General features: G+C 41.8%; 2 pseudogenes; both read left to right on the top strand.

Moving 5' to 3' along the window:
* Positions 1-9,690: 9,690 nt before the first annotated feature.
* On the top strand, positions 9,691-46,556 carry LOC145799203 (trans-resveratrol di-O-methyltransferase-like; annotated as a pseudogene).
* A 24,994-nt stretch (positions 46,557-71,550) lies between these two features.
* Positions 71,551-72,089, top strand: part of LOC114303164 (trans-resveratrol di-O-methyltransferase-like) — a 2,688-nt pseudogene continuing 2,149 nt past the window's right edge.

Here is a 72,089-nt window from a genome sequence, read left to right on the forward strand (position 1 = left end):
GAATGGTGTCGTCGGTTGAAACCAAAACTTTCTTCAAGTCGTTTCCTGCACAAGTAAAACCATGAGACCGCAAAGATAAAGCCGAGTAAATATAAGAAAAATAAACGCAAGGGGCTGTGGCCACCTAGTTCGCTTCTCCGTCTAGATATAGGATCTAGGCGGTCCTCACCTTCGTCGAATTCCCAGTTACCTCTGACAATGACCATGATGTCATTGACTCGCTCGCCAGAGCTGGAAAGCATAGTCACTAATTGATGGTCGGTGTCCTTGGCCCTAAGAAAATAGCGCCCATGCCTGCCAGAAGACTTGGCCAAGGCATAACAGTGCCGAATAGCAGGTATGTCGAGATTAATCCTAAGGTGACGGTTTAACCCTATAATTCCCATTATGATTCGGAAAAAGTTTACATTAGGTTGGGGAGGGATTGGACCCCAATGGCGAAGGACAACTCTAAGGAATGGGTGAAGGGGGAAACAGGCTCCACCCTCTGCAATTGATAAGAGAGGGAAGACGATTGTACTATCATCAGCCCTCTCCATATCAAGGGTGTTGTCTGTCACAAGTGACAGACGGACGCCATCGGGGATAGAAAAATGGCGTTGAAAGCCAGAGACTCGATCCGTAGAAAGGAGGTCTTTCAAATGCTTTGCCATTTTCGTCAGTTTATAGAGTACATTAAATTAAAAACAAACTAGGAAAAGGGATTCGAGGTAGAGAGAAAGAGAACTTACGAGAAGCGAAGGAAACAATGAGAGATAAAAGGAGGTTGCAGAGGCGAGTCGGAAGGCACACCAAGAGCTTTAAGTATTCGGAAATGAGTGTGCATTCGAAAAGACAACACAATTTTAAATCACAATAAATGTAAGGAGCATACAAAGGGGCAAGAAGTTGTAATGATGACCAAAAGGCGTGTGAGCTTTGACATTCGCATTGGAATGAGGTTAGCCGCCGAATTTCGGCTCTGACTTTTCGAGTTCGAAACCAAACACACCAGCTAACTGTTGTTAGTGGAGTGTTTGGGGGTCAATTGTGGGGGCCGAGTATCAGGGGATGCAAAAAGGCCGAATACGTGAACTTGGGGAATCGAGATGTATACATTTTGTTTGGCCTCATCTTATACAAACCTAGAAGTATCCTAATCGGCCGTATAACCAGTTGAGCAAGGAGCCAAATGAAGAGCATTTTGCAACTGTAGACGTCCCCGAACGCTCCCGGGAGGAACGAGCTCCCGTTCATGTTCATTTGGGGTCACTACAGCTCAGGACTCTCAAATTTGTCACGGTTCTGAGTCTGAACCAAAGAGTCCAAATCCGACAAATCGTTTTGAGAAAAACAGATTTTTGAAAGAAGTGCCAAACATGGACTGCTTTGCCAGATACAGAGTCGCCACCTAAATATTTTATTTTGGGGAAATTTAGGAAACCCTGACTCGGTGCCAAAGGCCACGTGTCCGTCATCACCAAAGTTGCCTCGGCTCGGGAACTTGGGTACGATTGGGGAAGGTCACTTCTTGAGCACCCCCGCTGGCCCGATCAAAGATCGGCCTCTACTAACCATGATATCAATTTTTGAAAACTTTGTGTGTCCTTATTCTGGTTATTAGCCTAGGTTACTATGTGATGCACACAGCATATAAGTATAGACTGGGTCGCCCGAATTGGAACAAAACATTTCATGTTTGTTTATTTGAAAGATGGTTTGCTACTCGCAAGTAGGCTTAAAATGCAGATTTTGCCACCCACGGGTGGGCTTAAGAAAGGATGGTTTTGCCACTATCTAGTGGGCTTAAAACTCACAGTTGATGATTCATTCCAATTCAAATAACCCAACCTTCACCCACAGGCATTCAGGCAGTTATATCACATAAGCAATTAGCCTCATGGTAAGCATGCTATTCATGGCATTCACTCACACGCATGCAAGGATGCTAAAGCATAAAGCTCACCGGGTACTCCAAGCCAAAAAAGAGACTACATTAGAAATCCATGCATGAATCCTAAGTATACAGAAATGCCTAATGCAACACATGGCATATGGAATGCTACAACTAACATGTATTCAATTTGGAATTGAAAGCACAATGCAGTTAGTATGATGCGCCGAGCCCGGTGCATGCAATACAGATGAATGATGCAAACATGCTGTCATACTGTATGCTAATTGAAATATGCCCTAATTTAACCACCATAAGCAGGCAAATAAAAGGGAAGAAAGACGTGGGGTTGGAAGACATACAACACACACACGCACACTTATTACAGTTGTGCCCTCGCGCTGAGGGTCCGAATAAATATACAGTCCCGAATAAAAGAATATTACAGTCCAAATGTTACAGTCCAAATAATATACAAATTCCTAATTAATTAATCAAATTAACTAAGAAAGCTGTAAAACTGGCGTGCAAGCCAGGGACTGCCTTGCTCCTGATGAATGATGCATGTCTGGGCTGCCTTGCGCGGAAATCCACTGGGATGCCCCGATTAGCCTCTGTTTTCTGATTTTTCTTGGAAAGCGCGCCAAACTCTGAAAGTTTGCTGATTCTTCATTTGCTGCAACAGAGAGCAGGAAAGGGACATAGCAATGTATTTTCACAAATGTATGCATGCCTCGATCCTCGTGCCACCAATCACGCATCTCGATGCATGATGGCAGAGGGGTCGAAATGTGCAACTCAATATAGAATGAATGCACGTGTAAACACAACAAGAACCTAACTCCATCATAGGTAATCCGGAGTGTCGGTGACTGGGGAATTGAGACACGTTTCGTCACTCGGAGTACGAAACGCACCTCGTTTCCCGTGCCCGGGCTAACTCCTATCCCGAACACGATGCAATATGCATGATATGCATGAAATGCAACTAAGATACAACCTAGCATGCACAATGCTATGGAAATGAGATGTCTCGAAATGCGTGCACACGGGCACGCAAACCAAGGAAATGCACAAATGCGATCTAAGATACAACCTAGTATGCACTATGCTGTGAAAATGAGATGCCTCGAAATGCGTGCACACGGGCACGCAAACCGAGGAAATGCATAAGCAATGCAATGACATGGAAATGGCATATGGAATGCAACATGGACTTATATTAACATGAGAGAGCCTCAGCCACACTCACATAAGAGGCCGATGAATGAAAATGAAGTGCCTCGAAATACGTGCACACGGGCACGCAAACCGAGAAAATGGAAAATGCCATGCAATAATGGGCTTACACCTACATGAGAGAGCCTCAGCCATGCTCACATAAGAGGCCGATGGATAAAAATGAAGTGCCTCGAAATGCGTGCACATGGGCACGCAAACCGAGGCATGCAAAAATGCAAACTATGGCATGGAATGGCATATAGAATGCAACATGGACTTATACTAACATGAGAGAGCCTCAGCCATGCTCACATAAGAGGCCGATGAATGAAAATGAAGTGCCTCGAAATGTGTGCACATGGGCACGCAAACCGAGGCAATGGCATACGCAATGCAATGACATGGAAATGATATGCAAACATGCTAATGGGATTTCAACACTGAAAAGTGGGGGAAAACTGCCCCGAAATGAGGCGAAAACACACCCGATGCATGGAATTTCTCCCGAAATGCAAATTAGGCGCACAGAATGAACTACAGCTATACAAAGCATGCATAATTGGTATATAGAATGAAAATACAGAAGCAAGGCAGCCCCAAAATTAGCATTTTACTAGTACAAATCATGGCCAAACAGCAAGCAAAGATAGGGCAACAATGGCATGCAAAAAATGGCCCTAAACATGAGATTGGGAAGCAACTCACAGCTGCTAACTCCAAACAGGTTAGGGCCCTTCAACAACATTGAAGAGGGGCCCAAAATAAGACTATTTACAGAACTGTAAAAACCCTAAAAACAATCATAGACAAGGCTAAGTTCTTATGCAAGAAAAAGGGCCAAAAGGTGGCCAAAGAGGCAAGTGGTATATGCAAAGCCCAAACTGAAAAATTCCCTTCTACAACATTGATGAGGGACCAAAAATAAGCATATTTACAGAACTGTAAAAACCCCAAAACAGTATACAAACATGCTAGAAATGCAATGCAAAATGAGGCTCAAAAGAGGCTATAACATGAGGTATGCAAAATATTCACCAAACAAGCAAAGACCCTTAATAAAACATGTAGAATGGGCCAAAATAAGACTATTTTAAGAACTGTAAAAAGGCCAAAAATAGAAGCATGATAGGCTGCCAAAGCATGCAAGAATGGGGACCAAAAGAGGGATATAACATGAAGTGTATAAAATATACCTCAAACAGTGATAAGCCCTTCTTAAATGTTGAATAGGGGCTCAAAATAAGCCTATTTTCAGTTCTATAAAACGCCCAAAAATGGAAGCATAATGGGTTGCCAAAGCACGCAAGAAAATTGACAAACAAGGGGATATTGAAGCAAGTGCAATATGGGGGCCTCAAACAGGGTTGAGCCCTTAATGAAACAAGAAAATGAGCTAAAAAAAATGACCTTTTCAGTTTTGGTCGGAGCTCAAAATAACAAGCATATATGGCTAATAAATGGTGCAAGAAATGGACCAAAAAGGGGGAAATGCTACTCACCCTTGAAGACCAATGCTTTTGTTGCTTCTTGGACCAACTTTGATGACTCTAAGCTGCTGGAATTCCTCCCCTTGCTGCTGGAATGGAGTGGTGATGGTAGAGCTTGAAGATGATGAAGAAATGGAGCCCAAAACTTGAAGGAAATGGGGTGATATGTATGTATATGCTCCAACCAATTCTTCTAACCTCCTTTCTTGAGTTGGGAGGCCAACAATATAGGCAAGAGAGGTAGAGAAGACTCTAGGAAAAAGTGGAGCAAAAATGAGCCTTCTTTTCCCCCACAAAATATCCCCCGGATATAGATATTTTCTGGGGGAAACAGCTATACAGCTGTAAAGTTCAAGTTGAGAGGAAGCAGGCCGGCCTGACAACTTTGCTGCAGGTGGCCGGCCGGCCACCTCCCCTAGCCGGCCGGCCAAGGGTCAAAAAGGCCAAGTTCAATTAGTGGCCGGCCACCACAAACAGGTGGCCTCCCAGGTCCCCTCATCACAACCCTGTGGTTCGAATTTGGAAACTGCAAAACAGGAGAGAGAACAAGCCATTTTCAAGAGGGGTTCAAAAGGGTCAAATGGAAATAGTGACCGGCCATGAACTTTTAGGGTCCTCCCATGTGTGTACAACACAAATATGTGGTTTGGGGTTGAAGAAAGTGGCCCCAAGGTGTTCAACATTGGCTCGGAAGTGCGAAAAACGGGTGTCGGAGGGCGTAAATGGAATATAACTGGTTGCCAAGATAATTACTGGCCTCCCACCCTCCAGTGACCTTCCTGGTGATGAAACAGAGGCACCTGCCAAAAATGAACGAAAACTGATGCAAAACGAACCCTCGGGGGCCAAAACACGCAGTTCGGGGTCCCGAAAATGAGCTGCTAAGCACCGAAAGTGGCGTTCGGCCACGAAGTGGGTTTCTCAGACCCCAGTGTCCCTTGAAAGGGAGAAAATAAGATGTATGCCAAAAATCAGAGCGAATGGAGATGGTTGAACGGTCCCGAACCGAGGCACACGGCCTACGGTTCCGAAAAACCGGAAACCGGGCTCCGAAATGGGCAAAATGGCCTATGGCCACAAAATGTAGCCCATGGCCACTAAGAGATGGTCTACAGGACCTCTCCCTCCCCTCAAGAAAAGAAACAGAGAAAACCAAGTCTGGTTCGCAAACTGAGGCAAGGCACAGAAGAGGGTTCGGAAGTCCGGAGGCGGGGCTCACGGCCGCGACTCTGAAACTTCTGAACGAGCACATTATGCAATATCACCAAGCGCTCAACTGGTGACGTCTAATTCTTAAGGTCGGTCAAAAATGGGGTGTCTACAGCAACAAAAGGGGCTGAGTAAATAATTACATGATGGATTAAAGGTGGGCCCAACCCTGAGGTCCAAGAAAAGATATAGATAGAAAGACATCAACCAAAGAGAGGTATGTGAGATCTAGTAAACTTAACTTAAGAAAGAAGCAACCAAGAGAGTAGATACTGACTTAACCGTCGGAGTGCTAATTCCGGCACCCCCGACCGGAGTGTTCATTCTTTTCAGGTGACTAGCTGTGGATCACAAGCGCCCTCCAGGAGAAGAGTATTCCCGAACTACATCCCCACAAGAACTAAAATTAACAGGGAAATGTACCGTTGTGCAATGCACACGGTATACAATCTTATTATAAAATTACGTAAATTTTCACGAACTTACATAATTAATCTTATAAAAATGCATAAAGTGAACACAAATTCTCTTTAAAAAAATTTCAAATTACTTAAAGAGCTATGCTACATTCCCTAATGATGTGGCAAACAATACTAATCAATTGTGAGAAAGGGGGAAAAAGTTATAAGGTTTGGCCTTTTTGGTTGTGTTTTCATTTTCTGAAATATACAAAATTTAGATAAAATTACAACTCATTGTAATTAATAAATATTTTCTGGAAGATAAATTATTCTTAGAAATGGCCAAGTTAGGATAGAGTTGGTTAGAACGAATGAACTAGAGCACTTCGAGAATGAGCAGAACAAGTAAACTCAAAGATCCAAACTAATTTTTTGTTCAAATTGAAGATTCGAAAAGCCAAACTGGGTCAACGTACAATTCAACAAATGTAGACGAATCACTCCTAAAAATCTGTGAATGTGAGACATGATCCCACATAAAGCAGAACATACGTGAAGAGTGGTAAGGAGATCTCAACCACCTCCAATGGTCACATTTGAGCATATAAGCACAGTTCACCAACATAGATAGAGGTACACAACAATTTTGACTATTACATTCAAACTTTGTTGCTCAAACTCTTACTAACTTAGGCATCAGAGATTTTTCTGAGTAGCAAAATTAGTTGGGATAAGTTATCTGAAGATTATAATCCCAAAATAACTTTTTTGTTGGAGAAAATTTATGAAGTTTTGAAATAAAAAGTGTTATTCTAGTATAAGTTGTCATACCCCTTCTCTTAAAGACAAAATAATCTCGTATATGTGGATAGAAGTCCCTTTTAGCTATTATTTGTAACATTTAATCACCATACTAAGGAAAGGAAAATGAAATTTATGTCTCTCTTCTATAAAGGGAAGTAAAGTGCATGGCACTGAAGTAAAGAAACGTCAATAAACACAAGGGATTATTTAATCCAATCTCCGCTCTTATCCACAAATCAATCGAAACCTGAATGACTACGCATTCCTAATTTAGGTTCTCATATCTTGAATTGTATTTTACTTTTTTTTTTTTGTTGTTGGTATCAATCACTAAGAGAGTATTTACATTTATACAAATATAAAGACAGTTATGTGGACAATCAACTATTTAACAAAGTCAAACAATATAATTTCACAAATCAAACACCAAGAAGTCCCACTTACAAAAGTATTTGGGCCCTAATCAAATCAGCTGTTCTTCAAGCCTACAAGGTGCGCACCTGGTTTTGCCTCTACACAGTGACTCGAATTTAACAGAGAGTTTACAATTGAGGGTCATGGCTTGCTTTGTGTTGCGATTGTAGAATCTAAATCTGGAGCCGACGATGCACTGGGCGGAGGGGAAGTGATCGGAGAGGGACTGGGGTAGATGAGGAGCTGTACGGATGAGACCAAAGATTGGGTCTGTGGGGAGGAGAAGGAGGGGTAATACAACGACGATCATCATGATCGCTACTCCGATTATGTAGCGAAGAGGGCTCGGTGGTTCAACATCTATCACCATCCTGAACTGAAAACACACACCCAATCACAAACATGTATGTAATTTAACCCTAGACTCCTCCTATTGATCAAACAAGATCTACATCCAAATTCACAGAGAGAGAGAGAGAGAGAGAGAGAGAGAGAGAGAGAGAGAGAGTTACAGGCATCATTGGTGTTATAGCAAGAAATAGAGATGATGGAATTCTAGTGCTAATGTAGCGATGGTTGGAAGACGACCATCTGATTCCCAAATTCAGGTTTGGAAGGGTAAATTGGTCTATTAAAAATTAATGGGACTGAAAGGAGAAAATATTTATCTAAGACTTAATGGATTATAAGTTCACAAAATCGGACTTGTATGTAAATGCCCCTTAATTTTACTATTATTATATTCTTTTGCTAATCGTTACTTTCTATGTAGTTATAATATGCCTGAAAAAATAATTATACATCAATTTGACAAATTCTATTACTTTAACTTACTATGTTCTTCTTATCAAAGAACTAAACTAAGTATTAGAAAATATTCTTGTATTTATCTTTACAATTATATTATATTATGGCCTCGTTTGTTTTGGGAGATGGAGAAGGCATTGGGATTGAGATGAAAGTGAGATCCACTAATGTTGTGTTTGCTTTGGGAGATGGAAATGGAATTAAGATGGGTCTCCGGATTAGGATGAACCGTGGAGAGGAGATTGAGATGGAGGTGGAAGAGTTGGTATTAGAAGTTAGTCCTCTTGCTTAGTATTATTATTATTTTTTTGGAACATTAATGTTTAATGTTTTTATTTTTTTGTTAAATAAAAATCATAGTTTTGTTTGTTTTAATATTTTATATTTCTTTTACAGAGTAATAATTTAACAATTCTCACACTAACAATTATCATCAAAGCAAACACAATTTTACTTAATCCCCTCACTATCAATCTCCTCATTATCAACTCCCTCCATTCTACCTCTGAAAAAGGGCCCTATAATGCTATGTAATAAATACTACAATACTAATTTTGTAAAAGAAGTAATATGTGACTTAGAGTATCTGATACTTCAAAATTAAGTATCCGATACTCCAAATTTAATGAAAAATTAATTAAGAAGTATTCGATACTTTTAACAAGTATCTGATACGTATCCGTGAGTATCCAAAGATTATCGATATCTGATATGGATACGATACAAAGATATCTCCCTTTTTGAAGTATCTGTGCTTTATAGTGAGAAAAAAGTGAAATGATTATAAATTAAATATGACATTTTGTTTTATTAATTATTTTAATCTATTTTACCATTATTAGCTATTTTAATCAAATAACCTCTAGCCAAAGAAGGCTTATATATATGTTGTGAGAGTACTTGTACTATATTTGATTATGATATAATATAATATGTGATAAAAGGAGAAGAATTATTTTTTCACCAATGATGTGACTAATCCCATGGCCATGGGATTAGGAATACCTATTAGGGTTGTTATTCGTAATCTCCCACTGGTGGAGTAGCAATATCATGACATTATCAAGCCTATCCATTTTAGCCAATCAAACACAGTGTAGGAACAAGAAAAAATAAATAAAAATTGAGGGGGAGGGGGGGATTACCTATCGGTGTTAATTTGAGAAAATTATTACATATGTATGGAAAATTTTATAATTTTAATTATTGATATTGATAAAGTTTACCATTAATTTATAATTATTTTTCAAATTCTACACTAATATGAATTTTTTCACAAAAAATAAAATAAAATGAAACCTATTTGGACTCTGCGTTTTATCAATCTCAATCCTCTCCTACTCTACCAAACAAACGAGGCTATAAAGTTCATCATTTCTCTTCATATCCTGCCTAAAATTTGTTCTTCATCAAACACTGTAATACCATTACTCATCCATCCGAGCAAGATCTACAAGGCTAGCTAGCTATCTTCATGGACCTCCACAATGGCCACTTAGGAGCAAGAGAGTTGTTTCAAGCTCAATCCCACATATACAAACATGCATTCAGTTTTGCAAACTCCATGTCACTCAGTTGTGCAGTTCAGCTAGGCATACCAGACATAATTCACAACCACAAAAAGCCCATCTCTCTCCCTGACCTAGTTTCATCACTCCAATTGCCTCCTGTAGACACCCTATTTTTGAACGTCCTCAAGACTTGGACGTCATCATTTGAACACTCGATGATCATCCATGTTTGTGTATGTTTTGAGTTCTCAGAGGTCTCGGTTGCACGTCTTGCCTCAAGATCTCTCAACTTGTTTGTTTTTGTGCTTGGTTGTGGACCAAACACTTATGTTTTTGGCTTCTGAGGAAAGACGGTGGCATGTTTGCCATCCGCTCAACCCACCAGCCAAGGCTTGAGGCCATCAGCCACGATTCCTTTCCACCGGCCAAATGTATTGGCCGATCGGTACTTTACTTGGTCGGCCGGCCCTTGTGTTGGTCGATCGGCCATTTTTGTTGGCCAAACCCTGTTCATCTGCTTTATGTAGATATTTTATGCCAGCTGGATTAGCTGGCATGCACATTTGCTCTCTTCCATACACGTGTATGGAAGGATTTGCCTCTTGGTTTAGCTTGCTTTGAAAGCTTTGTTATTGAACTTCTATAAAGAGGGAGGTCCTCCTCCTTCCTGAGGGGTTCAGAAATTTGTCTTAGAAAAGATAGATATAGTATTATTTCTATACTTCCTTGTTTAGTCTTGTTTTGTACTCAAAAGTGTAGTATTGTCTTACTATTGTACACAAACACACACTAGAACACCATCCTCTTGGAGCTGAGGTCCCTTGAGGTTGATTTTAGTGTTCTTGGGTTGGTTTGAACTCAGAAAACCTCCTGGAGCTTTGTTCTTGAAGATGTTCTACAAGGGTGAGTTCCTTACTTTAGATACCCCTTTCTTGCTTAAGCTTTTAGCCTATCTTGCTTATTTTTTTAAGCTTAGTTTATAACTGATAAAAGTTCTGATTTTTAGTGCTTAAGACCTTTGTTTAAGGTCATTTAGGTGTTTGGGGTTGTTTCCCCCCCTCTTAGGCCTTGCTTGGCCTTATTCTTGTGCTTTATTTTTAAGCTTTGAGATCACCTTGTTTAGGCCTTCTCACCACTAAAATTCAGAGGGATTTCAGTGGTGGGGATGGTGTTTTAAGGTCTCAAATAGGAGAGGGCCATCCCCTCTCCTTGTTGTCTTGAATGCTTGCATAAATGGCTTGTGTTTGTGGCTTGTATGCTTAGCTTGTTTTAGCTTTATTTCAGTGTGTATTAGGCTTTGTTTTTCCCTAATACATCTATGTTTCTAGTTGGTTTAGACATACCGTGCATGTTTCATGTACTTGTCTTGTAATCCCATGATTTGCCTTAACATGCATCATGCTTTAAGCCATGTTTCTAGCATGATTTTGGCTTGACTCCATGAAGCTTTTACTCTTGTTGTAACATTCTTAAGCTCTGATTTGAGTTGTTTTCACAATATATGCCATGCTTTGTACAGCCACCATGTAATCTAGCTTGCAGGCTTTGAGTATTGAATCCTTTGACATGCTTTACTTGGGCCATCTTAGTGGTTTGGCATCACTTGTTATGTTATTTCAGTCCATATAGTATGCTCAAATAGTTACATTTATCACCTATTCCATGCTTTGGATAGTTTGTGTGTTATGCCTCATGAGTGTGTCATTGTGTATGCCACCATGCCTAGGCATTTGGGATGCCATCTAAATGGGTTTTTGGGTCCGTTAGCATGTCATGTCTCTAATTTTAGTCACTTGAATCTTGCCATGTTTGGTTGTCCTAGGTGTAGTGTAACACCTCTTTGGTAGCCTTGTATGTCTCATGTTGTTGCCCCTTGTTGTAGCTTGTTTTGGCTTTGGTCATTGCATGTTTTAGGCTCACTTTGGTATGCCTTAGGACTGTTTTAGGTTATGCTTGCCATATGCTCTTTGTCTTGTGTAGTTTTGGTTCAAGTCCCTTCACTAATCTTAGGCTTTAAGCCTTGTGCATGCTATGATCATGATTTGTCTATGTGATTTGGCATCAGTCCTAGCATTATTTCAGAGCATGTAATGTTGTCACATTTGCATGCTTTTCATTCCTTTTAAGTGTTCTTGAAAGTTGCCTTTTATGCCTTAGTCTTTAGGCCAATTGGCATGTATGTTTGTATGTGCATTTGTCCTCATTTCCATTGCACTTTGGCCACCGATTTGGACCTATTTGAGAGCTGTCCATATCGGTTTAAGTCCATCCTTTGCATGTTGTTGCATGCTTGCCTTGCATGTTGTTACATACTTGGCCTATTAATATGTTGTTGCATGTTTAAGTGATATTGCATTTGGCATGCATCTCTTGTTAAGTTGCTTAACATGTTGTTACATGTTTGCCTCATGTGTTATTACATGCTTAAATGTTGTCACATGCCTTGTATGTTTACATGCTCGTTTAGGTCGCATTGCATTTGGCATGATTGTTACCATTAGCCTTGTATGGCATTGTCATTAACATGCCCATGTGGCATTAGTTTTTCTTGCATGTTTGCATCCCTTGCCTCTTGATCAACCATGATAGAGGTGGGGGACTTTTATGTGTTTTTATATATATTTCATTTGACATTAAATGCATACTTGACTCCTTTGGCCACCATGCATTGAAATGCGTGATTAGTGGCCCAAGGGCTGAGAGCCACACTCCCTTGAGTTCACAGCATGATAGGGAGGGTGGTCGTGCGTACATTGTCTTGTAACTACCTTGCCAAGCACTGTCTGTCCTCTGCTGTAGCAAAAACAGGATTCTGCAGGAAGGCATGGTCGGTCGGCCATCTTAAGTGCCGGCCGGCTATTCATCGTTGGCCGATGGCTTCACACATGGTCGAGGACCAGTTCCACCTGGCCAATGGCCTCATCTCTTGGTCAATGAACTCTCAGCATGTTCCCAAGGTAGTTCAGAAGTGTCACAGAAGTTGGCACAGTTTCCAGAGGTGTAGAGCACTGCAGACAGAGGCAATATGTAGCATGGTGATGGATTTCCAAGCAAAGCCGTCCGAGCATGCATTTATGCCTCTTCCCGAGGCTGCTTTACTGCTTTTATAGCTTAATTAATTTGTTTAATTAGTTAAGTATTGTGTAATAATTAATTAGCTAGGGTAGTTGATTAATTAGTTGGTTTGTATTATTTATTCGGACCCTCTATCGAGAGGGCGAATTTTGTAATAAGTGTGAGTGAGTGTGTGAATGTCTTCTCACCCCATGCCTTTCTCCCTTTTACTTACCTGCTTTTGATGGTTAGTTTAAGGTCATTTTCAATTAGCATCCTTATGCTATGCATGTTTGCATCATTCATCTGTCTTGCATGCACCAGGCTCGGCGCATCATGCTAACTACATCGTATTTCAATTCCAACTTGAATACATGTACTAAATCGCATCTCACATGCCATCTTAGATTAGCCGAGCCTATTCTAGCTGCATTTTGCATGCGTTGCATTAGCCATCTTAACATGAATTAGGATCATGCATTGATTACTAACTAGTTCTTTGTTTTGGCTTGGAGTACACTGTGAGTGTTTATGTTTTAGCATCTTGCATGTATGTGAATGTTAACATGGAAGCATGCTTGCCATGAGGCTAATTGCTTATGTGATATAACTATCTGAATGCCTGTGTGTGAAGGTTGGATTGCTTGAATTGGAATAATTCATCGAAATCCGTGTTTTAGCCTACTTGTGAGTAGCAAAATTCAAAACCATTTCCAAACAAGCGGATATGTGATACTTTGTTCCAAGTTAGGCGATCTGGTCTATACTTGTTTTGCTGTGCGCATCACGTAGTAAAGATTAGCCAATTAACCGGAATAAGAACGCATGTGTTTTCAAAAACTCGATATCATGCTTAGTACAGGTCGACCTTTGATCGAGCGAGCGGGGGTGCTCATAGATGACCTTCCCCAATCGTACCCAAGTTCTCGAGCCGAGGCAACTTTGGTGATGATGGACACGTGGCCTTCGGCACGAGTCAGGGTTTCCTAAATTTCCCCAAAATAAAATATTTAGGTGGCGACTCTGTATCTGGCAAAGCAGTCCATGTTTGGCACTTCTTTCTTAAAAATCAGTTTTCCAAAACGATTTGCCGGATTTGGACTCTTTGGTGATTTATCAATCTCACATCGCACATTGTGAGATCAGATTAAGAACCGTGACATTTTGAGTCCGAACAGTAGCATGAGGCCCCCCGGGGCGCGTCTACAGTTTCTGGTGACTATGCTGGGGATTTAGAGAACTTGACTCGAACTTATGATATCTTGTTTTGATTACACTTATGTGTTTCTTTGCATTGCATTTGCATTGGTGCGCCTAGGACACCGTGTTTCCCATCTACTATTCCAGAACAATTTACCGGAGGCTGCGTGCCATAAGGCTGACCAGTTACGGGCTCTGCCACAATGGGAACACAAACCCCAGTTTTTACCGAGGCACCCTTTTTGACCATTCGACCTAGTGCATATCGGAATCTATAGTGACCATTCCAAACTAGGACAGGTTGCTTACTTGATTATAGGTTGTTAACCACTGTGTGCATAGTGAAACCCTAGTTCTTGACGAAACTAGGACAGGGAAACCCTACCCCTCCATAGGGGTGTTTTGGCTCTCACTTGCTTCTTATATGCTTTTAGAGTGTACCTCTGCAGGAATGCACGTATTAGTTCGCAAGTTTGGGTATCGGGACTGCGGGCATCAGTATTTTGAGAATCAGTTATATCTGTGGGTATCAGATTCGATTTCGGGATAGTCATTTGGGGAGCAGTGATCAGTGGTCGAATACAGTTATTCAGCTATACTTATGTCTGTTCGAGTGAAATTGGGCTGAGATGCTGCCCGTTTTCTCTTTCAGAAAGGGGTTCAGAGATTTGGTTCAGAGCAACCAGTATTCTCCTTCACTTAGGCAAGGCAAAAAAGGGGCAGTTAAGGCTCACCGGTTCATCAGATCCATCAGCCACCAGTCACGTCCCCTCTGTTCAGTTAAGTAGACCTACAATGACATAGAATTCGGAGGAAATTGTGGTTATGGCAGCGGCACTAAACCAATGAATCACAATACAGGGCGAGACCGACGTTGAAATGCCGCACCCACCCAGGTCGCCTGCTGCGCACCCGATTTGGGAACCCCATGTGTTTCAAGCTCGTGAGCCAACCACATTTGAGTTAATGGGAATGATTGGCGACCTCCAGAGATTTGTGGCTGATCTGGCCTATGGAATGTCGGCTCCGCCACCAACCATATCGTATGCTGGGAACTTCATATTGCAGGAGCCCCCGCTACTGGGGCAAATTGTGATTGAGCTCAGCCAACTTGAAGTTGTCTCAAGCTCCGACAATGACATGTCAACGACAACGGGGTTTCACACTGAAATAGTAACCCAAACCTTCTTCCAAGCTGAGACGAGTAATAAGGACAAGGCGAAGGCGGACACTGATCCCTATGAACAACTCCAGCAAGCTATTATGGCCATGAAAGCTGGGGGTTAAATAAGCAACAAGTACTCGCAGTTGTGGCTATGACTGTGGATGACATTTTCCCTGCTCAGACCGAGAGCAGTTCAAGCCAAAGGGAAAGTCGAGATAGGGACCACTGTGCCAGAACAGTTCCTTCCAATCCTAACCCTACACCTGAAAAAGATCAGAGAGCCAAGGCAGCACCTGCCGATTCTTTTGCTAGTGCGTCCAGCAAAGGTCCACAGACTTCGAAGTATCTGCCCCGAGGTCACAGGGTCTTTCATGCCCTATACATGCCTTTGTCCAAGGCTCTTTGAATCCTTACTAAAAAAGGTCATCTCAAACCTCTTGAGCCTCGGCCTCTCCCGAGTAATCTCCCTCTCTCACATGATGCTACCCAGTACTGTGCGTAGCATCAACAGACTGGTCACACCACCGACAACTACTTCCGACTTCGCCACGAAGTACAAGATCTGATTGACAACGAGGTTATCCTCCCACCAAGCTCAGCAAAGGCTATCGTCATTGGGTCGGTGAACCTTGAGGATAATGAAATGTGATCAGGGGATGAACCACCTGCGAGCGGTGCCCATTTTACTTTAGATATGGCGTGTGGCACACACTATTTTGAGCATTTGCGAATGCTAGATTTTGTAGTTTCTGACTTGGGTGTTGAGTCAGTTTTGTGGTTTTGTTTTGAGTCTGTCTCTTTGTTTTTAGTCAGTCTTTTTTATTAAGGATCTGTCTTGTTGTATTGAGTCAGTCCTGTTGTATAGAAGTCGGGTGATTTCGGGGGTGTTACCCCGGATATCACTTGCTTGTTTTGTGTTTGTCTTTTCGCTGTCTTTTGAGTCTGTTTTTGCCATGGAGCTAGTTGTGCCAACAGATTTGAATGAAACATCAGTAATTTTCACATTCTTGTGTTTGCTTCTTCCTTGCGCCAGTTGTGCCAGAAGTTTGAATGAAACGACAGTGCTTTTCACCTACTTCTTCTGTGCCTCGAAATCATTGCATTGACCTAAGTTTTTTTAAAAAAAACTTTTTTTTAACAAAAACGAAGAGGGAAGAATTCCTCAGGTTTTGCAAAATTTGATCAAACTGAGAGAAAGAGAGGCATGCTAAGCCCTTAATGAATGAGATCATGTTTGTTAACGTGAGTCCTGAGAAGGATCCTGGCTTGATCCAGATTGGTTCTACACTGTCTGTAGCGCGAGCGATTTGTCGCTTTCTTAAAGAATTTCAAAAAAAAAATGTTTTGCACGGTCCTACGAAGACCTGTGTGGAATCGCTCTTGAGATTGTGTAGCTTAGGATCACTCTCAGCCTCGAGACTCGACCCCTTTGCTTTCAAACCTTGAACTTGAATTCAGAATGTTCAACGGTCAACCACAATGTGAGGCCTGTGTGGCCAGATTCGAAGCAACCCTCGAACAAGAGGCAAGAAAGCCAGATCAAGAAGGTCAGACGCCGTCAGAAGAAACCTTGCAAAGCTAGATCAGAAGCACCCCTCAAATTAGGGCAAAAGAACTACAGATATGCTCGAAGAGTAAAAAATCGGGACATTCCTCAAGATAACGGAGATCGGCAAGAATGCCAAATCCCCGAAGGGAGGAAAAAAGAAAGTTTTTGCTGTAGAACGACTAAGTTCCTATCCACAACACTAGGGGCAAATTCAGTCCCCATTGGATGGACTTCTGCATCATCAGCGAACAACAATCGCTCTCCTAGATTCAGAGGACTTCGAGATCTCAAAACCATTTGACATGGACAAAGCTACACTTTTACCCTTGAGAGGCTCACTGGGCCGAAAACCCGGAAGGGCAACCCAGGCAAAAGTTAGAGCAAGAAAAAGAAGAAAAGAAAAAAAGATGCAAAAAAAAAAGAAGAACTGAAAATTCTGCAAAAAAAGAAAAGAAGAAGAAAAAAACAGAAAAGAATTGAAAAGAAAAGAAAAACAAAGCTCGCAAGGTTGAAAACTCGGAAGGGCGGCCTTGGCAAAGCTAGAGCGTAAAAGGAGAGATTAATACTCGAGCGTATCTTAAACCCGAACTACGTAAGGCTTGATTCCCATGTTTGGGATACGTAGGCAACTTCATTCTGAAGTCCAGCCATAAACACTTCCAAATCGATTGTGTCCATGTAATGGCTCTGATTATCTTTGTCTTCTCTGTATCCGAGAGTTCGGTTGTGATTGCCACCTTGAGAACTGGTTACAGTGTGTTGCGGTACCTTTCAAACAAGGGGCAACTTTCCGTTTCCATTCAGTGTGCTACGGTACTATTCAAACAAGGGACAACTTTCTGTTGTCGTTCAGTGTGCTGCGGTGCTATTCAAACAAGGGGCAACCTTCCATTGCCATGCAGTGCCGTTCAGACAAGGGGCAATTTTCCATTGCTTCCGATTCTAGGTTGTGCACCTCAAGAGTAGGTTCCGTGCTCGTTGAGCAGTGGCCGTTTGCAAAAACAGTTTTTGAGAATTTTTACTGAGGTTGATTAATTTTCTCGAAAATTGCTCAATTTTTTCAAAACTAGACCATTTCTTAGACCCAAAACAGGAAAATTTTCAGTACTCATAACCTAACTTGCATGATTTTGAATCAGAAAAGTTGAACAAGCGTGTTAATCTAACTCTCATTTTGGTTAAAATTGTTTTAGCAAAAAAAACAAAAAATGGTCAAAATGATGAACTAGGGGCACAGTTTAGTTATGTTTTCAGTCTTTTCCCCTTTATCAACGCACTTGCCAGAAAGGGCATCATACCTATCGGAAAAGGGCACAACTGAAGCTAACAACAAAAGGGCAGAAAGCTCTCACATCCTCCAAGCAGCGAGGTTTTAAGCCAAGTGTGAAGCACGGATGGAATGGATCAGGATATTCCACTCTCTCATCTAAACAGGTCGGATCACATCCATACTGGCCAAGGGCGTCGTCAACCGCTGTCAGTTGCGGATCTGCTGCACATCCAGCCGCGTCACAACCCTTCTATGGAAAAGTTCACTATCGTGAGTGGAAGAAAAAGAATCTAGCCGAATGCTAGGGGCGAGAGCCCACAAATTCTTGTTTGTCCATCAACCACCCAGGGGAGGGATAAAAAACGAGAGATTGAAGAATAGAGAGATGTGCGCTGAGAGAAAAAGTGAGAAAAGGGCTTTTTCAGAAAACAAGAGATTAAGTGTCAGACTGATGTGAGAATCACAAATGAGAAAGGGTGGGAACCCATACCTGAAGGAACTGGCTCCTCGTGCACTGAGAGGTCTCTCGCCTTTGTAATACGTCTGAGTGTCGTGTTTGTTGTTTTGTTTATTTCGATTCTTGTTTTGAGTCTTTTCGAGTGTTACTCAATATGTTTAGGTTGTTTACCTTTTGTTTTTCTTTATTGAGTCGTTTTGACTGTGGTCAGTTGTAGACTCAATACTCGGTTGAGAACCCTTTTCTCATTTTAATTTCAAAAATGAATCATGTTGTGCTCAGAGTGCTGTTCCATTCTCCACATTTGTACAAAACAAGATTTGTTCTTCTGTAAAACCGCAGGGTTTAACCCAGGTCATGTCAGAACAGTAAAACTAGGACCTATTTGAAGCTATATGGGTTCCGGGCTGCGAAGCAAAAGAAAAGAGGGAAAATTCGGAGCATCTGAGTATGTTGCAACTTCTGTATATCCCATATATTCATAATAAGCCATGTACAAAATAAAAAGTGCACTGTGTTATAGGCTGTTTGTCTAGAATGAGCAGTGTTTAGAGTGGGCTGTGTGTTCAGAATGAGCAGTGTTCAGAATGGGCCGTGTGTTCAGAATGAGCAGTGTTCAGAGTAGGCTGTGTGTTCAGAATGGGTCGTGTGTACAGAATAACCTGTGGGTTCAGAATGGGTCGTGTGTACAGAATAAACTGTGTGTTCAGAATGGGTCTTGTGTACAAAATAAACTGTGCGTTCAGAATAAGTAGTGTGCTGTATGAGCTGTGTGTTCAGAGAAACAGAATACTGTGTTGATTATTTCAAAGCCTGAATGGCAATCAGAAGTGCCCTTCCTGAGGATCGTTCCATGCCAGGGGCATCTTGGCTGTGCCTGCGATGAGTTCCTAGGAGATCAATCGCGATGGTGGAAACTAGAGTTCGAATAGTTCTTGCCTAGAATGCAAAGGTTTGGAATTTCCGAGACTAAAGTCTGGTTTGAATACCCAGGGGTGTATCCCCAGCTTGAAATCTGTATGGAAGCCCCGTAGATTGAGGTATCAAAGCATGTATGCACCTCAATTCGGGATACTGATCTAATCTAGTTTGTCACCTCGTTGAAGAATAGGGAAAGTTCTGAATATGATCAAGAAGAAGAGCGACATCTGTGGTTTCCCCAGCAGATGTTGCTCCTTGCCAGCAATTCAGAACCTTTGAGCTGTGAGTTGAGGGTTGGTGTTCGGGGAAACAAGGAGGATCCCCATCAGAATAGAGCAGTTTATCGCCACTCACCCAGTGAGGTGCTTGCTAAAGCGTCGCTACGTTTGTTTATCGCATTCCTTGAATGTCATGCATTGTATTGCATCCTACCTATCAATTTCCTTTTCATTCATGCACAGTATTGTATGTATTGTTCATCCGGAGAAATTCCAGTTCAGTTTTATTGATACATTTCCTCTCCCGTGTGTGCTACGCTGAGAGATGCTTTCTTTTCGTCTCTCGCATGTGCTATGCTGGGAGGTTCTCCCTTTCCCCTTGTTCTATGACCAGTCTATGTGTGAAATATGCTAGGAACTTGTGATTGGCACCGCTTCTAATGCCTTTCGGATGTTGACTTTGCGAAGTCACGCCTATTTGCTTATCGAGTTATTGTACATTTGTTTATCGAGTTGTATTTCGTCCTCTTTAAGTCTTTGTCTTGCTTATCGAGTTGTAGTTACACTTCGTTAGCTTTTCAAGTTCTTTGATTTGCTTATCGTGTTGTTTTTGTCGATAATCGGTTCACTACTCAATTATTACGGTGCAAGTGCTTAATTTTCAAACAAAAGTTCAAATCTCATTTACATTGTTGTGTAATGCGATGCGATGCATGAAATGTACAAATGTAACACTTTTTGAGCAAAACAGTTGTTTCATTTCATCATGTCTTTTGCAAAAAGTACATAGTGTTGAGAAAGTAAAACCTGCCAGAGGCAGTACAATGTGCTCAAACTACCAGTAAAAAGAAAAATAAAGCAAAACAAAAAGAGGAGAAAAGCAATAGAAGAAAAGCAGCAAGGTGTCTGGATCAGCATCAGTCATCTCGAGCACGGGAGTCCGTCCTGGTCCTCTTCCTAGACGAGGGTCCAGGATCACCACTGCCAGCTCCGTAGTTTGAATCTAAGCCGTCTCCGGCCTCGCCCTAGGACAACGCCACCTCCTCGTCAGAATCATCGGGGGAAGGCTTTCGTGAACTGCTCTCAGCGCGGGTGCGCCTATGTCTACCTCGACTGTGGATGGTCATCCTCTGCCTGGCTCTCCCTCCTCTTCGAGCAGGAACAGAAGTTCCAGCTGGAGCACTTCCCGCGGCCGGAATCTGAAAGGGGGCCTAAAAAGGACCAAGGGCAAATGCATCAGTTATGCTATGCAAAGCAGGGTATGAATGCCGAATACAGTGTATGATTGCAGTGTGTGAATGCTGTGAGCAATATATCGATACAGAATACAGTGTATGAGTACAGTATTTGAATGCCGTGAGCAACGCTATGAACAATATGTGGGTTACAGTGTATCAGTGCCGTGAGTGCTGTGAATCAAGTGTCATGTTGATAGTGTGATGCATCAGATTATGTATGAAGCTGATCGTGCAGAGTTTGAGACTGCAGTTGAGAGAACTTACCGGGGTATTGTAGATGGTCAATAAGTCGATGCACCGCTGCGGCTGTAAACTCCAAGGACTGGCGAGTGTACTCGACGGAAGCCTACAAAAGGGTTGAAGTCATTAGTATTCTGTGGGATATCAAATGAATTGAAATGACTGTACAGAATGCAAAGTGTGGTAATACATACCGGGGTCGAGCCATAGACTCCGACAAGCTCATAATCAGCCAGAGGAGGAGCAAAGGGAATCTGATAAGTCTCCCCACCCTGTCCTCGGCATGTGATCATCGTGGGCAGCTCTGGCCATCTAGCTCCCTGCCCTCTCCGAGACCCACTCCTGCCTCGGGCCTGAGGTGCCCGCGATGCTCCTGCTCTGGCCGCTGGCGTTGCTGGTCTCTCTCTCTCAACTCGGCCGGCACCGGTCAGAGGCCACATAATATAGGTCTGGACGTACTCCGAATAGCCGCCCTCGTCTACAAAGCGCTCATGGCTCCAGCCAATAGTGTAACTCATCATCTCCGCTAAGGAATACCTTTCGGTATACCTCGCATGGGTAGGAGGAGGCGCTGGAACTGGCTGCTCTGGCATGCCCAGGGTCTGCCGCAAGAAGCGCTTCCCGAAGTACCAAACATGGCAGACTGGGCCCTCCAGTAGAATCCTGAATCGAGTAGTCTCCTGAGCGCCCGCATATCGATCCCTCACCGCATCGGGCAACACTGCCCACGGCTGCCAGGTGATCTGCAAATGGAAGGATATGCAGTTTGTTTTTTGTTATTGAAAGTACATTATAAGGAGAAGCTTAAATGAACTGTAAAGTTTAACATACCTCAGCTGCGGTAATGGTTTCAAAGTAGCGGCAGAAAAACATGAAGGACTCCCGCGGTCTCCGCTCTTATCTCACGTCAAAGGGATGGGAAAATGGGACCATGGGGGGCATCTCCTCGTCTGGTACTGGGGCAAGCCTAGGGAAGTAGGCATACACCCACAGCTGCAGAGTGTAACAGAGTAGACATGAGTAGGCTTATCAGATAAAACAGTATACAGAATGAAGCAGAAGTCAGGGGACAAGGTGCAGTGTATTGTGAAATGTGTGCAGTGTGTTATGCAGCGTGTGCATTATACAGCCAGCGTAAAGCAAGTCGCGTGCGCGCAGTGTGTATGGTGTATAGATAATGAAAAGAATAATTGAAAAGGCAGAAGGGGAATGTGTACCTCCCAGGCTCGCCAATAGCCTCCAAGCAACTGCCCACTGCGGCGGGACGATGAGCTCATATAACCGTAGAGAGTGGCCAAGCCGGCGCCACCCCAGTCATAAAGGCGGATCTGCGTCACGTCTACAAGCGCACTCAATAGATAGAGGGTGACGGTGTTTTCCCAGTCGGCAAAAAGCGTGGTCCCTAGCAGAAACATGATAAAACTGCAGGCGTACTGCTCCTCCTCTTCCCGGGTAGTAGGCGTCTGGATCCGGAAGTGGTCCTCGAACCATGAGTACCTCACGAATCCTGCTCGGGCAAGAGGTGGTTGAGTGCTGAGCAAATATAGCTGAGCGGCGTCCCACTCGTCCATGTCTGTATCAAAGGGGATCGGATCACCCCCTACTCTGATGTCTGTGAGCATGGAGAAGTCAAAGGGAGTCATCGTCATCTCCCCGGTGGCAGAAAGGTGGAGGGAGTCGGTGGTGTCCCACCACCTCTCCACCAGAGCAGCAAGAAGAGGTCTACTCGTAGTGAGGCGCGAGAGTCCCATACAGAAGGTCCCAAAGCCAGACCGATCGACAATCTGGCGGACTGCGTCAGGCAGCTCCATATACCATCCTCGGGCCATGATGTTCCCATACCCTCAGAAGGCATAGGAATCTCCTTGTGATCAAAAAAAAAAAAAAAAAAACAACAAACAGTTGTGAAGCAATGTTAGAAATACAATGTTTGGAAACGTGCAAAATTGATGAGATACAGTGTGTGTACATGTGTCTGAATGCCTTCAGAACCTAGGAAAATGCAATGTGTGTGCATGTGTTTGAATACCTTCAGAATTTGGGAAAGTGCAATGTGTGTGCATGTGTCTGAATACCTTTAGAATTTGGGAAAGTGCAGTGTGTGTGTTCTTGTGTTTACGCTCAAGATCGATGAAAATGCAGTGTTTGTGCATATGTTCAAGTTTAAACAGATATCGGGTGTGAGTGTGCTCACAGTGAACTACAGCATGTGATATATCGGTGTATTCGAGTCAAGCAGTTAAAGAACAAAATCGACTATTGTAGTTATGTGTTCTACATTACGAAAAATGAAACAGAGAAGGGTGTACCTCAGAAGCGCCGTAGGAGAGATGTGACTCTGGCTTGCGTAGCAGAAGCTCCAGTGGTGCACCTCGCGCATAGCTCCTGAAATGACGGAGGCTGTTAGGAGGAAGCACATGTATCGTCGGCCTGTAGGTCGCCGGATCGAACGGTCGGATGTGGAGAGGTAGGAGCTCAACCTCAGGGTCCACGTCCATCTCCAAAGGACTCCCACCCTGTGGAATGTCGTCTGCCATCTCAAAAGAAGCGTGAAAAGGGCCGAGAATGTGAAAAATGGGCTAGAATATGAAAAGTCAACCCTGAGAGGGTGAAAAATGGGAGAAAAGTTAGAGTGTGGGAAAAGGCAAGAAGGTCAAGGTAATCTCGGGGAAAATAAGCCCCAAGTGGTGGAAATTGAGAAAGAAACACCGAAAACTGAGTTGTGTTCGGTTTAAAGTGTGTGAAATGGGAAAGGTTTTGCGAATTGAACGGCGAAAAAGGCTCGAAAACGCGGCAAAGACTCGGATCGAAGGTTGGAAAATCACCTAGAGAGAGAGGAGGGATTTTCGAGCTAGGAGGAAGTGAAAATATAGGGTTTGAGGCCCTATATTTAAAGACCCGTGGCTAAAAGACAAAACTGCCCCAAAACTGCCATTTTTGGCCGGTCGGCCAAATTGTTAGCCGATCGACTAGGTATTTGGCCGATGAGCTTATTTTGTGGCCGATGGATGGCTGGTGGCCGATGGATGGCTAGTGGCCTCCCCTTGTGGCCGATGTACCTCCTACACCCTTGTTTGGGTCAGATATGATTGTTTGGGACCTCCATTCTTCAAGACAGTGCAAGAAAATAGGCTGTTGAAGCTCAACTGGCTTTCGTGTTCGCCTCGAATTGTGTCTTCTATGTGCGATGCTCGGTACGCGCAAGGTGTATCCTTTTGTATCTTGCGAGATTCAGAAATTGCTTTAAATACCTTGCATTATAATGTTTTGTCTTGCTTGTGATAATCACCACCGCTTGCATTGTTATGCACAACTCTATGCGTTGCGGCGCACACCACACTTGCATTGTTATGAACATCCCTTATGCGTTGCCACGCACGTCATGCTCGTACTGTCATGCACATCCTGTGGGTCGCATTGTCTTGCACCCCTTCATCCGCATTGTTTCGCATGTCCCATTTGCATCATCATACACCTTATCATATTATATGCATTGACATGCATATCTTACAAGCATTGTCATGCATTTCAATTCATGCATTGTCGTGCATTTCAGTTCATGTATTGTCATGCATTTCAGTTCATGCATTGCCATGCATATCCCACAAGCATTGTCATGCATTTCAATTCGTGCATTGTCATGCATTTCAATTCATGCATTGTCGCGCATTTCGGTTCAAGCATAGCCATGCATTTCAGTTCAAGCATTGTCATACCCATTACGTGCATTGTCATGCATCCCCCCCCATGCGTTGCACCTTATCATATTATATGCATTGACATGCATATCTTACGAGCATTGTCATGCATCTCAATTCGTGCATTGTCATGCATTTCAATTCATGCATTGTCGTGCATTTCAGTTCATGCATTGTCATGCATTTCAATTCATGCATTGTCGTGCATTTCGGTTTGAGCATAGCCATGCATTCCAGTTCAAGCATTGTCATGCCCATTACGTGCATTGTCATGCATCCCCCCCATGCGTTGTATCGCACATTCGTCACACATTGTACACGTTGTCGCGTGTGCTTTACTTACATGTGTTCAAGTTTCTCTTATTTCACACATTGTATGCGTTGTCGCGCATGCTTTACTTACATGTGTTTATTCCTTGCTTTACCCAATGTATGCGTTGTCGCGCATGCTTTACTTACATGTGTCTACATCTTGCTTCACACATTGTATGCATTGTCGCGCATGCTTTACTTATATGTGTTTATTCCCTGCTTTACACATTGTATGCGTTGTCGCGTGTACTTTACTTACATGTGTCTGTATCTTGCTTCACACATTGTATACGTTGTCGCATGTGCTTTACTTACATGTGTTCAAGTTCCTCTTATTTCACACATTGTACACGTTGTCGCGTGTGCTTTACTTACATGTGTTCAAGTTCCTCTTATTTCACACATTGTACACGTTCTCGCGTGTGCTTTACTTACATGTGTTCAAGTTCCTCTTGTTTCACACATTGTACGTGTTGTCACGTGTGCTTTACTTACATGTGTTCAAGTTCCTCTTATTTCACACATTGTACACGTTGTCGCGTGTGCTTTACTTACATGTGTTCAAGTTCCTCTTATTTCACACATTGTACACGTTGTCGTATGTGCTTTACTTACATGTGTACATTTCATTCCTTGCTATACACATTTCTCACGTTGTCGCGTGTGCTTTACTTACATGTGTTTATGCTTATTTCCACGTTGTTATACATTGTACACGTTGTCGCGTGTGCTTTACTTACATATGTACATTTCACTCCTTGCTATACACATTGCTCGCGTTGTCCCGTGTGCTTTACTTACATGTGTTTATGCTTATTTCCACGTTGTTACACACCTTGCTTGCGTTGTTGTGCATGCTTTACTTACACGTGTTTATGCATCCTCAATTGCATTATTATGCATCCTACTCGGCTTGTGGTCTCGCGCATGCCTTCCTAGCATTGTTATGCTTATTTCAAATTGCATTGTTATGCATCCTACTCGGCTTGCGTTGTCATGCATGCCCTCCTTGCATTGACATACTCCCTTCCACTTTGTCATGCGTCACACTTAGGTTACGTCATCATGCACCCCTTCACCCGCGTTGTCGCGCATTTTTCACTTGCATTGCTATGCATGTTTCTGACAATATTGTACCTGTTAAGTTTTCTTTCTTTTTCAGGCACGATATTGTATGTACGGTTCATTTGAAGCTGGCGAGACCAGACGAACCGCACGGTATTTTATTCTCCGCGTGAGACGTAGCGAGAATTGTATAATTCTCTTACATCCTTTCTGCATGTAATGTAGTTAGATTTGTATGTGCCTGTAGACACCCCATTTTTGACCGTCCTCAAGACTTGGACGTCACCGTTTGAACACTCGGTGATTATCCATGTTTGTGTTCGTTTGGAGTTCCCGGAGGTCTCGGCTACGCACCCTGCCTCAGGATCTCCGAACTCGACCGTTTTGTGTCTGGTTTTGCACCAAACACTTGTGCTTTGCCTTGGAGGGGCAGGGAATGCCTTGTGAGGCATCCCCACACACCACTGGCAGTGGCTAGAGGCCACCGGCTGGTTTTTGTTGCCATCGGCAATGTGTGTGGCTGGTCGGCACTATTTGTTGCCGGTCGGCAGTCATTTTTGTCAAAATGACATTTTTGGCCAGCCGACTACTGTTCATCTGCTTTTGCAGATATTTTAGGACAGCTGTGTGGCATTTTGGTTCCCCTCCATACACGTGTATGGAGGGATGCCCTCCTTGTAAGCTTGTTGTATAAGCTTTACAAGTTGGGTTGCCTATAAGAGAAGGCTCTCTTCTCTTGGCTTGGGGTTGGAGATTTTAGAGATAAAAAATACAGAGAAGAGCTCTGGTTTTAGGGTTAGGGTTTGATACACATTCTCTCTCTCTTTTTCTCTCTTGTGTGTGTCTAGGTGCATTTGTGTCTTACTATTGCACACAAGCACATAGTATTACACCTTCCCTTGGCTACTGAGGTTCCAAGAGGTTGTTCTTGAAGTTCTTGGGTGGTTTTGAGCTTGAAGAACCAGCTAGTCCACCATTGTTGAAGAGGGTCTTCAAGGGTAACAATTTTGCCTTTTTATTTCCCATTTTTGCATTGCTTTTCTACCTATCTTAGAACTGTTTTTGAGCTTAGTGTATAATATAAACAAGTTCTGTTTTTAGGCTCTCTAAATAGTTTGTTAAGAGTGTTTTGTGGTTTGGAGGTGTTTGACCCCTCTTAGGCCTTGAAAGGCCCCACTTTGTGCTGTTTTGTGTAAGCTTCGGGACCTTGGTGTTTGGGCCTCTTCACCACTGAAATCTTGAGGGATTTCAGAGGTGAGGATGGTGCCTTGAGGTCCTAGGGAGGAGAGGGCCACCCCCTCTCCTTGTTGTCCTTGAAATGAACCATTTTTGGCCTCTTGAGGGAGCACCTAGCTAAGCTTCATGTTGACCATGCCTTAGTTGTTTTTTGTGCTTAATATGTCATAATATGCCTCTGTTTTTACTTGGTTTTGGTACGCCATGCATGCTTAGCATACCTACCTTGTAATGCCATGTTTAGGCCTTAACATGCCTTAGGTTGTAAACCGTTGTTCGAGCATGTTTTAGGTCTAGTTTTGTGAAGCTTGTGTGCTTATTTTGCCATGCTAGAGGTCTGTCCATAGTTGTTTGGGTCGGCCATGGTATGTATTATATGCCCCGTTTGCATTTTGGCTTGTTGGCCTCAAGTGTGTGAGTATGTAGCATGCACTACTTGCTTTATTCTAATGATCTGGCATCATTTATAGCATAATTTCAGTCCCTTGACATGCTTGTATGCTTGCTTTGGACACCTCTTTGAAGCTTTGGAAGCTTGACTTGCATGCTCCATGTTTTGGATATTGTGCATGCTTTTGATTTTGAGCCATTTAGATGCCATCTAGGTGTCCCTTGGGTGTTGTTTAGGTCTGCACTAGACCTATTTTAAGTCCTCTTAGCCTTGTATGGCTTGGTTGATTTAGTCTTGGTTTAAGCCTCTTGGCTTGCCTTGGGTTTTTGGCTTTGTTTGCACGCCTCGTTTGTCTTGTTTAAATTGGCTTAACACCCTTTGTAACATGATTTTCAATGCTTACCTTGCATGCCATTAGTCCATGCTATGCCTCTTTCAAGTGTGCTTGAGAGTTGCCTTTTTATGCTTAAGTGTTGGTCCTTGTGTGCATGCATGTTTGCATGCCATTTAGCCCTCATTTTATAGCACTTTGGCCACTGTTTTGGGCCTATTTAGAGCTGCCCAAATCATGCTCAAGTTCACCCTTTGCTTGTTTACATGTTTGCCTCGTATACTAGCTTACATACTTATTCATTGCTTGTTTGCTTGCCTTGCCATGTTGCATGCCTAGTCAACATGCTTAGGTTGCATTGCATGCATGCTTTGCCTCTTGATCATCCATGATTGAGGTTGACTTCCTCATTTTTTTGTTGGTCTGCATTGCATTTCGAAATCAACATGCATAACTTGGTCTCTTGGCCCATCACGCATTGAAATACGCGATTGATGGTCCGAGAGCCAAGGAGCGTGTCCCTTTGAGTCACTAACATGATAAGGGACATGATTGGTGCATACATGCCTTGAATTGTATTGCCATGCTCTGCCTTGCCCTCTGTTGCTGTCAATTGCAGATTCTGCAGGAGCTTTATGCCAACCGGCAGTGTCCAGTGCCAACCGGCAATTATCCTTCTGCCGATAGCTTCATAAATGGCCGGTGACCACATACCACTGCCGGTGGTAATCCTAGTCAGCTGATGGCATTCCCCAGTATCCAGAGAAGCAATCCTGAGGTTTTGGCAACCTCCAGATGAGTACAGCAAGGAAAACAGAGGCAACCTATGCATGGCGGTGCACTTCCGAGCAGGACCGAGCATGCACTGCATCGAGCTCTCCTCCTGAGGCGATTTATCTGTTTTTCCTAGCTTAATTAGTTTGTTGACTGATTAGGCAATTTGTAATATTTAATTAGCTTGCGTAGTTAATTAATTTGTATTATTTATTTGGTCCTTCCGGGCGAGGGCAAATCTGTAATAAGTGTGTGTGAGTGTGTGCATGTCTTCCAATCCCCACTTCTTTCTTCCCTTTTATTTACCTGCTTTGATGGCTAGTATTAGGGCACGTTTAAATTAGCATACCTCATGCAATGCATGTGTGCATTCATTCATTTGTCTCATGCACCGGGCTCGGCGCATCATTCTAACTGCATCTGTATTTCAATTTCCAAATTGAATACGTGTTAGTTGTAGCATTTCACATGTCATTGTAGATTAGCCGAGCCTATCCTAATCACATTTTGCTTGTGTTGCATTAGTCATTTTAACATGAACTAGGACATGCATGTTTGCTAACTAGTTTATTGTTTTGGCACGGAGTACGATGTAAGTATTTTCGCTTTAGCATATCGCATGCGTGTGAGTGTTTCCATGATAGTATGCTTACCATGTGGCTAAGTGCTTATATGAGATAAACTGTTTGAATGCCTGTGGGTGAAGGTTGGATTGTTTGAGTCGGAAAAGCTCGTTGAAATCCGTGTTTTAGCCTACTTGTGAGTAGCAAATTCCAAAGCGCTTTTCAAAACAAACGGATATGCAATGCTTGTTTCCAAATTAGGCAATCTAGTCTATACTTGTTTGTTGTGCGCATAACATAGTAATTCTATGCTAATAACCGGAATAAGAACACATAACATTTTCAAAAACGGATATCATGGTTAGTGGAGGCCGGTCTTCGGACCGGGCGGAAGGGGGTGCTCATAGCTGACCTTCCCCGATCGTACCCAAGCTCCCGAGCCAAGACAACTTTGGTGATGACGGACATGTGGCCTTCGGCACCGAGTCAGGGTTTCCTAAATTCCCCCATAAAAAATATTTAGGTGGCGACTCTGTATCTAGCGAAGCAGTCCATGTTTGGCACTTCTTTTCAAAAAATCTGTTTCTCAAAATGATTTGCCGGATTTGGACTCTTTGGTTCAAGATTAAGAACCGTGACGATTTGAGAGTCCGAGCTGTAGTAACCCCAAAATGAACAGAACGGGACTCACCCTCCCGGGGCGTTCGGGGACGTCTACAGTTTTTGGCGACTCTGTTGGGGATTTTAGAGAGCTTGACTCGAACTCATGATATCCTGTTTTTTACTACACTTATATGTTTCTTTGCATTGCATGTGCATTGGTGCGCCTAGGACACTGTGTTTGCCATCTGCCATTCCTGAACGGTTTGCCGGAGGCTTGTCTTGTCAAGGCATGACCATAAGGCTGACCGGTTATGGGCTCTGACAGTATGGGAACACAAACCCCAGTTTTACCGGGGCACCCTTTTCGACCATTCGACCTAGTGCATATCGAAATCCATAGTGACCATTCCAAGCTAGGACAGGTTACTTACCCGATTATAGGTTGTTTGAAACCGCTGCGTGCGTAGCGAAACCCTAGCTCCTGACAAAATAGGACAGGGAAACCCTACCCCAACATAGGGGTGTTTTGGCTCTCATTTGCTTGCTATGTGCTTTTTGGAGTTGGCCTCTACAGGAATGCATATATCAGTTTGCAAGTCTGGGTATCAGGCCTGCGGGCATCAGTGTTTCGAGAATCAGTTATATCTGCGGGTATCAGATTTAGATTTGGGGCAGTGATTTTGGGGAACAGTGATCAATAGTAGAATACAGTTATTCAGTTATGCCTATGCCTGTTCTGATGAAATTGGGCTGAGATGCTGCCTGTTTTCTCCTTTGCAGGGGTAGTCCTGGAACTATAGCTTCAGAAGGCTCCAATATCCCCCGAGGTTCATTGGACTTGTACTAATAGACTTTGTCAGGTAATAGACTCAGTTCAAGGGTAATCAGGGCCAGAGAAGGCTAGTCAGGCACAGACCACCAGTACAACAGCTACCAGATCAGTGATCTTTGAGCAGTCGGGCTGAGATTCCCGAGCCTATTGCCGACACAGATATACCGGTAGCTCAGTTAGATTAGAACAGTATGTCGAGTCTGGAAGAGATAGTGCGCCAACTCCAGGATAGTATGAAAGCCATGCAGAAGACACTGTCCGTCAAGCAGGCTGTGGTCATAGCCCAACAGGCAGAGACAATTGCCAGATTGGAGCAACAAACTGGAGTATCTACTTCACACCAGGATCCTCTCCCACCAAGAGTTCCCATACTCGGGGAGGCAACCCACGTCCAGGATGATACGGACATTCCAGTCGGGCCAGCTCTGCCCCCGGTTCTACCCCAGCTATCCAAGACACCCATCAACCTACCGGACTCCCCTTTTGAGTTAGAGATGGATCCAACGGCGCTAAAGATGAGCAAGCTTGAAAGGTTGTTCAAGAAGGCTCAAGGCATGAAATCCGTCCCGGACATCGAGGATGGGTATACCGATGCAGCTGTGACGCTGCCAGACAGATTCAAGATGCCACATATTGACCGTTTCGATGGGTCCGGGGATCCCATGGTGCACTTGCGGCTGTTTTCAGACATTCTAAGGCCGATGGGCCTCACCAGATTACAAAAGCTATCATTGTTTGGCCGGACCCTGTCTAGGATAGCCACAATCTGGTATGCAAAATTGGAGAACTCTGTGAAACAGAATTGGGAAGAGATGGCTGAGGCCTTCAGTGATCAATACTCCTACAACACACAGATTGAGGTCACAACTCGTGATCTTGAAGTCACCCACTAAGAGCCAAAGGAGGGTTTTTCAGAGTTTGTGGCGAGGTGGAGAGCAAAGGCCTCGATGATGGCTACAAGGCCTTCCGACAAAGACCAGATAAGGATGGTTGTGCGCAACCTCCAACCCAAACTAATGCAAAAAATGATCGTGCTCCCCTTCCCTACCTTTCCGGATCTGCATGAAATGGGGGTACAGATCGAGGATACTATGAAGCAGGGCCTTATTGATCAGGAGAAGGAGCAACCCAGGAGGGCGTTTACCGGCAGTTCGAATGCGACCACCAACGGTGACGCAGCTGCAAGATCTTCTGAAGTGGGCATGGTCGCCACCACCACACCAAGAACAGCCACCCCTTTTGTTGGGGCATCCAATCCAAACCCCCGAACTTCGGACTATCTACCCCGAGGCAAGAGGGTTTTCACCCAACTCTTTATGCCTTTGTCTAAAGCCCTGGGGGTCCTACTCGATCCTCTCCCTCCAAAGCATGATATGACTAAGTGCTGTGCTTTTCATCAACAAACCGGTCATGACACCGACGGTTGCGTCCATCTCCGCCACGAGATACAAAATTTGATTGACAGCGAGGTCATTCCCGCACCAAGTCCTGCAAAGTCTATCGACACTTGACCAGTGAACTTGTGGGGGATAATGTAATGTGATCGAGGGATGAACCACCTGCGGGCGGCACTCAGTTTACTCCAGATGTGGTGTATGGCACGCAATATTTTGAGCATTTGTGAATGCTAGTTTTGTACATTCTGACTTGGGTATTGGGTCAGTCTTGTTGTGTTGTTTTGAGTCTGTTTTGAGTCAATCCTTTTGTTTCGAGGTCTGTCTTGTTGTATCGAGTCAATCTTGTTGTGTAGGAGTCGGGTGATTCCGGGGGTGTTACCTCGGACATCACTATCTTGTTTTGTGTTTGTCTTTTTGCTTTTTTTTGAGTCTGTTTCTGCCTTGGAGCCAGTTATGCCAACAGATTTGAATGGAACAGCAGTGATTTTCATACTCTTGTGCCGTGTGCCAGTTGTGCCAGAAGTTTGAATGAAATAATAGTGCTCTTCGCCTGCCTTTTCTGTGCCTTTGAAGTCATTGTAATGACCTAAGTTTTTCAAAACTTTTTCGGAACATTGTGATAAAAACGAAGAGGAAAGAATTCCTCAGGTTTTGCAAAACTTGATCAATTGAGAGAAAGAGAGGCATGCTAAGCCCTTAATGATTGAGATCATGCTTGTTAATGTGAGTACTGAGAAGGACCCTGACTTGATCCAGATTGGTTCTACACTGTCTTCGGCGCGAGCGATTTGTCGCTTTCTTAAAAAATTTCAAAAAATATTTTGCGCGGTCCTGCGAAGACTTGTGTGGGATCGCTCTTGAGATTGTGCAACTTAGGATCGCTCTCAGCCTCGAGATTCGACCCCTCACTTTCAAACCTTGAACCTGAGTTCAGAATGTTCAACGGTCAACCACAACGTGAGGCCTGTGTGGCCATTTTGAGGCAGCCCTCGAACAAGAGGCACCAAAGTCAGATCAAGAAGATCATATCAAAGGAAGCTTGTAAAGCTAGATCAAAAGCCCCCCCTCAAACTAGGGACAAAAATGTCAGATATGCTCGAAGAGCCGAAGATGGATCCTTCAGTAAATCAATACAACAGCCACTCTCCTGGATATGGATGGCTTCAAAACCCTAAAACCATTTGGCATGGACTTGTTACACTTTTACCCTTTGAGAGGCTCGCTGGGCCGAAAACCCGGAAGGGCGACCCAGGCAAAAGTTAGAGCAAGAGAAAAATACAAAAAAAGCAAAAAAAAAACAAAACAAAAAACACAAAAGAAAAGAAAAAAAAGAAAGAAAAAAAAATGCAAAAAAAAGAGAAAAAGAAATGAAAAAAAAATTGAAAAGAAAAGAAGAACAAAGCTCGCAAGGTCGAAAACCCGCAACGGGCGCCTTGGCAAAAGTTAGAGCCTAAACAGTAGAGGATAATACCCGAGTGAACCTTACCCCGAACTACGTAAGGCTTGATTCCCATCCTTGGGATACGTAGGCAACTTCATTTTGAAGTCCAGCCCTAAAACACTTCAAATTCGATCATGTCCATGTAATGGTTCTGATAATCTTTGCCTTCTCTGTATCCGGGAGTTCGGTTGCAATCATCGCTTTGAGGACTGATTACAATACACTACGGTGCCATTCAGACGAGGGGCAACTTTCCGTTGCCATTCAATGCACCGCGGTGTCATTCACACAAGGGGAAACTCTCCGTTGCCATTCAATGCACTGCGGTGCCGTTCAAACAAAGGGCAACTTTCCGTTGCCATGCAGCTCTCTTCGAGCAAGGGGGCAATTTTCATCCAGATCCAAGGTTGTACGTCTCAAGAGTAAGTTCCGCGCTTGTTAAGCATCGGCAGTTTGCAAAAATAGTTTTTGAGAATTTTTACTGAGGTTGACTAATTTTCTCGAAAATTGTTCCATATTTTCCAAAAATTGGACCATTTCTTGGACCCAAAAAAGGAAAATTTTCAGTGCTCACAGCCTGACTTGCATGATTTCAAATCAAAAATTGAACAAGCATGTCAATCTAACTCTCATTTTGGTCAAAATTGTTTTAGTAGAAAGCCAAAAACAAAAAATGGTCAAAATAATGAACTAGGGGCACAGTTGAGTCGGGCTTCCTGTCTTTCCCCTGTTGTCAATCTACTTGCCAGAAAGGGCACAACTAAAGCTGACCGCAAAGGGCTGAAAGCTCTCTCATCCTCCAAGCAACGAGGCATCAAGCCAAGTGCAAAGCACGAACCGGAATGGGACAAGATATCCCACTCCCTCCTCTGGGCAGATCTAATCACATCCAAACTCCCCAGCAGAGCATCGTCAACCGATGTCAGCTGCAGATTTGCTACACACCCAATTGTAGCACAGCCCCTCTGTGGAAGAAATTCACTGTTGTGAACAAGAATCAAAAGCTAGTAGAATACTAGGGGTAAGGGCCCACGACCTCCTGTTTATCCATCAACCACCCAGGGAAGGGATTTAAAAAAAAATGAGAGATTGAAGAATAGAGAGATGTGCGATGAGAGAAAAAGTGAGAAAAGGGCTTTTCCAGAAAAACAGAGCTTGAGGGCCGAGTGATGTGAGAACCACAAATGAGAAAGGGTGGGAAACAATACCCGAAGAAACAGACTCCCTGTGCACGTCTGTATGTCGTGTCTTTTGTTTTGTTTGTCTCAAATCTTGTTTTGAGTCGTTCCGAGCGTGTCTCGTTGTGTTTAGGTTATTTTACCTTTTGTTTTCTGTTGTTGAGTCGTAGTGCGCTGTGTTCAGTCGTAGGCTCAATACCCGGTCGAGAACTCATCTCTCAATTTCAAAAATAAATCGCTTTGTGCTTAGAGTGCTGTGCCATTCTTCACGTTTGTGCAAAACAAGATTCGTTCTTTCATAAAACTGCAGGGTTTAACCCAAGTCATGTCAGAACAGTAAAACCAGGACCTATTTGAAGCTATATAGGTTCCAGACTACAAAACAAAAGCAAAAAAAGGAAAATATCGGGTATCTGAGTGTGCTTCAACTTCGGAAAACTCCGTGATTGTGCTCCGGATGTTCCTCTTCAGGCCTTGTCAGTGCTCCGAAGAATGAGTGTGCCTCTACTCCGAGCTTAAGCCTGCTTCAACTCAGAATGACAATTAAAGCAGCAGCATATGTTATCTCTCGCCAATGTAAACAAGGTGAGCAGAGTTGTGATGCAAAGTCCTCCGAAAGGTAAATCGAAGGCACCAGAGTACATGTTTGATGCCTTTCCATTGCATAGAATGTGAACTTTCATATACACTTCAGTTGCATGCGTGCCACGCATCGTTATGTTTCTGCATAGAACATGCTTTCAATATTGCGTAGAAAATACACCATACTTGCATAGAAATGAATTTTATCACACTGTCTTCTGCACCTGCATTGCGTTGTTTTGCGTGCTCCTTTGTTTGGAAACACTGGGATACGTCCTTTTGTTTCTTATACCTTTTTGAAGCACCGGGATACGTCCCTACGTTTCCGTTTCTCTCTTTTTCTGAAACACCGGGATACGTCCCTATGTTTCTTTCTCTTTTTCCCAAACACCGGGATACGTCCCTATGTTTTTCTCTCTTTCCGAAACACTGGGATATGTCCCTATGTTTCTTCTCTTTTTCCGAAACAACGGGACACGTCCCTATGCTTCTCTTTTCATTCCGAGACAATGGGATATGTCCCTATGTTTTTCCTCCTCTCCGAAACACCGGGATACGTCCCTATGTTTCTTCTCCTTTGTCGAAATCTTTGGGATACGTCCCTAAACCTTGGGATACGTCCCTAACCTTTGGGATACGTCCCTAACCTTTGGGATACGTCCCTAGTCCTTGGGATACATCCCTAACCTTTAGGATACGTCCCTAACCTTAGGGATACGTCCCTAACCTTTGGGGTACATCCCTTTGTTTCTCCCTCTTCGGTTAAAAGCGTTCGGAATGCGTTCCAATGCTCACACCATTTTGAAACTCCGGGATACGTCCCTATGTTTCTTTCTCTTTTTCCCAAACACCGGGATACGTCCCTATGTTTCTCTCTCCTTCTGAAACTCCGGGATACGTCCCTATGTTTCTTTCTCTTTTTTCGAAACACCGGGATATGTCCCTATGTTTCTCTTTTTTCGAAACACCGGGATACGTCCCTATGTTTCTTTTTCTTTTTCCGAAACACCGGGATACGTCCCTATGTTTCTCTTTTTCCGAAACACCAGGACACGTCCCTATGTTTCTTTCTCTTTTTCCCAAACACCGGGATACGTCCCTATGTTTCTCTCTCCTTTTGAAACACCGGGATACGTCCCTATGTTTCTTTCTCTTTTTTCCAAACACCGGGATACGTCCCTATGTTTCTCTCTCCTTCTGAAACTCTGGGATACGTCCCTATGTTTCTTTCTCTTTTTTCGAACACCGGGATACGTCCCTATGTATCTCTTTTTCTGAAACACCGGGATACGTCCCTATGTTTCTCTCTCTTTCCAAAACGCCGGGATGCGTCCCTAAGTTTCTTCTTCATTCCGAAACACTGGGATACGTCCCTATGTTTCTCACTCGTTTCGAAACACCGGGATATGTCCCTATGTTTCTCCCTCTTTGATTAAGAACATTTGGAATACGTTCTGGTGCTTGAACCACTCTGGAACACTGGGATACATCCCTATGCTTTTCTTTCTTTCCAAAACTCCGGGATATGTCCCTATGTTTCTCATCCCTTCCGAAACTCCGGGATACGTCCCTATGTTTCTTCTCTTTTTCCGAAACACCGGGATACGTCCCTATGTTTCTTCTCTTTTTCCGAAACACCGGGATACGTCCCTATGTTTCTCCTTCTTTTTCCAAAACAACGGGATACGTCCCTATGTTTCTCTTTCTTTTTCCGAAACACCGGGATATGTCCCTATGTTTCTCATTCGTTTTGAAACACCGGGATATGTCCCTATGTTTCTCCCTCTTTGGTTAAGGGCATTTGGAATACGCTCCAATGCTTATACCTTTCTGAAACACCGGGATACGTCCTTATGTTTCTTGCATGATCATTAGTTATGCTCGGCTTGGTGCATTGTCTTGCATTTTACCCCTGCCCTCGGGCGCATACCTTGTTTGTCTTGCATGTTTGTCTAAGTCTTCGGCCTTGTCAAAAATGGGTCGTCCCTGGGCTTTGACATTCACTCCCGTCATTGTTATGACTTTCGAGTTCTGTCAAAGAAGGGCAACTGCAGACACCCCATTTTTGACCGTCCTCAAGACTTGGACGTCACCGTTTGAACACTCGGTGATTATCCATGTTTGTGTTCGTTTGGAGTTCCCGGAGGTCTCGGCTACGCGCCCTGCCTTAGGATCTTCGAACTCGACCGTTTTGTGTCTGGTTTTGCACCAAACACTTGTGTTTTGCCTTGGAGGGGCAGGGAATGCCTTGTGAGGCATCCCCACACACCACCGGCAGTGGCTAGAGGCCACCGGCTGGTTTTTGTTGCCATCGGCAATGTGTGTGGCCGGTCGGCACTATTTGTTGCTGGTCGGCAGTCATTTTTGTCAAAATGACATTTTTGGCCAGCCAACTACTGTTCATCTGCTTTTGCAGATATTTTAGGACAGCTGTGTGGCATTTTGGTTCCCCTCCATACACGTGTATGGAGGGATGCCCTCCTTGTAAGCTTGTTGTATAAGCTTTACAAGTTAGATTGCCTATAAGAGAAGGCTCTCTTCTCTTGGCTCTCTTTTTCTCTCTTGTGTGTGTCTAGGTCCATTTGTGTCTTACTATTGCACACAAGCACATAGTATTACACCTTCCCTTGGCTACTGAGGTTCCAAGAGGTTGTTCTTGAAGTTCTTGGGTGGTTTTGAGCTTGAAGAACCAGCTAGTCCACCATTGTTGAAGAGGGTCTTCAAGGGTAACAATTTTGCCTTTTTATTCCCCATTTTTGCATTGCTTTTCTACCTATCTTAGAACTGTTTTTGAGCTTAGTGTATAATACAAAAAAAGTTCTGTTTTTAGGTCCTCTAAATAGCTTGTTAAGAGTGTTTTGTGGTTTGGAGGTGTTTGACCCCTCTTGGGCCTTGAAAGGCCCCACTTTGTGCTGTTTTGTGTAAGCTTCGGGAACTTGGTGTTTGGGCCTCTTCACCATTGAAATCTTGAGGGATTTCAGAGGTGAGGATGGTGCCTTGAGGTCCTAGGGAGGAGAGGGCCACCCCCTCTCCTTGTTGTCCTTGAAATGGACCATTTTTGGCCTCTTGAGGGAGCACCTAGCTAAGCTTCATGTTGACCATGCCTTAGTTGTTTTTTGTGCTTAATATGTCATAATATGCCTCTGTTTTTACTTGGTTTTGGTACACCATGCATGCTTAGCATACCTACCTTGTAATGCCATGTTTAGGCCTTAACATGCCTTAGGTTGTAAACCGTTGTTCGAGCATGTTTTAGGTCTAGTTTTGTGAAGCTTGTGTGCTTATTTTGCCATACTAGAGGTCTGTCCATAGTTGTTTGGGTCGGCCATGGCATGTATTATATGCCCCCTTTGCATTTTGGCTTGTTGGCCTCAAGTGTGTGAGTATGTAGCATGCACTACTTGCTTTATTCTAATGATTTGGCAACATTTATAGCATAATTTCAGTCCCTTTGACATGCTTGTATGCTTGCTTTGGACACCTCATTGAAGCTTTGGAAGCTTGACTTGCATGCTCCATGTTTTGGATATTGTGCATGCTTTTGATTTTGAGCCATTTAGATGCCATCTAGGTGTCCCTTGGGTGTTGTTTAGGTCTGCACTAGACCTATTTTAAGTCCTCTTAGCCTTGTAAGGCTTGGTTGATTTAGTCTTGGTTTAAGCCTCTTGGCTTGCCTTGGGTTTTTGGCTTTGTTTGCACGGCTCGTTTGTCTTGTTTAAATTGGCTTAACACCCTTTGTAACATGATTTTCAATGCTTACCTTGCATGCCATTAGTCCATGTTATGCCTCTTTCAAGTGTGCTTGAGAGTTGCCTTTTTATGCTTAAGTGTTGGTCCTTGTGTGCATGCATGTTTGCATGCCATTTAGCCCTCATTTTATAGCACTTTGGCCACTGTTTTGGGCCTATTTAGAGCTGCCCAAACCATGCTCAAGTTCACCCTTTGCTTGTTTACATGTTTGCCTCGTATACTAGCTTGCATACTTATTCATTGCTTGTTTGCTTGCCTTGCCATGTTGCATGCCTAGTCAACATGCTTAGGTTGCATTGCATGCATGCTTTGCCTCTTGATCATCCATGATTGAGGTTGAGTTCCTCATTTGTTTGTTGAGTTCCTCATTTGTTTGTTGGAGCGTGTCCCTTTGAGTCACTAACATGATAAGGGACATGATTGGTGCATACATGCCTTGAATTGTATTGCCATGCTCTGCCTTGCCCTCTGTTGCTATCAATTGCAGATTCTGCAGGAGCTTTATGCCGACCGGCAGTGTCCAGTGCCGACCGGCAATTATCCTTCTGCCGATAGCTTCATAAATGGCCGGTGACCACATACCACTGCCGGTGGTAATCCTACTCAGCCGATGGCATTCCCCAGTATCCAGAGAAGCAATCCTGAGGTTTTGGCAACCTCCAGAGGAGTACAGCAAGGAAAACAGTGGCAGCCTATGCATGGCGGTGCACTTCCGAGCAGGACCGAGCATGCACTGCATCGAGCTCTCCTCCCGAGGCGATTTGTCTGTTTTTCCTAGCTTAATTAGTTTGTTGACTGATTAGGCAATTTGTAATGTTTAATTAGCTTTTGTAGTTAATTAATTTGTATTATTTATTTGGTCCTTCCAAGCGCTGGCAAATCTGTAATAAGTGTGTGTGAGTGTGTGCATGTCTTCCAATCCCCACTTCTTTCTTCCCTTTTATTTACCTGCTTTGATGGCTAGTATTAGGGCACGTTTAAATTAGCATACCTCATGCAATGCATGCGTGCATTCATTCATTTGTCTCATGCACCGGGCTCGGCGCATCATTCTAACTGCATCTGTATTTCAATTTCCAAATTGAATACGTGTTAGTTGTAGCATTTCACATGTCATCGTAGATTAGCCGAGCCTATCCTAATCACATTTTGCTTGTGTTGCATTAGTCATTTTAACTTGAACTAGGACATGCATGTTTGCTAACTAGTTTATTGTTTTGGCACGGAGTACGATGTAAGTATTTTCGCTTTAGCATATCGCATGTGTGTGAGTGTTGTCATGATAGCATGCTTACCATGTGGCTAAGTGCTTATATGAGATAAACTGTTTGAATGCCTGTGGGTGAAGGTTGGATTGTTTCAGTCGGAAAAACTCGTTGAAATCCGTGTTTTAGCCTACTTGCGAGTAGCAAATTCCAAAGCGCTTTTCAAAACAAACGGATATGCAATGCTTGTTTTCAAATTAGGCAATCTAGTCTATACTTGTTTGTTGTGCGCATAACATAGTAATTCTAGGCTAATAACCGGAATAAGAACACATAACATTTTCAAAAACGGATATCATGGTTAGTAGAGGCCGGTCTTCGGATTGGGCGAAAGGGGGTGCTCATAGCTGACCTTCCCCGATTGTACCCAAGCTCCTGAGCCAAGACAACTTTGGTGATGATGGACATGTGGCCTTCGGCACCGAGTCAGGGTTTCCTAAATTCCCCCATAAAAAATATTTAGGTGGCGATTCTGTATCTGGCGAAGCAGTCCATGTTTGGCACTTCTTTTCAAAAAATATGTTTCTCAAAATGATTTGCCGGATTTGGACTCTTTGGTTCAAGATTAAGAACCGTGACAATTTGAGAGTCCGAGCTGTAGTATCCCCAAAATGAACAGAACGGGACTCACCCTCCCGGGGCGTTCGGGGACGTCTACAGTGCCTGCTTAAAACTGTTACATGTTTTGCTTCGTTACAGCTTTCTTTGCATGATCATAAGTTACGCTCGGCTTTGTGCATTGTTCTTGCATCTTGCCCCTGCCTTCGGGCGCATATCTTTATCTGCATTTTGTATGCTTTGTCTAAAGTCTTCGGCCTTGTCAAAAATGGGTCATCTCCGGGCTTTGACATTCACTCCCGTCATTGTTATGACTTTCGAGCTCTGTCAAAGAGGGGCAACTGTAGACACCCCATTTTTGACCGTCCTCAAGACTTGGACGTCATCGTTTGAACACTCGATGATCATCCATGTTTGTGTTCATTTTGAGTTCTCGGAGATCTCGGTTGCGCGTCTTGCCTCAAGATCTCTCAACTTGTTTGTTTTTATGCTTGGTTGTGAACCAAACACTTGTGTTTTTGGCTTCTGAGGAAAGAGGGTGGCTTGTTTGCCATCCCCTCAACCCACCGGCCAAGCCTTGAGGCCATCGGCCATGATTCTTTTCCACTGGCCAAATGTATTGGCCGATTGGCACTTTACTTGGTCGGCCGGCCCTTGTGTTGGTTGATCGGCCATTTTTGCTGGCCGAACCCTGTTCATCTACTTTATGCAGATATTTTATGCCAACTGGATTAGCTGGCATGCACATTTGCTCCCTTCCATACACGTGCATGGAAGGATTTGCCTCTTGGTTTAGCTTGCTTTGGAAGCTTTGTTATTGAACTTCTATAAAGAGGGAGCTCCTCCTCCCTCCTGAGGGGTTCAGAAATTTGTCTTAGAAAAGATAGATATAGTATTGTATCTATATTTCCTTGTTTAGTCTTGTTTTGTACTCAAAAGTGTAGTATTGTCTTACTATTGTACACAAACACACACTAGAACACCATCCTCTTGGAGCTGAGGTCCCTTGAGGTTGATTTTAGTGTTCTTGGGTTGGTTTGAAGTCAGAAAACCTGCTGGAGCTTTGTTCTTGAAGAGGTTCTACAAGGGTGAGTATAACTGATAAAAGTTCTGATTTTTAGTGCTTAAGACCTTTGTTTAAGGTCATTTTGGTGTTTGGGGTTGTTTCCCCCCCTCTTAGGCCTTGCTTGGCCTTATTCTTGTGCTTTATTTTTAAGCTTTGAGATCACCTTGTTTAGGCCTCCTCACCGCTGAAATCCAGAGGGATTTCAGTGGTGCGGATGGTGTTTTAAGGTCTCAAATAGGAGAGGGCCATCCCCTCTCCTTGTTGTCTTGAATGCTTGCATAACTGGCTTGTGTTTGTGGCTTGTATGCTTAGCTTGTTTTAGCTTTATTTCAGTGTGTATTAGGCTTTGTTTTTCCCTAATACCTCTCTGTTTCAAGTTGGTTTAGACATACCATGCATGTTTCATGTACTTGTCTTGTAATCTCATGATTTGCCTTAACATGCATCATGCTTTAAGCCATGTTTCTAGCATGATTTTGGCTCGACTTCATGAAGCTTTTAGTCTTGTTGTAACATGCTTAAGCTCTGATTTGAGTTGTTTTCACCATATATGCCATGCTTTGTATAGCCACTATGTAATCTAGCTTGTAGGCTTTGAGTATTGAATCCTTTGACATGCTTTACTTGGGCCATCTTAGTGGTTTGGCATCACTTGTGATGTTATTTTAGTCCATATAGTATGCTCAAATACTTGCATTTATCACATATTCCATGCTTTGGATAGTTTGTGTGTCATGCCTCATGAGTGTGTCATTGTGTATGCCACCATGCCTAGGCATTTGGGATGCCATTTAAATGGGTTTTTGGGTCTGTTTTAGCATGTCATGTCTCTGATTTTAGTCGCTTGAATCATGCCATGTTTGGTTGTCCTAGGTGTAGTGTAACACCTCTTTGGTAGCCTTGCATGTCTCATGTTGTTGCCCCTTGTTGTAGCTTGTTTTGGCTTTGGCCATTGCATGTTTTAGGCTCACTGTTGCATGCTTGGCCTATTAATATGTTGTTGCATGTTTAAGTGATATTGCATTTGGCATGTATCTCTTGTTAAGTTGCTTAACATGTTGTTACATGTTTGCCTCACATGTTATTACATGCTTGAATGTTGTCACATGCCTTGTATGTTTGCATGCTCGTTTAGGTCGCATTGCATTTGGCATGTTTGTTACCATTAGCCTTGTATGACATTGTCATTAACATGCCCATGTGGCATTAGTTTTGCTTGCATGTTTGCATCCCTTGCCTCTTGATCAACCATGATAGAGGTTGGGGTCTTTTATGTGTTTTTATGTACATTTCATTTGACATTAAATGCATACTTAACTCCTTTGGCCACCATGCATTGAAATGCGTGATTGGTGGCCCAAGGGCCGAGAGCCACACTCCCTTGAGTTCATAGCATGATAGGGAGGGTGGTTGTGCATACATTGTCTTGTAAATACCTTGTCATGCATTGTCTATCCTCTGCTGCAGCAAAAATAGGATTCTGCAGGAAGGCATGGTCGGTCGGCCATCTTAAGTGTCGGCCGGCTATTCATCGTTGGCCGATGGCTTCACACATGGTCGAGGACCAGTTCCACCTGGCCGATGGCCTCATCTCTTAGTTGATGAACTCTCAGCATGTCCCCAAGGTAGTTCAGAAGTGTCACAGAAGTTGGCACAGTTTCCAGAGGTGTAGAGCAGTGCAGACAGAGGCAATATGTAGCATGGTGATGGATTTCCAAGCAAAGCCGTCCGAGCATGCATTTGTCCCTCTTCCCGAGGCTGCTTTTATAGCTTAATTAATTTGTTTAATTAGTTAAGTATTGTGTAATAATTAATTAGCTAGGGTAGTTGATTAATTAGTTGGTTTGTATTATTTATTCGGACCCTTTGTCGAGAGGGCGAATTTTGTAATAAGTGTGCGTGAGTGTGTGAATGTCTTCTAACCCCACGTCTTTCTCCCTTTTACTTACCTGCTTTTGATGGTTAGTTTAAGGTCATTTTCAATTAGCATCCTTATGCTATGCATGTTTGCATCATTCATCTGTCTTGCATGCACCAGGCTCGGCGCATCATGCTAACTACATCGTATTTCAATTCCAACTTGAATACATGTACTAAATCGCATCTCACATGCCATCTTAGATTAGCTGAGCCTATTTTAGCTGCATTTTGCATGCATTGCATTAGCCATCTTAACATGAATTAGGATCATGCATTGATTGCTAACTAGTTCTTTGTTTTGGCTTGGAGTACACTGTGAGTGTTTATGTTTTAGCATGTCGCATGTATGCAAATGTTAACATGAAAGCATGTTTGCCATAAGGCTAATTGCTTATGTGATATAACTGCTTGAATGCCTGTGGGTGAAGGTTGGTTTGCTTGAATTGGAATAATTCATCGAAATCCGTGTTTTAGCCTACTTGCGAGTAGCAAAATTCAAAACCATTTCCAAACAAGCGGATATGTGATACTTTGTTCCAAGTTAGGCAATCTGGTCTATACTTGTTTTGCTGTGCACATCACGTAGTAAAGATTAGCCAATTAACCGGAATAAGAACGCATGTGTTTTCAAAAACTCGATATCATACTTTGTACAGGCCGATCTTTGATCGAGCGAGCGGGGGTGCTCATAGATGACCTTCCCCAATCGTACCCAAGTTCCCAAGCCAAGGCAACTTTGGTGATGACGGACACGTGGCCTTAGGCACGAGTCAGGGTTTCCTAAATTCTCCCAAAATAAAATATTTAGGTGGCGACTCTGTATCTGGCAAAGCAGTCCATGTTTGACACTTTTTTCTTAAAAATCAGTTTTCCAAAATGATTTGCCGGATTTGGACTCTTTGGTGATTTATCAATCTCACATTGCACATTGTGAGATCAGATTAAGAACCGCGACATTTTGAGTCCAAACTGTAGCATGAGGCCCCCCGGGGCGCGTCTACACCTCCCTCAAAAATCAATTCTCTCCACAGACTCATGTCCTTGTTAACTCACTTGAGTTTCTTTGAGACAACAAAACTTGATCCAAATCATGGAGATCAAGAAGGGTATGTCCTCACTCCATCATCTAGGCTTCTCATCAAAAGTGAATTACCCAATTTGTCACCATTTGTCTGAGCCACGATCGATCCGGTTATGGTCGCTCCATGGCAGTTTTTGGTAGATTGGTTCAGAGGCAATGAAGAAACAACATTTGAGACTGCACATGGGGTTGGCATCTGGGAGTTTTGCGACAAAAACCAGAAATTCAATAACCTATTTAATGAAGGAATGGCTAGTGACTCAAGAATGATGGGCTTGGTTATTAGGAACTGTGAGGCAGTGTTTGGAAGGTTGAATTCATTGGTTGATGTAGGGGGTGGCACCGGTATCATTGCTCAGATCGTTTTTGAGGCATTTCCTAGTATAAAATGCACAATTTTCGATCTCCCACATGTTGTTGAGAACTTGCCAGAGGGGAAGAACTTGAACGTTGTTGAGAACTTGCCAGAGGGGAAGAACTTGAACTTTGTTGGAGGTGACATGTTTCAGTCTTTCCCATCAGCGGATGCCTTTTTCTTCAAGGTAGGCAATTCTTTTCTGGATTATTTCCAATGTTTCGATATGGAAATCAAGTAAATTTTAGGAATTGCAACATATATGCAGGCCAATTTCTGTCTTTTTGTTTAATTTGATATCGAGTTGCTTGAGTTGATCGATCAAATAGCCAAGTTCTAAAGAGAAATCATTATTAAGGATTCAAGGCCATACATATATATATATTTTTTTTGTTTTGATAACACAGGTATCTCCAACCCTCTGGTTTTCCGGGAAGCCAGGACTAATCCTGCGAGGTAAGTAGCCCGGAGGAAGCCGTGTACCCTTTTCAAACTGCTGCAAGCACTCACCCAGTGGGGAATCGAACTGCTGCAAGGCCATACTTATTGATATATAGAACTACTATTTATTTGCTGAATAGGGTAAAGTTCGCACAATTTAGGAGAATTCTAGCAGATATCTTTATTTATTTTATTTTTTTTTTATAATTAAACAAAATAAAGAAAACTAAAAGGGAAACTTAAAGTAAAGAACAAATATCAAGCATTTGTTTCAAAATTATTCTCAGAAACATTCTAAAACACTTGATGTTCATGCAAGTATTGTAAATTTAAGGCAATCAATTGAACTAGAATATATTTTTGGACTTGAAAATGGCAGTGTGTTTTGCATAATTGGAGCGACGAGGACTGCGTAAAGATATTGAATAGATGTTGAGAAGCTATTCCAAGTAGGGAAGGAGGGAAGGTTATCATCATAGACATTGTGGTAGATGGGGACAAAGATGAACATGACATTATTGAGACAAAGCTTGTTTGTGACATATTCATGATGGTTTTGGCGACTGGAAGAGAAAGAAGTGAGAAAGAGTGGGAAAAGATTTTCTTGGAGGCTGGCTTTAGCACTACAAGATCACACCCATCTTTGGTTTAAGGTCCCTCATTGAGGTATATCCTTAAATTATGTGGGGAAAATTTTATTTTACCCTCATATAGTTTGGCCCTTCTGTAAATTATCTGGGGAAACTTTTTATGATTTGTAAACTGAAGTGTACTCTTTTTTACCTAACATATTGTTAAGTGTGGAAACACATGCTTGGATGAAAATAGTACACGGAGGTTAAAGTGAACTTTGTCTCATAAAAAAATGATGAAAATGTTTACGATTTGCACAATGAAGTTACTTATGTGTAAGGGTATTTTAGTTTTTCTACTTAAGCTTTTACTACTAAAAAATGCACGTTGCGGCCATTACAAGCTGTTGTAAAAAATAGAAATACAGTCGCAAAATACTTTTTGAGACAGCCATGCGACGGCAAATGGAGGACACAAATGTAAGGGTGACAAATACTTTTTATGACGGTAAAGTGTCGGTCACAAAATATTTGCAACCGCCTAACCTACTTATTGCATCTGCTATTTTGCTATGGCGAAAAACAAAAAAAAATACTTACTATGATTTAGCGACTATCTTGTTATTGTTGCAACTAATTATTTATTATAAAAAATATATATATGCATTTGTTACAATAAAAAGATCAATTGCAAGCACCACAAATTTATTTTTTTAAAAAAAATAACTTACCAACACCAATACATCGCATAATGGTAAAAAAATTATTGCTGCAACAATTTATCTATATATTGCGACTAAAAAAAATCTACAAAGAAAAAAAAATTAGAAAAATTAGAAATCAATCATTTGGAAACCTAACAATCTTATCAACACACAATGTTTACCCAATATCCAACTAAAAGCGAAACACCTAAATAGTAACCATGACAAGTAGTTGGACTATGAATTTCTGCATAAGCTTTGCACCAACCAAAGAAATGGTCCACCCTTTTGAATTCTTATCAAAGCACAAGCTGCAAGCAAGCAAGCCGATTTCTCTCTAGCATACACGAACACCTGCTGAGGGTTTTATCACAAATTAACTGGACACTAAAATGATTTTCATTAAAATAAAATACAAAATGCAATAAGATTTCATAATAATTGATAGAGATGTAGTGGTCCATGGCATTATGATTGGTGGAGAAGGTATGGTATTATGATTTTGTATTGGGTGATTGAGGAATATGAGATCACATAATGAATGATACTTGGTGAAAGAATATGGACACCGTAGACGTGCCCGAAAGTCTCGGGAAAATCCTGTTTTGTTTATTAGGCTCACTACAGTTCGGACTCAAATGTCACGGTTCTTAATCTGTTCTTGCAAAGTGCAATGCGAGATTGATAAATCACCAAAGACTCCAAATTCGGCAAATCATTTTGAAAAATTGATTTTTAAAAAGAAGTGCCAAACGTGGATTGCTTTGCCAGATACAGAATCGCCACCTAAATATTTTATTTTTGGAAAATTTAGGAAACCCTGACTCGTGCCTAGGGCCACGTGTCCATCATCACCAAAGTTGCCTCGGCTCAGGAACTTGGGTATGAGAGGGGAAGGTCATGCAATGAGCACCCCCGCTCGCCCGATCAAAGATCGGCCTTTACTAACATGATATCTTGTTTTTGAAAACACATGTGCTCTTATTCCAGTTATTAACCTATAATTACTATGTGATGCGCACAACATACAAGTATAGGCTAGATCGCCTAAGTTGGAACAAAACATCTCATGTTTATTTTTGAAAACGGTTTGCTACTCGCAAGTAGGCTAAAATGCGGATTTTGCCACCCTCAAGTGGGCTTAGAAAACATGGTGTTTTGCCACTCTCAAGTGGGCATAAAACTCGCAATCAATGAATTGTTCCAATTCAAGTAATCCAACCTTCACCCACAGGCATTCAGGCAGTTATATCACATAAGCAGTTAGCCTCATGGCAAGCGTGCTATCATGGCAGTCACTCACACACATGCAAGGATGCTAAAACATAAACACATACCAAGTACTCCGAGCCAAAACAAAAGCTATGTTAGAAATCAATGCATGATCCTAGCTATGACAAGAATGCCTAATGCAACACATACAAAATGCAACTAAGATAGGCTCGGCTATTCTAAAATGTCATGTGAAATGCAATTTGATACATGTATTCAAACAGGAATTGAAATACAATGCAGTTAGTGTGACACGCCGAGCCCGGTGCATGCAAGACAGATGAATGGATGCAAACATGCGAGCATAAGGATGCTAATTGAAACATGTCCTAAAACTAACCATCGTAAGCTAGTAAATAAAAGGGAGAAAGAAATGGGGGTTAGAAGACATGCGTCATACACACGCACACTTATTTACAACATTGCCCTCTCGGAGGAGGGTCCGAATGAATAATAAAGAACCGACTAGCTAATCTAAGCTAATCTAATTAAACTAGTTATTACACAACATAATGAATAACAAGCTACAACTAATTATTACACAACTCTAACTAATTAACAAATTAACTAAGTTAGCAATTAAACTATATGATGTAGGCTGCCTCAGCTCTGCTTTGGATGACAAAGGATCCATGCATGCTCGAGTCGCATTGTTCGGAAATCCCTCGCGACGCCCCGACTTGCCTTTGTTCGCAATTGATCTGAGAACACTGCACAAAGCTCCAGAAAGTTGAAACTCAACCAAGGGAACCTGTGGGAAGGCTGCCGACCAGATATTGGCCTTGGAGACCACCAGCCGACCAATTTTTGTGATGAAAACCAGAAAAAGTGGTCGGCCCGCCACTTTATCTGGTCGGCCGACCAGTTTTTGCTGCTAATTTTTGGTTTTCTGTAACAGAGGGCAAGAAAGGAGCATGGCAAAGTATTTGCAACACATGTGTGCACAACCATCCTCCCTATCATTACATGAGCTCAAGGGAGTATAGTTCTCGATCCTCGGGCCATCAATCACGCATCTCGATGCACGATGGCCGAGGAGCCGAATTACGCAACTCAATATGAAATGAATGCACACACAAACACCTAAAGCCTAAAACTCCATCATGTATAGTCAAGAGTGTCGGCGATCCGCAGTTGAGGCACGTTTCATCACTTCGAGAATGAAACGCCCCTCATTTCCCGTGTTTAGACTAACACCTATTCCAAAGACAAATGCAAAGCAACCATGGCATACACAATGCGTCTCAAGCATGCACCTCAATGCAATACAACTTAGACATGCAAACATGCAAGGGACAAATATGATAGTCATAATGTTATGCAACACAAGCATGCAAACAACAATATGGCATACACAATACAAACAACATGGCATTCACAATGCAATGTAACATGGCATACACAATGCTCAATGGACTTAAACCGAATATGGATAGACCTCAGTCATGCCCAAAACAGAGGCCATAATGATGAAACTAAGGCACAAAAGGGCAAGGCAAGCATGCTCAATGCAATGGCCCATTGGCTAGGCATAAGAGCACAACTCTCAAGAGTGCTCAATGAGTGACCAATGTGGAAGTGTAACAACACTAAAGGCTCTGAAATCAAGTGTGAAATGATGTCAAATCATTCAAACAACACAAGTAAAGCATGCAAAAGGGCCTAAGGCACAAAGCCATTGAAGGGACTACACAAAGGGGCATGCAATACATGGCACAAATGATTAAACCAACCATGGACAAAGCTCAAATAGGTCTAAACAAAGACCAAAACATGCTGAGATGAGAGCTCAAGGACCTAGGCAAGATGGCATACATGCTAGGCCGCAAATAAGGCAACAATGCACAACACTCAAGGGCATTCAAAGCATGAATGAAGTGGGAACATGTCAGTGCTAAATGCTCTGAAATAAAGTATTAAATGATGCCAAACCATCTAAACAGCTCAAAGATAGCATGCATGAGTCAACAAAACACGAAACTAGCAAGGCCAATTGCACTACAGCTATACAAAGCTTGAAGGATATGGCAAAGGCAACCCAAAATAGTCCTAGATCATGCCAAAATGATACTAAAACATGCATGGAAGAAAGCCAAAACGAGCTAGCATGAAGGGCATAAGGCATGGTGCATACAAGGCAAATAAGGTGGATTACACTACACCTACTAAGAGCAAGCATGGGATGACTTAAGCAACAAAAATCAAAGTTATACCATGGCAAAATAACCCCAAATAAGCACTGAAATGATGGCTCGCAAGCTAAGGCATGAAGGCATAGGCAATGACCCATGTTAAGGCATAAAGGGGCCAACCCTCCAACGCATTGAATGAGTGATAAATGCAAGTGCATGAGCATGAAACATGGACTGAAATCATATAATAAATGATGGCAAATCATTCAAATAGTCCAAGTAAAGCATGCTAGTGGACTTGATACACAAAGCTAACAAGCTAGAATGCACTATAGCTATACAAAGCATGGCATGCATGACCAAGACAACACAAATCAGACCTTAAACATGGTAAATCATGAACAAAATCTTCTTTAAGTTAAGCCTAAAGCATGCTAGAATGATATGTTACAACATTATGCATGTTAGGCTATTTCATGGAATTGCACCACAAGTGCATGAGGCATGCAAGAGATGACCAAACCAAACCCTAACAGAGGTACGACATGGAAAAACATCACCAAAAACATGCTGAGATGGACTCAAATCGAGCTTGAATAACATGCTACTTCATGAAGCATACAAAGCTAGTTTGAGGGATTTACACTACAAGTGTATAAGCATGGAGTGACCAAGACAAGTCAAAACAGATCTAAGGCATGCTGAAATAACCCCAAATACATGCTAAGATATGGTCAACACACACTTAACAAAGGTGCTCAAATATGAGACAAATATGACAAGTTTTAAAGACAACAAGGAGAGGGGATGACCCTCTCCTTCTTGGGACCTCAAAACACCATCCCCACCACTAAAATCCCTCTGGATTTCAGTGGTGAGAAGGCCGAAGCAAGGTGGTCCCAAAGCTCACAAAAGAGGCACAAAAACAAGGCCAAACAACCCCAAACGAAAAAGTGACCTTAAACAAACTTTTTAAGCATGAAAAAAAAGAACTTTTTCCAGTTAAGAGCTAAGCTTAAAATAGTATGCAAATAAGGATAAAATCCTAAGCGAAAATGGAGGACTTAAGGGTTGGAAACTCACCCTTGATGACCCTCTTCAAGGTTGCAACTCCAGCAACCTCTTTGAGTTCAAACCAGTCCAAAAACTCCAGAAACAACTCCTAGGTGCCTCAGCAACAAACAGATGATGCTTGGATAGGAGGTTGTGTGCACAGAAGTGTGAAGAATGGTCACTTTAAGGCACAAAACAAGAGGGAAATGGAGGATTATGGATATAGATGATATGTACAGCTCAAACACAAAATTCTCAACCCTAAGAAGGGAGAGAGGCCTTCCCTCTTATAGAGAAACAACTCTCAAGCTTCTTGGACAAGCTAAGAGCTTGGTGTATGGAGGATACAGTATGTGCCCTCTAGCTAGCACAACTGGCATCCATTCAGTCTGACAAAACAAAAGGAAAGTTGCCGACCAGAAAAGGTGGTTGGCCTGCTACTTTTAGTGGTCGACCGACAACCCAAAGTGGTCTCCCAAAAAAAAAGTGGTCGGCCAGGGGAATTGGTGGTCTCCATGCTGAAAGCAAGCCAATGGTGGGGTGGCAAACAAGAAAATATGACCTAAAGACCAAGAAAACCAGTTTCCCAACCAAAAAATCGGCTGGCGGGAGGAAAAGTGGTTTCCAAGGATAAAATTTGGTCTCCCACCCTTGTACCACTCCCCAAACAAGGAAAGTAAGGTTTGTACCCAAGACAAACCAAAACGGGTGCAAGACGAGGGTTCGGAAGGCAACACGCGCAGCTGGGAGCCCCGAAAACCAGCTGCCGAGCATCGAAAGTGGTGTATGAGCACAAAAGTGGTCTCCCAGGCCACAATGTCCCCATAGACAGAGGAAACGAGGTGTGTTCCAAAAACCGTGCCAAACGGAGAATGTTAAGCAGTCCCGAGCCAAGGCGCACGGTCGACGACTCCGAAAATCGGAAACTAGTCTCCAAATGGGAACCGTAGCCTACGACCACGAAAAGTAGCCTACGACCACTAAGAGATGGTCTACAAGACCTCTCTTTCCCTCCAGGAAGAGAGAACAAAACTTGGTCCGCAAACCGAGTCAAAACACAATGAATTCAAAGGCCCGGAGGCAAGGCTCTCAGCCGAAACTCCGGAAACTCGAAACGAGCACAACATACATAATCACCGAGCGCTCAATCGATGACGTCTGAGTGTTAAGGTCGGTCACAAATGGGGTGTCTACAGTTGCCCCTCTTTGATAGAACTCGAAAGTCATAAGTGACGGGAGTGAATGTCAAAGCCTAGAGACGACCCATTTTGGACAAGGCCGAAGACTTGGATAAATAGGCGAGATAAACAAAGAGATGTGCTCGCTGGCAAGGGCAAAATGCAAGAGACATGCATGAGGCCGAACATAATTTATGATCATGCAAAGAGAGCTGTAATGAAGCAATTATACACAAAAATGCGACAGTTTTAAGTAAGTGAATAAAAACCAAACTACATTACATGCAGAAAGGATGTAAGAAGATTATGCAATCTTCGCGAGCATGTGCGATAGATACACAAAAGTGAACGAAGTGTAATAGATACACAGAGTGAGTAAGTATGTGTGATAGATACACAGAGTGGGCATAGTGTGATAGATACACAAAGTGAGCGTGTGATAGATAGACATAGGGAGCGTATGATAGATGCACAAAAAGTGTGCATAAAGTGTGATAGATGCACTAAATGAATAAAGTATGATAGATACACTAAAGGTAAACATGAAGTGTGATAGATGCACTAAGTGAACAAGTGTGATGGATACACAATAGGTGAACACGAAGTGTGATAAATGCACTAAGTGAACAAGTGTGATGGATACACAAAAGGTGAACACAAAGTGTGATAGATATACTAAGTGAACAAGTGTGATGGATACACAATAGGTGAACACGAAGTGTGATAGATGCACTAAGTGAACAAGTGTGATGGATACACAATAGGTGAACATGAAGTGTGATAGATGCACTAAGTGAACAAGTGTGATAGACACACTAAAGTAAATGAAGTGTGATGGATACACTAAGGTGAACACAAAGTGTGATAGATGCACGTAGTGAACAAGTGTGATGGATACACAAAAGTAAATGAAGTGTGATAAATACACTAAGGTGAATGAAGTGTGATGGATACACTAAGTGAACAAGTGTGATGGATACACAAAAGGTGAACACAAAGTGTGATAGATGCACTTAGTGAACAAGTGTGATGGATACACAATAGGTGAACACGAAGTGTGATGGATACGCAATAGGTGAACACGAAGTGTGATAGATGCACTAAGTGAACAAGTGTGATGGATACACAATAGGTGAACACGAAGTGTGATAGATGCACTAAGTGAACAAGTGTGATGGATACACAATAGGTGAACACGAAGTGTGATAGATGCAAGAAGTGAACAAGTGTGATGGATACACAAAAGGTGAACACAAAGTGCGATAGATGCACTAAGTGAACAAGTGTGATGGATACACAATAGGTGAACACGAAGTGTGATAGATGCACTAAGTGAACAAGTGTGTTAGATACACTAAAGGTGAACACGAAGTGTGATAGATGCACTAAGTGAACAAGTGTAATAGATACACTAAAGTAAATGAAGTGTGATGGATACACTAAGGTGAACACAAAGTGTGATAGATGCACTTAGTGAACAAGTGTGATGGATACACAAAAGTAAATGAAGTGTGATGGATGCACTAAGGTCAATGAAGTATGATGGATACACTAAGGTCAATGACCTTAAACGGAACTTCTTTGAATGAACCGTACATACAATATCGCCTGGTTGTGCCAGTTTCAAATGAACCGTACATACAATAACGTGCATGAATGAGAAAGAAACTTGATAGGTACAATGCAATACAATGCATGATGTTTAAGGAATGCAATAAACGAACCTAGTAGCGTTTTAGAAAGCACCTCATGGGGTGAGTGGCGATGAACCGCTCTACTCTGATGGGAATCTCCCCTCGTGCTCTTCGAACACTTACCTTCAACTTATAGTACAAAGGCTCTGAAATACTGACAAGGGTTCTTCACGTAGAACACTTTGGATGCTGCCTTTCTTCCTGATCATATTCACAACTTTTCCTATTCTCCAACGGGGTGACAGACTAGGTTGGTTCAGTGTCCAGAATTGAGGTGCATACACGCTATCTCAACCTATGGGGCTTCCATATAGATTTCAAGCTGAGGACACGCCTCTGGGTATTTAAACCAGACTTTAGTCTCGGAAATCCCGAACCTTTGCGTTCTAGGCAACAGCCATTCGAACTATAGTTTCTACCGTCGCAATTGGTCTCCTAGGAACTCATTGCGAACACAACCAAGATGCCTCTGGCAGGGAATGGTACTTAGGGAGAGCACTTTTGATCACCATTCTGGCTTGAAGCAGACTTGATCTTGAGCTTGAGGTAGAGGGACACTCATACTTCGGAGCATTGGCAAGACCTGAAGAGGTACACACAGAATGCAATCTCAGAACTTACTGAAGTTGAAACAAACTCAGATACCCGACATTTTCCCTCTTTTCTTTTGATTTCCAGTCTAGAACCTATATGGCTTCAGATAGGTCCTGGTTTTACTATTCCTGCATGACTTGGGTTGAACCCTGCGGTTTTACGAAAGAACGAATCTTGTTTTGCACAGATGTGGAGAACGACACGGCACTCGAAGCGCAAAACAATTTTATTTTTGAAATTGAGAGATGAGTTGTTGACCGAGGTATTGAGCCTACGACTGAACACAGCGCATTATGACTCAACAACGGAAAACAAAAGGTAAACAACCTAAACACATCGAGTAACACTCGAAACGACTCAAAACAAGAATCAAGATAAAACAAAAAAGACACGACACTCAGACATGCACAGGGAGCCTGTTTCTCTGGGTATTGTTTCCCATCCTTTCTCATTTGTGATTCTCACATCACTCGGCCCTCAAGCTCTGTTTTTTCTCTGAAAGAGCCCTTTTCCTCACTTTTCCTCTCAGCGCACATCTCTCTATTCTTCAATCTCTCATTTTTTATGCCTCCCCTGGGTGGTTGATGGATAAACAAAAAGTTGCGGGCTCTTGCCCCTAGCATTCTGCTAGATTCTCTTTCTTCTACTCACAACAGTGAACTTCCACCACAACGGGGTTGTGATGCAGCTGGATGTGCAGCATATCTGCAATTGACATTGGTTGACAATGCTCTACTGGGGAGTTTGGATGTGATTAGATCTGTCCAGATGAGGGAATGGAACATCCTGCTCCATTCTAGTTCGTGCTTCGCACTTAGCTTGGTACCTCGCTGCTTAGAGGATGAAAGAGCTTTCAACCCTTTGTTGTTATCTTCAGTTGTGCCCTTTTCTGGCAGGTAGAGTGCCCTTTCTGAAAAATGTATTGACAGTAGGGAAAAGACAGGAAGCCTAAATCAACTGTGCCCCTAGATCATCATTTTGACCATTTTTTTGTTTTGGCTTTCTACTAAAACAATTTTGATCAATATGAGAGTTAGATTAACACACTTGTTCGATTTTCTGATTTGAAATCATGCAAGTTAGGTTATGAGCACTGAAAATTTTCCTTTTTGGGTCTAAGAAAATGGTCCAGTTTTGGAAAAATGAAATAATTTTCGAGAGAATTAGTCAACCTCAGTAAAAATTCTCAAAAACTATTTTTGCAAATGGCCACTGCTTGACCAACGTAGAATTGACTCTTGAGATGCACAACCTTAGATCCAAAAACAATGGAAAATTGCCCCTTGTCTGAAGGACACTGCACGGCAACAGAAAGTTCCCCCTTGTTTGAATAGCACCGCAGCACACAGTATGGCAACGGAAAGTTGCCCCTTGTTTGAATAGTACCGCAGCGCACTGTAACCAATTCTCATGGTGAAGGTCACAACTGAACTCTTGGATACAAAAATGACAAAGATGACCCGTTCAATCTCACAGATAGGACAGTTGAATTTGAAGTGTTTTATGGCTGGACTTCAGAATGAAGTTGCCTACGTATCCCAAACATGGGAATCAAGCCTTACGTAGTTCAGGATAAGGTACACTCGGGTATTAACCTCTCCTTTTGCGCTCTAACTTTTGACAAGGCCGCCCTTCCGGGTTTTCAACCTTGCGAGCTATATTCTTTTTTTCTTTTCAATTCTTTTCATTTCTTTTCTACTTTTTTCTTTTTCATCTTTTCCTTTCATTTTCTTCATTTTCTTCATTTTCTTTTTTTTTCATTCTTTGCATTTTTCTTTTTTTTGTTCTTTTTCTTGCTCTAACTTTTGCCTGGGTCGCCCTTCCAGGTTTTCGGCCCAGCGAGCCTCTCGAGGGTAAAAGTGTAGCTTTGTCCATGTCAAATGGTTTTGAGATCCTGAAGTCATCCGAATCCAGGAGAATGGCTATTGTTCGCTGACGATGCAGGAGTCCATCCAATGGGGGGCTGAATTTGCCCCTAATGTTGTGGATAGGAACTCGGTTATCCTTCAGCAATACTTTCTTCTTTCCTCTGCTCTGGGATTTGGCATTCTTGCTGATCTTTGTTAGCTTGAGAAACATCTCAATTTTTTTTTACTCTTCGAGCACCTTTGACATTTTTGCCCCTAGTTCAAGGGGTGCTTCTGATCTAGCTTTGCAAGCTTCTTTTGACGACATCTGATCTTCTTGATTTGACTTCCCTGCCTCTAGTTCGAGGGCTGCTTCGAATCTGGCCACACAGGCCTCACATTGTAGTTGACCGTTGAACATTCTGAATTCAAGTTCAAGGTTTGAAAGTGAGGGATCGAGTCTCGGGCCAGAGAGCGATCCTAAGCTGTACAATCTCAAAAGTGATTCCACACAGGCCTTCGTAGGACCGCGCAAAATATTTTTGAAATCTTTTAAGAAAGCGACTAGTCGCTTGCACTGAAGACAGTGCGGAACCAATCTGGAGCAAGCCAGGATCCTTCTCAGTACTCACATTAACAAACATGATCTCATTCATTAAGGGCTTTGCACGCCTCTATTTCCCTCAATTGATCAAATTTTACAAATCTCAAGGAATTCCTTCCTTTTCGTTTTCATCACAATGTTCAAAAAGGTTTTGAAAAACTTGGGTCGATGTAATGACTTAAAGGCACAGAAAAGCAGGTGAAAAGCACTGCCGTTTCATTCAAGTTTGCTGGCACAATAGGCTCAAAGCAGAAAAAAGCACAAAAGCATGAAAACCACAGCTGTTTCAATTAGATCTTCTGGTGTAACTGGCTCCCCGGTAGAAACAGACTCAAAAGAAAACGAAAAGACAAACACAAAACAAAATAGTGATATCCGAGGTAACGCCCTCGGGATCACCCGACTCTAACAAAACATGACTGACTTGATACAACAAGACAGACCCAACTGACTCAGTATGAAAAGACTAACTCTATACAATGGGACAGACTCTAAACGACATAACAAAACTGACTCAATACCGGAGTCAGAAAATACAAAAACCAGCATTCACAAATGCTCAAAACAGTGCGTGCCATACGCCACAGCTGGAGTAAACTGAGTGCCGCCCGCAGGTGGTTCATCCCCTGATCACATATTCGTACTATCCCCCAAGTTCATTGATCCAGTGGTGATAGACTTTGCTGAGCTGGTGCGGCGATGACCTTGTTGTCAAACAGATCTTGTACATCATGACGAAGACGAAAACAACTGTCAGTGTCATGACCGGTTTGTTGATGATAGGCACAGTATTTAGTCTGGTCATGCTTTGGAGGGATAAGATCGGGTAGAGGCCGTTGTTCCAACGGTTTCAGATATCCTTTCTAGAGTAAGACCTCTAAAGCCTTTGACAAAGGCATGTAAAGTGGGTTAAAAACCCTCTTGACTCGAGGTGGATATATGGTTTTTTGTGAGCTACTTCTGGACACACCGGTGAATGGGGTAGCTGTTTTTGATGCGGTGGTGGTGACCGTGCCCACTTCAGAAGATCTTGCAGCTGCCTCACCACTGGTGGTCGCGTTCGAACTGCAGGAAAATGCCCTCCTGGGCTGCTCCTTCTCCTCGTCAATGAGGCCCTGCTTCATAGCGTCCTCGATTTGTACCCCAATCTCATGTAGATCTGCAAAGGTGGGGAAGGAGGGAACGATCATCTTCTGCATAAGCTTGGGCTGGAGGTTGTGCACAACCATCCGAATCTGATCTTTGTCAACAAGCCTGATGGTCATCATCGAGGCCTTAGCCCTCCACCGGGTAACAAAATTGGAGAAACTTTCATTCGGCTCTTGCCTAGTGGTCTCAAGATCACGGGTTATAATCTCGATCTGTGTGTTATAAGAGTATTAAGCTATGAAGGCCTCATCCATCTCCTCCCAATTCCTCTTGACGGAGTCCTCTAGTTTTGCATACCAAATAGTCGCTACACTTGACAGGGTCCGGCCAAACAAGGAAAGCTTCTGTAATCTGGAGAGGCCCATCGGCCTTAGTATGTCTGAAAACAGCCGCAGATGCACCATAGGATCTCCAGACCTGTCAAAGCGGTCTATGTGTGGCATCTTAAATTGGTCCGGCAACGTCACGGCTGAGCCGGTGTACCCATCCTCAGTATCCGAAATGGACTTCACACCTTGGGACTTCTTGAACAGCTTTTCAAGCTTGTTCACTTTCAATGCTGTGGGGTCCACCTCGAACACAAAAGGAGAATTCGGTAGGTTGGTTTGCGCTTTGGATAGCTGGGGTAGGATCGGGGGCGGAGCCGGCTCTATTGGAATGTCTGTATTATCCTGGACGTTAACTGTCTCTCCGAGTATAGGAACTCTTCGTGGGGGAGGAGCCTGGTGTGATGCAGATGCTCCAGTCTGCTGCTGTAGCCTGATAATTACCTCTGCCTGTTGGGCCATGACCTCAGCCTGCTGTTTGGCAAATTCTGCTTGACGAGCAGCGTCCTACTGCATGGTTTTCATACTCTCCTAGAGCTGACGCATCATCTCTTCCATTCCCGCCATACTGCCCTGATCTAACTGATCTATCGGTATATCTGTCTTTGTGGTAAAATCAGATATCTCAACCCAACTGCACACAGGTGAGATGGATAATGACTGCTGATTCGAAGACTGTTGAACTGATGATCTGTGCCTGACTGGCCTTTTTACCCTGCCTCTGGCGAAGGAACACTGATTTGCCCTTGAACTGAATCTCTGACCTAACAAAGTCTATCATCACAAGTCCAATGTACCGAGGGATATTGGAGCCTTCTGAAGCTATGGTTCCAAGACTACCCCCTAGCAAAAGAGAAAACAGGCAGCATCTCAGCCTAATTTTACCAGAACAAATATGGGTATAGCTAAATGACTGCACTCTCTACTGGATTCTGCCCAAAATTCTTCTCTGTAAACTAATACCCTCAGGTAAAACTGATTCTTCCAAATACTAATGCCCTCAGGCCTGATACCCAGACTTGCAACTGATACATGCATTCCATTAGAGACGCACTCTAAAAGCACATAGCAGGTGAGAGCCAAAACATCCGTATGTTGGGGTAGGGTTTCCCTGTCCTATTTTGTCAGGAGCTAGGGTTTCACTACGCACGCAGCGTTTTCAAAACAACCTACAATCGGGTAAGCTACCTGTCCTAGTTTGGAATAGTCACTATGGATTCCGAATATGCACTAGGTCGAATGGTCAAAAGGGTGCCCCAGTGAAAATCGGGGTTTGTGTTCCCATCGTGGCAGAGCCCGTAACCGGTTGCCTTATGGCACGCTTCTCAAAGCGAGCCTCCAACAAACCGTTCAGGAATAGCAGATGGAAAACACAGTGTCCTAGGTGCACCAATGCACATGCAATGCAAAGAAACACATAAGTGTAATCAAAACAACACATCATGAGTTCGAGTCAAGTTCTCTAAATCCCCAGCAGAGTCGCCAGAAACTGTAGACGCGCCCGAACGTCCAGGAAAAATCTCGTTTTATTCATTAGGCTCACTACAGTTCGGACTCAAATGTCACGATTCTTAATCTGATCTTGCAAAGTGCAATGCGAGATTGATAAATCACCAAAGAGTCCAAATCCGACAAATCATTTTGAAAAGCTGATTTTTAGAAAGAAGTGCCAAACGTGGACTGCTTTGCCAGATACAGAGTCGCCACCTAAATATTTTATTTTTGGAAAATTTTGGAAACCCTGACTCGTGCCTAAGGCCACGTGTCCATCATCACAAAAGTTGCCTCGGCTCGGAAACTTGGGTACGAGAGGGGAAGGACATGCAATGAGCACCCCCGCTTGCCCGATCAAAGATCGGCCTTTACTAACATGATATCTTGTTTTTGAAAACACATGTGCTCTTCTTCCAGTTATTAACCTATAATTATTATGTGATGCGCACAACATACAAGTATAGACTGGATCGCCTAAGTTGGAACAAAACATCTCATGTTTATTTTTTAAAGCGGTTTACTACTCGCAAGTAGGCTAAAATGCGGATTTTGCCACCCTCAAGTGGGCTTAGAAAACATGGTGTTTTGTCACTCTCAAGTGGGCTTAAAACTCGCAATCAATAAATTGTTCCAATTCAAGTAATCCAACCTTCACCCACAGGCATTCAGGCAGTTATATCACATAAGCAGTTAGCCTCATGGCAAGCGTGCTATCATGGCAGTCACTCACACGCATGCAAGGATGTTAAAGCATAAACACATACCGAGTACTCCGAGCCAAAACAAAAGCTATGTTAGAAATCAATGCATGATCCTAGCTATGACAAGAATGCCTAATGCAACACATACAAAATGCAACTAAGATAGGCTCGGCTATTCTAAAATGTCATGTGAAATGCAATTTGATACATGTATTCAAACAGGAATTGAAATACAATGCAGTTAGTGTGATGCGCCCAGCCCGATGCATGCAAGACAGATGAATGGATGCAAACATGCGAGCCTGAGGATGCTAATTGAAACATGTCCTAAAACTAACCATCGTAAGCTGGTAAATAAAAGGGAGAAAGAAATGGGGGTTGGAAGACATGCGTCACACACACGCACCCTCATTTACAACATTGCCCTCTCGGAGGAGGGTCCGAATGAATAATACAGAACCGACTAGCTAATCTAAGCTAATCTAATTAAACTAGTTATTACACAACATAATGAATAACAAGCTACAGCTAATTATTACACAACTCTAACTAATTAACAAATTAACTAAGTTAGCAATTAAACTATATGATGTAGGCTGCCTCAGCTCTGCTTTGGATGACAAAAGATGCATGCATGCTCGAGTCGCCTTGTTCGGAAATCCCTCGCGACGCCCCGACTTGCCTCTGTTTGCAATTGATCTTAGAACACTTCACAAAGCTCCAGAAAGTTGAAACTCAACCAAGGGAACCTGTGGGAAGGCTGCCGACCAGATATTGGCCTTGGAGACCACCGACCGACCAGTTTTTGTGATGAAAACAAGAAAAAGTGGTCGGCCCGCCACTTTATCTGGTCAGCCGACCAGTTTTTGCTGCTGATTTTTGGTTTTCTGCAACAGAGGGCAAGAAAGGAGCATGGCAAAGTATTTGCAACACATGTGTGCATAACCATCCTCCCTATCATTACATGAGCTCAAGGGAGTATAGTTCTCGATCCTCGGGCCATCAATCACGCATCTCGATGCACGATGGCCGAGGAGCCGAATTACGCAACTCAATATGAAATGAATGCACACACAAACACCTAAAGCCTAAAACTCCATCATGTATAGTCAAGAGTGTCGGCGATCCGCAGTTGAGGTGCGTTTCATCACTTCGAGAATGAAACGCCCCTCATTTCCCGTGTTTAGACTAACACCTATTCCAAAGACAAATGCAAAGCAACCATGGCATACACAATGCGTCTCAAGCATGCACCTCAATGCAATACAACTTAGACATGCAAACATGCAAGGGACAAATATGCTAGTCATAATGTTATGCAACACAAGCATGCAAACAACAATATGGCATACACAATACAAATAACATGGCATTCACAATGCAATGTAACATGGCATACACAATGCTCAATGGACTTAAACCGAATATGGATAGACCTCAGTCATGCCCAAAACAGAGGCCATAATGATGAAACTAAGGCACAAAAGGGCAAGACAAGCATGCTCAATACAATGGCCCATTGGCTAGGCATAAGAGCACAACTCTCAAGAGTGCTCGAGGAGTGACAAATGTGGAAGTGTAACAACACTAAAGGCTCTGAAATCAAGTGTGCAATGATGTCAAATCATTCAAACAACACAAGTAAAGCTTGCAAGAGGGCGTAAGGCACAAAGCCATTGAAGGGACTACACAAAGGGGCATGCAATACATGGCACAAATGATTAAACCAACCATGGACAAAGCTCAAATAGGTCTAAACAAAGACCAAAACATGCTGAGATGAGAGCTCAAGGACCTAGGCAAGATGGCATACATGCTAGGCCGCAAATAAGGCAACAATGCACAACACTCAAGGGCATTCAAAGCATGAACGAAGTGGGAACATGGCAATGCTAAATGCTCTGAAATGAAGTATTAAATGATGCCAAATCATCTAAATAGCTCAAAGATAGCATGCATGAGTCAACAAAACACGAAACTAGCAAGGCCAATTGCACTAAAGCTATACAAAGCTTGAAGGATATGGCAAAGGCATCCCAAAAAAGTCCTAGATCATGCCAAAATGATACTAAAACATGCATGGAAGAAAGCCAAAACGAGCTAGCATGAAGGGCATAAGGCATGGTGCATACAAGGCAAATAAGGTGGATTACACTACACCTACTAAGAGCAAGCATGGGATGACTTAAGCAACAAAAATCAAAGTTATACCATGGCAAAATAACCCCAAATAAGCACTGAAATGATGGCTCGCAAGCTAAGGCATGAAGGCATAGGCAATGACCCATGTTAAGGCATAAAGGGGCCAACCCTCCAACGCATTGAATGAGTGATAAATGCAAGTGCATGAGCATGAAACATGGACTGAAATCATATAATAAATGATGCCAAATCATTCAAATAGTCCAAGTAAAGCATGCTAGTGGACTTGATACACAAAGCTAACAAGCTAGAATGCACTATAGCTATACAAAGCATGGCATGCATGACCAAGACAACACAAATCAAACCTTAAACATGGTAAACCATGAACAAAATCTTCTTTAAGTTAAGCCTAAAGCATGCTAGAATGATATGTTACGACATGATGCATGTTAGGCTATTTCATGGAATTGCACCACAAGTGCATGAGGCATGCAAGAGGTGACCAAACCAAACCCTAACAGAGGTATGACATGGAAAAACATCACCAAAAACATGCTGAGATGGACTCAAATCGAGCTAGAATAACATGCTACTTCGTGAAGCATACAAGGCTAGTTTGAGGGATTTACACTACAAGTGTATAAGGCATGCATGGAGTGACCAAGACAAGTCAAAACAGATCTAAGGCATGCTGAAATAATCCCAAATACATGCTAAGATATGGTAAACACACACTTAACAAAGGTGCTCAAATATGAGGCAAATATGACAAGTATTGAAGACAACAAAGAGAGTGGATGACCCTCTCCTTCTTGGGACCTCAAAACACCATCCCCACCACTGAAATCCAAATTTCAGTGGTGAGAAGGCCGAAACAAGGTGGTCCCAAAGCTCACAAAAGAGGCACAAAAATAAGGCCAAACAAGGCCTAAAAGGGGGTAAACATCCCCAAGCGAAAAAATGACCTGAAACAAACATTTTAAGCATGCAAAAACAGAAATTTTTCCAGTTAAAAGCTAAGCTTAAAATAGTATTCAAATAAGGCTAAAATCTTAAGCAAAAATGGAGGATTTAAGGGTTGGAAACTCACCCTTGATGACCCCCTTCAAGGCTGCAACTCCAGCAACCTCTTTGAGTTCAAACCAGTCCAAAAACTCCAGAAACAACTCCTAGGTGCATCAGCAACAAAAGGATGATGTTTGGATAGGAGGTTGTGTGCACAAAAGTGTGAAGAATGGTCACCTTAAGGCACAAAACAAGAGGGAAATGGAGGATTATAGATATAGATGATATGTATAGCTCAAACAAAAAATTCTTAACCCTAAGAAGGGAGAGAGGCCTTCCCTCTTATAGAGAAACAACTCTCAAGCTTCTTGGACAAGCTAAGAGTTTGTTTAAATCCCTCCATACACGACAAGCTAAGAGCTTGTTTAAATCCCTCCATACACGTGTATGGAGGATACAGTTTGTGCCCTCCAGCTGGCATAGTTGGCATCCATTCAGTCTGACAAAACGGAAGGAAAGCTGTTGACCAGAAAAGGTGGTCGGCCTGCTACTTTTAGTGGTCGGCCGACCACCCAAAGTGGTCTCCCAAAAAAAAAGTGGTCGGCCTGGGGAATTGGTGATCTCCACGCTGAAAGCAAGCCAATGGTGGGGTGGGAAACCAAAAAATGTGGCCCAAAGACCAAGAAAACCAGTTTTTCGACCAAAAAATCGGTTGACAGGGAGAAAAGTGGTTTCCAAGGATAAAAGCTGGTCTCCCACCCTTGTACCACTCCCCAAACAAGGAAATTAAGGTTTGTACCCAAGACAAACCAAAACGGGTGCAAGACGAGGGTTTGGAAGGCAAGACGCGCGGCTGGGAGCCCTAAAAACTAGCTGTCGAGCATCGAAAGTGGCGTATGATCACAAAAGTGGTCTCCCGAGCCACAGTGCCCCCCTAGACAGAGGAAACGAGATGTGTTCCAAAAACCGTTCCAAACGGAGAATGTTAAGCGGTCCCGAACCGAGGCGCATGGCCGACGGCTCCGAAAATCGGAAACTAGTCTCCAAATGGGAACAGTAGCCTACGACCACGAAAAGTAGCCTATGACCACTGAGAGATGGTCTACAAGACCTCTCCCTCCCTCCGGGAAGAGAGAAGAAAACTTGGTTCGCAAACCGAGTCAAAGCACAAAGAGTTCAGAGGCCCGGAGGCAAGGCTCTCAGCCGAAACTCCGGAAACTTGAAACGAGCACAACATGCGCAATCACCGAGCGCTCAATCGATGACATCTGAGTCTTAAGGTCGGTCAAAAATGGGGTGTCTACAGACACGTGATACTCCGAAAATATTTAATAATTTTTCGTTATGTTAATACAAAAGAATAGAGGGGAAATACATTGTTTACAGCAATGAGGGTAAAGATGTCTTTTTGCATTTTTTGTTAATAGTATTAGTAGTGCACTTTAATTCAAAACCATATGGGTGGCATTTGCATATTTGTAAAACACAGCAGGGTAAAGTGCTCTTGAGTAATATCACATGAGTGTAAAGTGAATTTTGCCCTTAATTTTAATTCAATGCATGGCACTATTATTAAAAGAAAAATGATGATGTGGCCAAAATGAAAGCAAAAAATGACTAAGGTGATTTGTAATACAAAAAATGTTAGGGATACATAAAAAATTGTCAAAAAATTTACCAAACCACCCATATGAGTGTGAGTATTTGATAATTTTTTAATAAAAAATTTGAAATCTCTAACATCATTGTTCATTAAAATAGATTGATGTATGACGCCCACAAAGCCTTGTACAAATTAGAGTTAAATAGGTTTGAAGAGCAGTACTCTTATTTTGTGCTAAGATTATAAATTTATATAGCAATTGGGAAATGAATAAAGAAAGATTATATGAAATGTAAATAAAACATAACTATATTTTACGTATTTTTTAAATTTTATTTTTCAAATTCCTACCCAAATCTATAATCCAACGTATATTGTATCTAAATCATGAATTTGGGTAGAGTATGAATTTTATAAAAAAAAAATTGAAATTAAATGTATTATCTTTTTAAATTTCTACTCAAATCTATAATATAAACACAAGTTTATTAAATCTAAAGAAAGAATTCTAAATCTTAGCACATAATATTAAAAGTGAAAATTACACCTCAGTGGCAAATTTAGAAAATAGTTACATATTAATGAAAAAAATTATAAATTCAATTATTAATGTTTATAAATTTCACCGTTGATTTAAAACTATTTTTTAAAAAGAATGGGCTACGTTGTAATTCTCTCATATTAAAATGCATCATCTCTTTCGCATCAGCTGGCCATAACTTTCGCTCTCATTTTTTTCTTATGGGATTAGCTTCTTCCAGTCTCAAATAGAACTGGAGAGGTGTTATTCGGCTTATTGAATTGACTCACTACAACAAAACATACTTTAGTGGCACTACACTAGTAGCATATTTTTGGAAAATGCCACAAAAAATGATATTTAGTGGCTCGTTTTTTAAAAATGCCACAAAACTTGAAACATAAAAGGCTCTAGTGACATTTCAATGAACAAGTGTCACAAAACTACAACAAAAACATACTTTAGTGGCACTACACTAGTGGCATATTTTTAGAAAATGCCACAAAAATGATATCTAGTGGCACGTTTTTGAAAAATGCCACAAAACGACAAACATAAAAGGCTCTAGTGACATTTCAATGAACAAGTGTCACAACACTACAACAAAAACGTCACTACAACAAATTTGGTGGCATTTTTTAGAAAAATGTTATAGAGCCACAAACATACAAGGCTCTAGTGGCATTTCAATTAAAAAAAGTGTCACTTCACTACAACAAAAATGTCACTACAACAAATTTACACTTTAGTGACACTACACTAGTAGCATGTTTTTAGAAAATGCCACAAAAATAAAATTTGGCATTAAATGTTTTAGAAAAATGCCACAGAACCACAAAATATATAAGGCTCTAGTGGCATTTCAATAAAGAAATGTCACATCAATTTTATGACATTTTATAAAATAATGACACAAAAAATTATGTTCGTGACATTTACGAACAGATACCACTAAACTTTAGTTGCAATGGCATTTTTTAAAAAATGTCAGGACACTAGGTAGGTGCAAATTACTTTTTATGGCACTTAGGTGAAAAGTGTCATAAACAAATATTTTATAGCATTTTGGGAAATGCCACTAAGCCAAAAACTTTCCAAGCTTATAATGACATTTTTGAAAAAATAAAAAATGTCAATATATTTTCTAAATTTTTAAAATGCAGTAAATGATTAAAAATAAATGAATTAAACTCAATATACACTACAGGAAAAAGCATATTCGGTGACTAAATTTCCTGACCAAAAGCGACCAAAACAGCATTAGTTGCCAAAAGTCTACAATTGGCAACTAAAACTAAGTTTGGTCGCTGATTATATGGGTTTTAGTGACTAAAAAATTTTTAGTAGCCCAAAGTAAAGCTTTTTGGCGACTAAAAAAATTTAGTAACCAAAAGTCTACAATTGGCGACTAAAAATAAGTTTGGTCGCTGATTATATGGGTTTTACCAACTAAAAAAATTTTAGTAGCCAAAAGTAAAGCTTTTTGGTGCCAAAAAAAATTTTAGTAGCCAAAAGTCTACAATTAAGGACTAAAAAATAAGTTTAGTCGCCAAAAGTGGTCATTTTTACCGCGGGAGAACTAAAATCCTAAGGCGGGAATAAAATTTTTTGGTGACCAAAATTTTGGTAGCTGAAAGTGCATCTTCGGCGACCAAATCCGATTTTGGTCGACAAAAGTTAAGTTTTTTAGCAACTAAAAAATAATTAGTAGCCAAAAGTATAGAATTGGAGACTAAAAAATATTTTTAGTCGCCAAAAGTGGTCTTTTTTTATTTTGGTAGTAAATAGTTTATTTTACATAAATTATGCTCAATAAAATAATTATGTTTATACATATACTTTTATATTAATATGGATTAATGTACTATATAAATAATATTTGTTGCATATATAATCATGTGGTGCTATAGAGGTGTAGTGGGAAGAGTGTGGTGTATAAGGTTTATGGTGCGGAAGGTTGGCGGTTCGAGTCTCCGCAAGAGCGGATCAAATTGTTCTACAACGAATTATCGTCATGAATGGCACTTGATAGCGTCGCGAATAGTGCCTACCATGACATTGAAGTGTCACTAAAAGGTTTTAGTCTTGATGGTGTAATGACACTTACAAGTGTCACTAACTCTTTTTTTAATGGCGCTTGATAGTGCCACAAATAATATCTACCATGACATTAAAATGTCATTGAAAGTTTTCAGCCATGATGGTGCAGTGGCACTTGCAAGTATCTACCGTGGCACTTGTATCTACCGTGGCAACGATAGAAGTGGCACTTGTTCAAAATGCCACAAGACCAAAAAATGTCATTAGAAGAATAGTTTTGTGGCATTTTCAAATGTCACTAAACTAAGAAAATGTTGTAGTGACTTTTAGGTTTCATTTCGATAATCTAAATTGTTCATATTTTAAAATTTATTAAATACATCATCTTTGTAAGAAATTAACTCGATCAAATAACAAAACTATATATTCAAATAAATTTTGTATAAAAAAATAAAATACGTACATAATTTATTCAAACAAGTGGTTTCGTTAACCGCATGTTTTGAACTTTTTTGTTTTTTGATTTTTTAGAACTGATGTTTTGGACTCATCAGTGGACTTGAGTATCGGTCCTCTTATTTCATAATACAAATGGGGGATGGTCATTGGATGTGTGGGGGATGGTCATTGGATCTTAAAATAATAAAAAAAAAAAAGGACCAATCACACCCCACTGGGGCCTGGGGCCACCCAAGCGGGCGTCTGAGGCTTTTTTCTTCCTAATATAAAAATTCATTTAGGTTAAGTTTAGCATCTTTAAAAAAAAGTCAAAAAGTTAAAAAGTTACTATCTTATTTAAGTCACATCATATTATTTAAGTCACATTACCTCTACTATATCACTTCAAACCCAACTCATATTTTATAAAAAGTCAAAAATATACTTATTTAGAACATTCCAAACAACCCTTTAATTGGTGTGGGAATTGACAAGTATCCCCTCCTTGACTCTCCACCTTAAGTCTTTATTTGATGAGCTATTGGGTCTATTTTTATGCTCAATTTCAATGATCCAAATCGTTTATATTTTAGAATTTATCATATAAATCATACATGTAAAATATCAAATTGATCGAATATCAGAAGAACTAAAAATAGTTTATTAAAAAAAGTTAATAAACAGTTTTATTGTTTCATAAAACTTTTAGGTCACATAGTTTTTGATATCCGATTGACTTGATTTTTTACAAGTATGATATACATGACAAATTTTAAAATGTGAACGGTTCGGTAGATCAAAATTAGACCTAAAAGTTGGCCCAATGACCCATCAAGTAGGAAGTTAAGTAGGAGAGTCAAGGAGGGGATCCTTACTCATGATAATTTGGTATTTTGAGAAATTAGTAAAAAGTTGAATTTTTGATTTTTTTAGTCTATTTTATCTTTTTGTGGATAAAAAATATAAGAGATAATGTAACCTAAAATGAGTAAAAAGCTAAAAACTAACTCTTTTTTTTTTTTTTTTTTCCCCAAAAGACCCCAATATCACTTATCTTCATATGCTGGCTACAATTTATTCTTGTTAAACACTCCCTTACAAAAATGGTATGAACCCCCCCCAAAAAAAAAAAATGCGTATATATTTACAAAAATACTCAAAAAAGGCAATATATAATTCAAATTTATTTTAAATATAAATCTCATTATATAAAATTAAATTTAGACTACACATTACTTTTCAAAATAAAATTTTAAATATTTTTTTATTGGTCCTACTTTTTTGCACTTCTGTAACATTAGTCATCAATAAAAGTCAGTGTTGGAGGCTTCATGGATCACCGCCATCACCAAAAATACATTATTATAATTGGTCTTTGTTTTACATTTAAAATTTTTATTACTACAAATCAAGAAGTAATAAAATTATATAAAATTTATTTTTAGAAATGAAAGGACTGAAAACGCTTTTATCATTTTATATAAAAATTATGTACAAATCTTCAATTGTATATCATTACTCATAGGAAATGTTTGATTGGTGGACTAAATTTCTTGACATTGCTTGGGATTAATAACACGATTAGGTTAAGGCTAGGACTCGTAATATGTAAAATAGATGATGAGATATATATTGTGAGAGTACTTGTACTATACTTAATTTTGATATGCTAAAATATGTGATAAGAGGACAATAATTATTTTTGACCATTAAATGATGTGATATGAGTAATCTCATGGCTATAAGATTAGGAATACTATTAGGCCATGTTTAATTGGATGTACATGAGTTTGGGATTGGATTAATAGTCCAACAAAATTATTAATTCAATGTTTGGTTAAACAATTGAAATACAGACTAATAATCCATTCGAATATGGTATCTCACATATCATAGATTATTCAATCCCATAGAGGGGAGTGAGATATAAATTTGAGGACTAAGCCAAAGTCTAAACTATTAGTTCTTCCTTATAATCCTACCTCAATCCAAACATAGGATATGATACACATTCCAAAGGGATTTGTAGTCCTAGGACTACTAATCATGGGAATATTAATCTAACCTAATCCAGTCTGCCCAAACCAACATGGCTTTGGGGTGTAATTGTTAATCTCCCATTGGCGGAGTAGCAATATCGTGATATTATCAAGCTTATCCATTTTAGCCAATCAAACACAATGTATCGTTTAAAAAAAAAATGTAGGAACAAGAAAAAAAATTTGGTGGGGGAGAGAAATTACCTATCAGTGTTAATTTAAGAAAATTATTATATATGTAAGGAAATCTAATAATTTTAATTATAAATATTAATAAAATTATCACCAATTTATAATTATTTTTAAAATTCTGCAATGATATGAAAATTTTCACACACACAATAAATAAATAAATAAAATTGAAATGAAACCCAAGTTGGATTCCGTGATCTTACCAGTCCCAATCCTCTCCTGGTCTACCAAACAAACAAGGCTATAAAGGTCACCATTTCTCTTCATATATATTCTGCTAAAAATTTGTTCTTCATCAAACACACTAATACCATTTCTCTTCATATATATCCATCCAAGCAAGGCCTACAAGGCCAGCCTAGCTATCTTCATGGATCTCCACAATGGCCAATTAGTAGCAAAAGAGTTGTTTCAAGCTCAATCCCACATATACAAACATGCATTCAGTTTTGCTACAATGAAAATGTCCTTGTTAATTCACTTGGGGTTTTTTACTACAATGAAAATTGATCCAAATCATGGAGATCAAGAAGGGTATGTCCTCACTCCATCATCTAAGCTTCTCATCAAAAGTGAAATGGCCAATTTGTCACCATTTGTCCAAGCCATGGTCGATCCGGTTTTGGTCACCCCATGGCAGTTTTTGGGAGATTGGTTTAGAAGACTGCACATGGGGTTGCCATGTGGGAGTTTTGTGACAAAAACCCAAAATTCAATAACATTTTCAATGAAGCAATGGGCAGTGACTCATGAATGATGAGCTTGGTGGTTAGAGACTGAGTGTTTGGAGGACTGAATTCATTGGTTGATGTAGGGGGTGGTACCGGTATCAATGCTCGGATCATTTCCGAGGCGTTTCCTGGTATAAAATGCACTGTTTTTGATCTTCCACATGTTGTTGAGAACTTG

The sequence above is a fragment of the Camellia sinensis genome, chromosome 9, assembly GCF_055761805.1.
Source record: "Camellia sinensis isolate YWXY chromosome 9, ASM5576180v1, whole genome shotgun sequence".
Taxonomy (NCBI): Eukaryota; Viridiplantae; Streptophyta; class Magnoliopsida; order Ericales; family Theaceae; genus Camellia; species Camellia sinensis.